The sequence below is a fragment of the Spinacia oleracea genome, chromosome 4 (genome assembly GCF_020520425.1).
Source record: "Spinacia oleracea cultivar Varoflay chromosome 4, BTI_SOV_V1, whole genome shotgun sequence".
NCBI lineage: Eukaryota > Viridiplantae > Streptophyta > Magnoliopsida > Caryophyllales > Amaranthaceae > Spinacia > Spinacia oleracea.
In genome coordinates this window covers 171,160,865-171,232,953 of record NC_079490.1, presented here as the reverse complement: position 1 = coordinate 171,232,953, position 72,089 = coordinate 171,160,865, and the positions used below count along the sequence as shown (strand labels likewise).

The window sequence follows — 72,089 nt, the reverse complement described above, 5'->3', positions numbered from 1 at the left end:
AAATTGCATTAGAATCCAAAACATGTCTGTTTTATATTCAATGTTGGGGACATGAGTGCAAGTTTACAAAGACGTGCATATAGACAAATTAAGTGAGAGGTCTACTTGTAACCCAAAGTTGTTAGGGTTATGCACTTATTCTCAATAGACATGAACATGTAGTCATGTATAAGCATTGTGAAGTGAACCTCCCATCCTTTATCTTTACCTAAATGTGAAGGCCAAATATTGTAAAAGAAAAGCTTAATTCATCAAATTTGTTAATAATAATAATAATAATAATAATAATAATACTAATAATAATAATAATAATAATAATAAATAAATAAATAAATAAATAAATAAATAAATAAATAAAAGAAAAGCTTAATTCATCAAATTTGTTTATTTTAGGAAAATTTGTGAAACATGTTCTTTTAGTTTGTCACTTTTGTAAATTGCTAGTCCCTTTTAGGAATATTTTTAAAAAATACTACCTTTATTTTACAAAATGTATGAGTACCACTACCTTTTGACAGCACATATTAGTTTTTTTTGTTTGTTGGACCCACTTTTCCTTTTTTCTTTCACTTTACCACTCGAAATACCTTAATTATTGTCCTAATTTTATGATTTTTGTGAAAAATCTAGAAATATACTACACATAAGGGTCAGAAATAGCCAAATTAAATGATCAAGCATTATGTGAAAACTCTAGGGAGAAAGGTAGTAGATATTTAGAGACTAGAGAAGAGTCGTATACTCGTATGGATTCATTGAACACTTTCTTGACTACAGTTTGTTGTGAAAATACGTGTTAAATTGTTCCTACATATCTAGTAATAGAAAGACGATGATGTAAACAAGTGCTTGATCTTTGTCGATCCAAACATGAATCAATGACATCAAAAACTCCTTTTCATTCAACTCTATTGAGAATTAAGCCTAGTCTATGAAACACACCAAATATGGGATTTACATAACTGTTGTCCAAATGATACAAAACATTGTTTTCAATTTGTGTAGCATACTTGACAACATGCATGGTACAAGTGGGTAAGGTGATGTAACTCTCAAATATAAATTGTCTATTTTAGAAGAGAACAAATAATACAACACCACCAAAATATGTTCTCCTTTTCTATATTACACCAAAACAAATTTTAAGATGTTGTTTAAAACATTATCGTTAATGTGGGTATGAAAATAGTTTTAATTTGATTGGTTAAAGGCCAACTAGATCTACAATGTGACCAATGTGGGACCCAAATTTAAGCATCACAATTCACAAGCCTACATTTGCAAAATCCATACAACAATGCATTCTTTCAATTCGAATCATGTTGGAGACATTAATAGTCAATTTAATAGTGATGTCAACTTAATTTTTCTTCATTTTGTCCGAAATAAGGTACTTTAGTCTAAATTAATTAGAGCAATTTTAATGGTGAGCTATAAGGTAGTGTGGTTAATTAAGAGCAATTTCAATGGTGGGCTACAAGGTGATGTAGTTAAGTTTGCCACATCATATTTCTATCTACAATTAATTTAAGCTATAAACTTTCACATTGGTGGGCAACAATCTCTTGTAGCTCCCTGTAATATTTAATTCATATCTTTCCCCTTTTATTTTTTGAGCTACCTGCCCAAAATAGTTACAATGTTTTAGTAGCTGCTGATGTCATTATTGCAACAATGGTGGGCTACCTGCTCATATATTCTTTCTTTTTTCGTGAGAATGTCAATTTTCCAACCATTGGAGTTGCTCTAAGTCTGCCACAACAAATTTTTAGCTACAATTGGTTTAAGCTACAAATATTCACATTGGTGGGCTACAATACATTGTAGCTCCCTATAACATTTAGGACAAATTATTTTTTACCACCTACAAAAATCGAAAAAATTGTTTTTTACCACCTAAAAATTTAAAACTTGTATTTTACCACCTAAAAATAATTAAAACTTGTTTTTTACCACCTAAAAAACGAAAAAATAGATGAAACCTTTATGTATGGCTACCTAATTCAATTTTCTTCCAATTTTATACATTCCTTGTGTGATTTTCTTTAACTCTTTCACCCTTCACTCTTTACTTCCATTAAATTTTGTCAATTTTGTGAATTAATGGTGGTGAAAAATTATGTAAATTAATGGAAAATAAGGAAACGGGGGAAGAAAATAGAGTTAAATACATGAAATCGTGGAAGAATAAAACATTTAAAAGTATTACCGTTATTGTGACCCCCTACAGAACATTTTAATCTATTTTTCCATTTTGCAGGTGGTAAAAAACAATTTGTTTTATTTTTTTTAGGTGGTAAAATACAAGTTTTAGATTTTTTGGTGGTAAAAAATAATTTTTCGATTTTTTTAGGTGGTAAAAAACAATTTATCCTAACATTTATTTTAAACAATTTATTTATTTGAGCTACCTGCCCAAATTAGCTACAAGGTTTTAACAGTTGCTTACTTGCTCATATGTTCTTTTGTTCTTGTGGGCAACTCATTTGTTTAACCATTGAGTTGCTCTTAAAGTCGATCTAATTTATTTATTTTGGGTGAAAGTAAGGGGCAGAGTCCCAACGAAAAGTCGATCTAATATAGTTACATTTTTTTCTAAATACATGTATATCTTTCCGACCTAATATGACTAAAATTTAACTAAATTTTTAAGTTACTTTTAAGGGGAACTAGCGTGTGGCCCGGATGCCCCGGTTGCTACATTGAATAATTAAAATTTTAGATTTTTCTTGGGCTTAATATTTGACCAAAATACTTGTATTCTATAGAATGAAAAACATCTGTTAAGTTCATCAACTACATAGACACGCTATGTCATTTATCATGGCAAGTAAATTTTCAATCATATCATCTTATAATTTGTATAATTTATTTTCTCGTGGAACTATGTGTTTCAAATTAATAAATAACAAATTAGATATATATGCAGCTATGTAGATAAATCTTAAAGGTGATGCTTATGAGACTTATGACATCATGTTTCTTCATGATTGTCATAGTGCTTTAATAATATTTTTTTTTCCAAAATAGTCCATAGAAATTAAAAAGTCACATGAAATTTAGTTGTTTTAGACTTCAGGTTAACATATATTTATAGATTAATGTGAAGAAATAAATTACCACACTTGGTGATTGGTTAAGATGATAATGAGAGTTATCAACCACACTTGACGTCTGGTGTTCGAACCTCATTGAATTTTGGTTGTCCATTACCTAACACTTGGTGAATGGATAATGTGGCGTAATGAGAAGAGTACTCCGTGGCACATAAACGTTTTTCATAATGCCTTTTAATATATTAGTATAGACATGAATTTTGATGATTTCCTTTCAATGTGTATATTTAAATATTTTTCATAATTCTAAATACTTAAAAAAGTTAAAATAATGCTTGATTTAATAATAGTTCAAAGCAGTGGTGATTTTAGCTTTAAAAGTAGTGTTTCCTCTCTTTTTATTAGTTGTAACGTTTTTCATTTTATGCTTGTCAATGCATGTTAATTCAATTATTAATATATCTAATTACAAATAGGTAAAAGTTCTAAATTTGTTATTTTGAAAGTATTTATTGATTTGGATGTAAAAACTCTCCATGACTATATATATATATATATATATATATATATATATATATATATATATATATATATATATATATATATATATGTGGATATAACGGGACATAAGTTATAAATTCACATATTTTGAGCCAAAAAACTATTCATTGACAATTGAAATAGAAATGAATTGAAAAAAAAAAAGAGAGAGAAAATGAAGACTAGCTTTTAATAGTGTGAATGTAAAAAATGTAAGGTATAATTTAGTATTCATGAAAATATACTAAAATATACTACAAGATAAGCATTAAAGTTTTAAACTTAGTAGGTAAAGAGTACATAGTAATGCATGTACGTATGTTTTTTTTTGTGTGTGGAAAATGTATGCATGTATGTAGTATGACTTATACTATCTTTGAATCACTTTATTATTTATAAGTTGTGTTATTGGAATGGTGGTTATAGATCTAGCTAATACATTGAACAGTACATGAGGTCATGGTTCGAGTGTTAATGTTATTAAGGGATATTAGAGTATCTCCAATGGTAAGCTAATTTCTAAATTAGTTTGACATGCTACATAATATTTCAAGATACTTCCCTTTCTAGCTAGGTAGTACCTTAGTGGTTAGCTACTAGCTTGATATTTAATGTACTCATATTTGTCAATCAATATTTTAATTTATTATAATTTAATATTATTTCAAGCAATTTTTGCTTGGCCAAGCTAATTCATCATTCTAACTCCAATGGTCAAGCTAGTAGCTTAGAATTTCTAAAAATTGCAAGCAAGTCCCTAGCTACAACCATAAATACTACTCTGTACTATCTCCGTCCCTTTTTCTTCTTTACGTTTTGCACAATGCACACAATTTAATGTATAAGAGCATCTTCAATGGTTGTAGCTAGGGACTTGCTTGCAATTTTTAGAAATTCTAAGCTACTAGCTTGACCATTGGAGTTGAAATGATAAAATAGCTTGGCCAAGCAAATTAGCTTAAATAAGCTAATTTGCTTGAAAAAACTTGGCCAATGAAATAATATTAACTTAATTTAAATTTAAATATTGATTGACAAATATGACGACATTTAATATCAAGCTAGTAGCTAACCACTAGGGTACTAACTAGCTAGAAAGGGAATTAGCTTGAAATATTATGTGGCATGACAAACTAATTTAGAAATTAGCTTACCGTTGGAGATGCTCTAAATTATTGAGGATACATTTTTTTTTTCCCCAAATGTAATTTACTCCATTCATTAATCATGTTTTCACTTTATTCAAATTCCACTTATTATCTTTTTTGGATCAATTGAAAACAACGTTTATTTAAGACAAATTACGCAGATTGCTATATAAAAAAAAATTCTCAATGTAAGAACAAAATGAGACACCATAAACCAAATACATAAAGAACAGAAAGGGACTGAAAGAGTACGTCTGTACGTACGTACATACGCACGTCTGTACGTACGTACGTATAGAGTATGTTGAAGAGAAGCAAATAAATTAAGGAATTGCAGCCATGGGAATTTGAACTTGACAAACTATATATAGCTGTTCACTTCAAATTTTTTTTAATGGAAGGGCCTAATGCAGCCATGGAAGTAGTCTGAGACTCTGAGCTAGTCCAGACTTTTCCCTTTTGTTGTTCTTGTTTGCGGTGAACCACTGATTGACATTGTACTAAAAATTTCACAATGCGCAAATATATTCCAGTTTCTACTTTTCATGTTTGTTTTTGAAATGATGTTTCACAATAATAAAAAGTTTTAAGAGTTTTTTTTATATATTATGCTACCAAATACAGCTAATTTTCACTTAACAAACTTGATAGAATTTATTAAACTTATGTTAGTTATATTAATTTGTACTTATTAAATATGACTTGGCTTAGTGGTAAAGGTTTGGCCTCATGACTTGAAAGTTTTGGGATCAAATCTCACTAGGGGCTTTTTGGAGTTGATGATTTTCCTTATAATCTCCTTCACTTCCGATAAAACTGACCTGCAAAACTGGCTGGAAATACACGTGCGGTGTACCAGATTAGTAGAATCCTTTATCTTACTTTCTTTAAAAAAAAATTGTACATTAGTTTTTTATTTTTATTTTCCATTTAGCAATCACCGTAGTTTCAAAATAATTTTGGCAAATTTACCAAAAAGGACATTTAATAACTCAATTTTTGCGAGAAATGACCTTATATATATTTTTTTTTGTGAAATCGCGCCTTAATGTAAGACTTGCACGTGAGCAACACCTGTGGCTTAAGTTGGCTAAAGACACTGATTTTCCCGAGTCTTGAATTTTCAAACTTGATTTTTATTCGATTTTTTTTTCAACTTTAGGTTTTAAAGCTTAGAATTTTGGAGGAAAATTGGGTGTGGCCAGTTAACAATGTGAGAATATTTGCCGTGCCTTTCTCATTCCATGATACTAGAATATATACAACATTATTCTAGGGTTAGGGTTAACATAGTAATTACATAATAATTACAACATAATTAATTTACATTAATTATATAATCTATCACATGTTAGGTTATGATACATATGACAATTCATAAATCATGCGGAAAAACCATAAAGCCAGGAAAGCATATTATTTACACATAATCATTTAGCATAGTTTAGATGCATACACTTTGTTGCGTGCCCTCCCTAGCTGCGCTCGAACCGAACAAGAACAAGTCTTTAGGACTCCAAGTGTCGTCCCTCCGTAGATAGTCCACAGCACGTCCGGATCCGCCTTAAGCTTGACCAACTAGGATCGCCCTTAAGGTACTTAGAATTTTCGGCACTTATAGGCAATTGTGTGACTGAATTTTTGCTCTCAAAAATCACTTTGAATACTTGAATACTCGATGTAAATATGTGACCCTAGACACCTATTTATAGAGTTATGGAAAAGGATTTGGAATCCTATTAGGATACTAATTTATTTAATTATAATCCTACTAGGACTCTAATTAAATAAACTAAATCTTTTAGGATTAGATTTAATCATATGACAAATCCCGGTAGCCTTAGGATTCGAGTAACACACTTCGAGTGATACGCTAGCACCGCACGCAGGCCTTGCGGCCCACGCACAGCGCCAGCCCACTCGTCGCAGCCCCGCGCGCGCGCCAAGGCCATTGCTGGTCCTGGCCTTGCGCTGGACCGGGCGTGGCTTGGCAGCGTGTTTTTGGGCGCTTGGGCTTGCTGAGCGTAGGCCTGGCTTCGTGCTGGGCCTTCGTCTAGCAAGTCTCGTCCGATGCTAATTCGTACGACGCGCTTCCGATTAAATTCCCGATTTCGGAATTTATTTCCGATACGAACAATATTTAATATTTCCGATTCCGGAATTAATTTCCGTTTCGAACAAATATTTAATATTTCCGTTTCCGGAATTATTTTCCGATTCCGATAATATTTCCGATTCTGACAATATTTCCGTTTCCGGCAATATTTCCGATTCCGGCAATATTTCCATTTCCGATAATATTTTCCGATACGTACCATGTTTCCGTTTCCGGCAACATCTACGACTTTGGATAATATTTATATTTCCGATACGATCCATATTTCCGTTTCCGGCAATATCATCGTTTCCGGAGCATTCATTTCTTGCCTGTGACGATCTCAGCTCCCACTGAAACCAAGATCCGTCGATTCCGAATATCCATAGATTGAGTATTTAATGCCATTAAATACTTGATCCGTTTACGTACTATTTGTGTGACCCTACGGGTTCAGTCAAGAGTAAGCTGTGGATTAATATCATTAATTCCACTTGAACTGAAGCGGCCTCTAGCTAGGCATTCAGCTCACTTGATCTCACTGAATTATTAACTTGTTAATTAATACTGAACCGCATTTATTAGACTTTAACATAGAATGCATACTTGGACCAAGGGCATTATTTCCTTCAGTCTCCCACTTGTCCTTAGGGACAAGTGTGCATTTCCTAATTCCTTTGTCGCTCGATGCTTGCTCTTGAACATAAGGTAAGAGTTGTCATCCTTATTATGTCCAGAGGTGTTCCTCGGTTTCAGAGTTTAACTGATCAAATAAACAGATAATCATAGCCTATGATTCATCCGAGCACGGCCATGCATTTCACAGTTTCTAGCTCTTCGAGTGGCCTTGTACAACTTTTAAGCATCTCATCCCGATTTATGGGAGGACAATCCCAATCTTGCAATCTTGAGATTAGACTTCGTTTGATAGGTGATTACCTGAGCGTTGCCTTTATAGCCTCCTTTTACGGTGCGACGGTTGCTCAACGTCAAAGCAACCAGTTCTCAAACAAGTAATCTCAAATCACTCAGGTATTGAGGATTTAGTGTCTAATAATTTTAATGAAATTTACTTATGACAGATTTTCATCTCTTACATTAAAGTTTCATAGGTCTTGTCCGATACTAGTCTTCCCAAAGTAAGTATCTATGCAAATGATTATGACATTGCCATGTCCACATAGTTCAAGAAACAGAACTACTAGTCATCTTGCATTCTAATCGTCTAACGTTTTCTATGCGTCCAATTTTATAGAAAACTCCGACTAGGGACCATTTTCAACCTTTGACATTCAAGTTCACTTGATAGACATTTCTTAGTCACAGGACTGGTCCTGACAGCCTATCTTGAATATATCGTCAAATTGAAGGGACTCATCATTTAATAAACCACAAATTAAATGGAAAAATGAATTCTTTTCATTTATTGTGAATGATTAACCAATAATGTTTTACAAATATTTAAACTCTAAAACTTTAAAACACTAAACAGGGATATCAAAGCCATTCTCCAATATGCTTGATTCCCATAGCTGCAGTGTGCGAGTTGTGCTTCGCCTGCGGCAGAGGTTTAGTCAATGGATCTGATATGTTGTCATCAGTTCCAATCTTGTTTATCTCGACTTCTTTTCTTTCAACGAACTCTCGTAGAAGGTGAAATCTACGAAGTACATGCTTGACTCTCTGGTGGTGTCTAGGCTCCTTTGCCTGTGCAATAGCTCCGTTATTATCACAATACAGGGCTATTGGTCCTTTAATAGAGGGGACTACACCAAGTTCACCTATGAACTTCCTTATCCATATAGCTTCCTTTGCTGCTTCATGTGCAGCAATGTACTCCGCTTCAGTTGTAGAATCCGCAATGGTGCTTTGCTTAGCACTTTTCCAGCTTACTGCACCCCCGTTGAGGCAGAAGACAAACCCAGACTGTGATCTGAAATCATCTTTGTCGGTTTGGAAACTTGCGTCCGTATAGCCTTTAACAATTAATTCATCATCTCCACCATAGACCAGGAAGTCATCTTTGTGCCTTTTCAGGTACTTCAGAATATTCTTGGCAGCAGTCCAATGCGCCTCTCCTGGGTCTGACTGGTATCTGCTCGTAGCACTGAGTGCATACGCAACATCCGGGCGTGTACATATCATAGCATACATTAATGAACCAATCAATGATGCATATGGAATCCCATTCATTCGTCTACGCTCATCAAGTGTTTTTGGGCACTGAGTCTTGCTTAGAGTTATTCCATGAGACATGGGTAGGTAGCCTCGCTTGGAGTCCGCCATCTTGAACCTATCAAGCACCTTATTGATATAAGTGCTTTGACTAAGTCCAATCATCTTTTTAGATCTATCTCTGTAAATCTTGATGCCCAATATGTACTGTGCTTCTCCTAGATCTTTCATCGAAAAACATTTCCCAAGCCAAATCTTGACAGAGTTCAACATAGGAATGTCATTTCCGATAAGTAATATGTCGTCGACATATAATACTAGGAAAACAATTTTGTTCCCACTGACCTTCTTGTATACACAAGATTCGTCTGCGTTCTTGATGAAACCAAAGTCACTGACTGCTTCATCAAAACGTATATTCCAACTCCTGGATGCCTGCTTCAATCCGTAGATTGACTTCTTTAGCTTGCATACCTTTTTAGCATTCTTTGGATCCTCAAAACCTTCAGGTTGTGTCATAAACACAGTTTCTGTTAAAACGCCGTTTAAGAAAGCAGTTTTGACATCCATCTGCCATATTTCGTAATCGTAATATGCAGCGATTGCTAACATTATCCGAATAGACTTTAGCATTGCAACTGGTGAAAAGGTTTCATCGTAATCCACACCATGGACTTGCCTGTAACCTTTTGCAACCAATCTAGCTTTGAAAACTTCAAGTTTCCCATCCTTGTCCTTTTTCAGTTTGAAAACCCATTTGCTTCCAATGGCTTGGTAGCCATCTGGCAAATCGACCAAATCCCATACTTGGTTTTCAGACATGGAGTCTAATTCAGATTGCATGGCTTCTTGCCATTGCTTGGAGCTAGGGCTCGTCATAGCTTGTTTGTAAGTCGCAGGTTCATCACTTTCAAGTAATAGAACGTCATAGCTCTCGTTCGTCAAAATACCTAAGTACCTTTCCGGTTGAGATCTATGTCTTTGCGATCTACGCGGGGTAACATTTCTAGATTGACCATGATTCTCACCAGATACTTCTAAAGATCTCTGAGTTTCATCCTGAATGTCATCTTGAGCATTCTCTAGAGTTTGTTGTTCGACTCGAATTTCTTCGAGGTCTACTTTTCTCCCACTTGTCATTTTGGAAATGTGATCTTTCTCCAAAAAGACACCATCTCGAGCAACAAACACCTTGTTCTCAGATGTATTGTAGAAGTAATACCCCTTTGTTTCCTTTGGATAGCCCACAAGGATACATTTGTCAGATTTTGGATGAAGTTTGTCTGAAATTAATCATTTGACGTATACTTCACATCCCCAAATCTTAAGAAAAGACACTTTTGGAGGCTTTCCAAACCATAATTCGTATGGAGTCTTTTCGACAGCTTTAGACGGAGCTCTATTTATAGTGAGTGCAGCTGTATTTAGTGCATGTCCGCAAAATTCTAATGGAAGTTTGGCCTGACCCATCATTGACCTGACCATGTCTAGCAAGGTTCTGTTCCTCCGTTCCGACACACCGTTCCATTGTGGTGTTCCAGGAAGAGTCAATTCTGATAGAATTCCACATTCTTTCAGATGGTCATCAAATTCATAGCTCAGATATTCACCGCCTCTATCAGATCGCAGTGCCTTAATCTTCTTGCCTAATTGATTCTCTACTTCACTCTGAAATTCCTTGAATTTGTCAAAGGATTCAGACTTATGCTTCATTAGGTAGACATAACCATATCTACTGAAATCATCAGTGAAAGTGATAAAGTAGCTGAAACCACCTCTAGCATTTGTACTCATTGGTCCACATACATCTGTATGGATTAAACCCAATAGTTCATTTGCTCTTTCTCCAACTTTAGAGAAAGGTTGCTTTGTCATTTTGCCAAGTAAACATGATTCGCATTTACCATAATCCTCTAAGTCAAATGGTTCTAGAATTCCTTCCTTTTGAAGTCTTTCTAAGCGTTTCAAGTTTATATGGCCTAATCGACAATGCCACAGATAGGTGAGATCTGAATCATCCTTTTTGGCCTTTTTGGTATTTATGTTATATACTTGTTTGTCGTGATCTAATAAATAAAGTCCATTGACTAATCTAGCAGATCCATAAAACATCTCTTTAAAATAAAACGAACAACTATTGTCTTTTATTAAAAAGGAAAATCCCTTAGCATCTAAGCAAGAAACTGAAATGATGTTTTTAGTAAGACTTGGAACATGGAAACACTCTTCCAGTTCCAAAACTAGCCCAGAGGGCAACGACAAATAATAAGTTCCTACAGCTAATGCAGCAATCCGTGCTCCATTTCCCACTCGTAGGTCGACTTCACCCTTGCTTAACTTTCTACTTCTTCTTAGTCCCTGTGGATTGGAACATAAGTGTGAGCCACAACCTGTATCTAATACCCAAGAAGTAGAATTAGCAAGTATACAGTCTATAACGAAAATACCTGAAGATGGAACGACTGTTCCGTTCTTCTGATCTTCCTTTAGCTTTGGACATTCTCTTTTGTAATGGCCTATTCCATCACAATAAAGACAGCTTGATGTGGACTTGTCCTGCTTTGATTTAGCATCGCCCTTGGACTTTCCACTTTTCTTGAACGGTCTCCTTCTAGCCTTGAGTAAATCTTTGGCTTCACAGTCCAGTATTATTTCAGCCTTTCTGACAAGGTGAACAAATTCTGCAACTGTTTCTTCTCTTGGTTCACTTAGGTATAGTTGCTTGAAGCGACCAAACCCACTGTGTAGTGAATTGAGCAAGATAGAGACTGCCATCCTTTCGCTTATTGGTGTTCCTAGTAGACTTAGGCGATCAAAGTATGAACGCATAAGATCCACATGGAACCTCAGTGGGACGCCTACCCTCTGTTTAGTGCGAAGGAGATGAACATGTGTTTCTTGGACTTCCATCCTATAACACCTGTTGGGAGAACTAACCTTTAGACCAGACATTGATTCAATCAACTCATGGACGTTCAGGTCCCTGTCCTCCGTGCTTCCACGACAGATATCCCTCAGATTCTTGATGAGCGTAAAAGGTTCATAGGCTACAAACCTTCTAGCCCAATCATCAGGGATATTGTTCAGCATGAGACTCATAACCTTTTTGAGATCCGCATCCCAGGCGTAAAATCTCCCAGGGGTCATGTCTCTGGCATAGTAGCTTGGCATGGGGTTGGTCAGTACATACTCAAGTCCATTGAGTCTGACTATTTCAACTAGCTTAGCTTCCCATTCAAGAAAATTTGCCAGGTTCAGCTTGACCATAAGCTCAGAACCCATGATGATGTTTTGATTGTTGTTTGCCATATTTAAAACTACAATTGAAAAGAATAAACAAATAAATAACCATTCACAGTTTCTCTTAATAAACTTAAATTCTAGCATACATGCATAATTCAATGTTCATTAAGCATTTTATTCAAGTTATGTGTTCCGGCAGGTGTGAATAAAATGATTCCAAGATCCTAAAATCATTGAAGAACTAAGCACAGTTTGTCGACTTAGTCCTAAAACATCTTAGGTAAGCAAAAGCCTTTTGCTAATAGTCTAGAAACTATTCTTGGTTGATAGGTACGTCTAAGAACTTATTAGGTAAACCTATCGATTTTGCCACGACATAAAAGGACTCCTTACTTATATCGTTGAGTTTCACCAAAACTAACATGTACTCACAATTATTTGTGTACCTTGCCCCTTTAGGACCAATAAGTAACACCTCGCTGAGCGAAAACTATTACTAGATTGATGTAAAGGATATCCAAGCAAGTGTATATTTTGGCATGGCACCTTTTAACTCAATTTTAAGTTTGGAACTTAAGGTTCTTACTATGTTGGTTAGATTTTAAGTGAACTAAAATCCTTAATCATGCAACATAATCAAGCTTTTGATCTCATGCATTTTAAGACATATTTAAAAGCAATAAATAACTTAAAACATGCATAAGATAAATGTGATCTAGTATGGCCCGACTTCATCTTGAAGCTTTAACTTCAAAGTCCGTCTTGAAAATCTCCGTGGGAGGCACCATTTTCTTCAAATAGGATAAGCTATAATTAAAACTAATTACAACTATTTGATGGTACGCAGACCATATTTGAATTGAAAAACAACTTTGGTACTTTAGACCAATTACATTCAAATTAATGGTACGCAGACCACATTTTCTATCCTATTTGGGCCATACTAGTCACTTCATAACCTGCAAAACAGTACATATACAATATATACCATTCACCCATTCATTATCATGAATGGCCCACATAGCTGGTTAGTAAAACACATTATGCATCACGTAAACATTTGCAGCAATTAATCAAGGGCACCAATAATCTACCAATTATTCAGTCCTTATTAATTCTAATCAAGTTGTTTTAACCTTAAGGATTTGTAGACCTAATCAAGAGTTTATGACTAAAAAGGGCTCCCACTTAAACCAATAAATTCATATGCTTTACTAATTTTAAACATAAAAATGTATTTCTAGTCTAACCGGAAACATACAAATTTAATTAAAATTTAAAGCTCATATAAATTTATAATTGAATCCAAAAAGTTTAATTTAATTTCAGTCGTATTTAAATTAATTCACGATTTTAATTTTAGTAAAATAATTAGAATAAATAAAATTTATTATAATTACAATATTCAAAATTAAAATCCAAGAAAATAATTTAAATTATTAATTTTAAAATTAATTAAAATTACGTAAACTGAAAATTTCAAATTAAAAATTTCAAAACGATCTAATCGCAACGCAACAATCCCACGCATCGCACGCCCATGGGCCACACGCACACAGCCATCGCTGGCCATGTGCGCGCAGCCCATGCGCTGCCTCGCATCGCTGCTGCTCACCATCGCAAGGCATCACGCATAGTGCTTGCTGCGCGCGCCAGCGCTCGACGCACGAGCATGCTGCCGCAGCCCATCGCTGGGCGCAGCGCTCGTCGCACGTCGCAACACGCACCCGCACGCCATCGCTGGGCGCAGCGCTCGTCGCACGCACAACAAGCACTCGCACGCCATCGCTGGGCGCAGCGCTCGTCGCACGCACAACAAGCACTCGCACGCCATCGCTGGGCGCAGCGCTCGTCGCACGCACAACAAGCACTCGCACGCCATCGCTGGGCGCAGCGCTCGTCGCACACACAATAGCGCTCGCTGCGCGCGAGCGATCGATGCTTGGCGCAGCACTCGTGGCACGCGAGCTTACGCTCGCTGCGCGCGAGGCTCCGCACGCTTGCGCGAGGTAGTGCGCGCTGTGGCGCAGCTCGCTTGCTGCCCACACGCGACTGCTCGTGCCTTGCTCTCGCCCTCGCCCATTCGCCCATTGCACACAGCCCACGACACAAGGCAGGGCTGCTGCCTTGTGCTCGTGCACCATGGCCTTGCTCATTGCATTCGTACCGCATGGGCGACGAGCTCCCTTGCTCGTCGTCACATGCCCGCACTATACAACACCCCTTAAGGGTAACACGTAGCGTCCATTGCTTTGTGCGTGCAAGTTATATGAGCGAATCGCATAAAAATTTAAAATTTATATTCAAAATTAATGACAAATTAATAAATAATATTAATTTCATAATTTTAGGGCGAAAAATCGAAAATTTATCATTCAATTGATTTCCGATTAACATGGATTCAAGTCTAGGTCATAAAAATTTAAAATTTAACACAAATTTACAATTTTTATGGTGGTTTCTAATCATAGGTATCTAATTAAATTATAACTAATTATGAAAATCAAATTAATTCTAAATTATTCCAATTTTCAACAAATTAATCATAATTACAAATTAGATTGCATAATTAACAAGGCTAGGCATTCAAACTTGTTAAACATATACAGTAGGTCAATCAAAAATTCAAGATTTATCAACAAGAATCGCAAATATTTAATTTAACATCTTAAATTTACGAAATTTTGCATTCGAAAAACTAAAACCTCCGAAAAGTCATAGTTAGGCTTCGAATTTGAGAATTCTGGGTTCGGCCGAAAAGTAATTTTTTTGTCAAAATTTTAGAATGCCTTTTACATGCGGAATTGACACAAAAATCACTCGATTTGGATGAGTAACGAAGAAACTGGCGAAAATCTGCGTACGTATAATTAAATAAACGCAATTTGCAATTAATTAACAATTACGAAAATTAATCACCCCTTTTAATTCTTGCAAATTTGTAATATTTAACCATGTTCATGCAATTTAGATTATGAAAATAATAAGAGGCTCGTGATACCACTGTTAGGTTATGATACATATGACAATTCATAAATCATGCGGAAAAACCATAAAGCCAGGAAAGCATATTATTTACACATAATCATTTAGCATAGTTTAGATGCATACACTTTGTTGCGTGCCCTCCCTAGCTGCGCCCGAACCGAACAAGAACAAGTCTTTAGGACTCCAAGTGTCGTCCCTCCGTAGATAGTCCACAGCACGTCCGGATCCGCCTTAAGCTTGACCAACTAGGATCGCCCTTAAGGTACTTAGAATTTTCGGCACTTATAGGCAATTGTGTGACTGGATTTTTGCTCTCAAAAATCACTTTGAATACTTGAATACTCGATGTAAATATGTGACCCTAGGCACCTATTTATAGAGTTATGGAAAAGGATTTGGAATCCTATTAGGATACTAATTTATTTAATTATAATCCTACTAGGACTCTAATTAAATAAACTAAATCTTTTAGGATTAGATTTAATCATATGACAAATCCCGGTAGCCTTAGGATTCGAGTAACACACTTCGAGTGATACGCTAGCACCGCACGCAGGCCTTGCGGCCCACGCACAGCGCCAACCCACTCGTCGCAGCCCCGCGCGCGCCAAGGCCATTGTTGGGCCTGGCCTTGCGCTGGACCGGGCGTGGCTTGGCAGCGTGTTTTTGGGCGCTTGGGCTTGCTGAGCGTAGGCCTGGCTTCGTGCTGGGCCTTCGTCTAGCAAGTCTCGTCCGATGCTAATTCGTACGACGCGCTTCCGATTAAATTCCCGATTCCGGAATTTATTTCCGATACGAACAATATTTAATATTTCCGATTCCGGAATTAATTTCCGTTTCGAACAAATATTTAATATTTCCGTTTCCGGAATTATTTTCCGATTCCGATAATTTTTCCGATTCTGACAATATTTCCGTTTCCGGCAATATTTCCGATTCCGGCAATATTTCCATTTCCGATAATATTTTCCGATACGTACCATGTTTCCCTTTCCGGCAACATCTACGACTTTGGATAATATTTATATTTCCGATACGATCCATATTTCCGTTTCCGGCAATATCATCGTTTTCGGAGCATTCATTTCTTGCCTGTGACGATCTCAGCTCCCACTGAAACCAAGATCCGTCGATTCCGAATATCCATAGATTGAGTATTTAATGCCATTAAATACTTGATTCGTTTACGTACTATTTGTGTGACCCTACGGGTTCAGTCAAGAGTAAGCTGTGGATTAATATCATTAATTCCACTTGAACTGAAGCGGCCTCTAGCTAGGCATTCAGCTCACTTGATCTCACTGAATTATTAACTTGTTAATTAATACTGAACCGCATTTATTAGACTTTAACATAGAATGCATACTTGGACCAAGGGCATTATTTCCTTCATCACACCCCCGCAGTCGAAGCGGTAGGTTGACGGACGGTTAGACTGTCCCGAAAATCATCGAAAAGTACGCGCGGAAGACCTTTGGTGAAGATGTCAGCAATCTGATAGCGGGACGGAACATGAAGAACACGAACTTCTCCACGTTTGACCTTTTCTCGGACAAAGTGAATATCCATTTCAATGTGTTTGGTACGTTGGTGTTGTACCGGATTTCCAGACAAGTAGATGACACTCACATTGTCACAATAAACCAAGGTTGCCTTTGTAATCGGACATTTAAGCTCAAGCAACAAATTGCGAATCCAACAAGATTCGAAAACGACGTTTGCAACCCCACGATACTCAGCTTCAGCACTGGATTTAGACAAAGCGGGTTGTCGTTTGGAAGACCAAGAAATCAAATTATCACCCAAAAAGACACAATAACCAGAAGTAGAGCGACGAGTTTCTGGGCACCCACCCCAATCGGCGTCTGTATATGATAAGATTGATTGAAGAGAAGACTTATGCAAATGCGTACCATAATCAATCGTACCTCTAATGTAACGAAGAAATCGCTTCGAGGCTTCCATATGTTCGACCTTCGGATCGTGCATGAACAAACAAATTTGCTGAAGTGTATAAGATATGTCTGGCCGGGTGAAGGTCAAATACTGCAAAGCGCCTGCAAGACGACGATATTTGGTGGGATCGTCGAATGGAGCGCCAGAGGAGGAGCTAAGTTTACCTTTGGTGTCAACAGGAGTTTGGCAAGGCTTACAATTGGACATGCCTGCCCTGTCAAGAATTTCCTCAGCATAAGATTTTTGACACATAAACAGACCATTATTGTCCCGGGTGACGGCAATACCCAAGAAGTAGCTTAGCGGACCCAAGTCCTTCATTGCAAATTCTGTAGATAATTTAGACATAATGGTGCGTCGGAGAGCATCTGAGGAAGCAGTAAGAATAATATCGTCCACATAAAGCAAGATGTATGCAATGTCATTACCGTGGTCATAGCTGAACAGAGAATTATCAGAAGTGTTGTGGACGAAGCTAATAGAAGCAACATAATCAGCAAAACGCTGATACCAAGCCCGAGGTGCCTGTTTCAACCCATACAGAGATTTATGCAAAAGGCAAACATGATCTGGACGAGTCGGATCTCGGAACCCGAGTGGCTGATGCATATAAACTGTCTCATTCAAATTGCCATGTAAGAATGCATTCTTGACGTCAAGTTGGTGAATGGGCTATGATTTGGCCAAAGCAATGCTAAGAACCACCCTGATGGAGGCCGGTTTGACAACCGGACTGAATGTCTCATCACAATCAATACCTTCCCGCTGGGACCTGCCATCACCTACAAGTCGGGCTTTATGCCTCTCAAAGGAACCATCAGATTTCTTTTTATGCCGAAAAATCCACAAAGAACGAATAATGTTAGCATTGGTAGGACGAGGGACCAATTCCAAAGTCTTATTTTTAAGTAGAGCATTATATTCATCTTGCATAGCATATTTCCAATTATGGTCATTAAGTGCATTAACCGGATTACGAGGAATCGGGGAAATAGATGAAACTGATGCACTTAGAGCTTGATTGGCATATTTTGGGTTCGGTTTGACAATCCCACGTTGACTCCTAGTGGTCATGCGTGAGATTGTGGATGTAGGTGGGGAGGTTGAAGTTGCCGTGTGTGGGCTGGGCCTTGTGTGAGGTGGCATGTACAGACCTGGGCTCAATGGGGGGGACACACGAGCAGCAGGGGGAGAGTGAGAAGGATGGGCCGTGGCATTGGGAGAGAGAGACTGCGAGGCCTGCTGTTGAGAGTGAGTGAGAATGGGAGTTGGTTGGGGTTCAGGCAAGGGAGTGGGCTGAACAGAGTTGGGCTGAGCAGGGGGCCCAAGTGGAGTGGTAATGGCTCGCTGGTGCAGCAAATGAATTTGGAGTGGGTTATTATCTTCCTCCAAAAATTCATAATAAGTAGAATTGGGCTCATGGAGTTTGGTAAAAGGAAATACATGCTCATCAAACCATACATGCCTTGCTATGATAATTTTCCGGTTGGAAGGATCATAGCATTTGTATCCCCGGTGGTTCGACGGAAAACCCAAAAAGATACACGGAGTTGAACGGGTTTGGAGTTTGTGGACTTGTGTGGATGGAAAGAGGGGAAAACACAAACACCCAAATACCCGAAGATGTGCATAGGACGGGTTTCGTTGAAACAGAATGTGAGTAGGCGTTTGATAGCCTAGGATTTTGGTCAGCAAGATATTGTGGAGATACGTGGCCATGGAGAGACCATGATGCCAAAAAGAATGGGGTATAGAGGCATGGGCGAGGATGGTGCGAACGATGTTATTAATTGTTTTGATCTTTCGTTCGGCTTTTCCGTTTTGAGGAGAAGTATGGGGGAAAGAAAAACGGAAGGTCATCCCATGTTGTTCACATAATTTATGAAAAGGTCCATTATCAAATTCACGACCATTATCACATTGAAAAGTTTTGATTTCCCGTTCAAATTGGGTTCGGACAAATGTGCGAAATGACAAGAATACATTATAGACTTGAGATTTGGATTTGAGAGGGAAAGTCCATAAATAATTAGTATAATTGTCTAGAAAGAACACATAATATCGATGACCGGAATTGCTAGTAACGGGTGACGTCCATAAGTCACTGTGAACAATATCAAATGGCATAGTAGTAGTGGATAGAGAATTATAAAAAGGCATTTTGATTAATTTTCCCAAAGGACAAGAATGACAAAGAGAGTCTCGAGCCTTATTACATTCAATCAATTTACTACTACGAAGAGAAGATAAAACGGCATCGCCCGGATGACCTAAACGGGAATGCCACAATTGAGGAGAGATAACAGCAAAAGCAGAAGGAGAGTTGGTGGTGATGGCTCGATTTTTGGTGAATGGATATAGGTCGCCCGAACTTTCACACATCATTAGATTGGCCCCCGTCCGCAAATCCTTCACAGAAAACCCAATAGGATCAAATTCAACAGAAACCATATTATCAGTAATAAATTTACGAACGGAAATAAGGTTTTTGATGAGTTTCGGAGCATGTAATACATTTTTGAGAGTCAGGGGTGGGTTTCTGGGATGCAAGGGGTATGACCATAACCATTAATAGGAATCAAGTTACCATTACCAACCATAATGCTATTATTTTTGCTCAATTGAAAATAAGACGAGAGAGTACCTTGGGAAGAGGTCATGTGCGAGGTGGCATCGGTATCCATATACCAATTGTCGTCTGGCAGATAAAGAGACATGGTGTGCATAGCTTGATCAATGTCAGTAGGAACAGAAGCATTACTGGAAGGAGGAGGTGCCATGTAATAAGCTTGAGGGTATGGTTGAGGTGGTCTAGCACCCAAGATACCCGCCTGATTGTGATGCTGCTGTGGTGGTGGACGCTGCTGCCAGCCCATGGTGGGGTACGGACATGGTGGAGTGGCCCATGGCTGAGGGGTCCATGCCGCCCATGGGGGAAAGAACCACTGCGGTGGGGTGGTAGGTTGTACCTGCTGTTGTTGCGGTGCACGCCACTGCTGTTGTTGTGGCTGATTTCGATTACCCCCACCGTTATTACCTCCGCCATTGTTGCCGCGGTTGTGACGGTTGCCACCGCCGCCACGACTGCGGTTGTTCCTCCGGCCCCGGTTGTTTGAATGTCCACGGTTATGACCCGTATTTTCAGGCGGTGAGAGCTGTCCATTATGAATATTAACATTGTCAGGCATATTATTGTGAACAAACAAAGCAGTATCCGAACCTGTGTCGATGGCTGACTCATCGAGATGGCTGTCCTTTTCTAAATCAAGCATGGAACGCAGCTTATCAAAGGTGGGAAGGGGCGTGCGATGCTGGACAGTGGTTCGAAATGTCTTAAAGTCCTCAGTGAGACCGCGAAGGGTGCGAAGCACCATTCGTTCGTCGGAGATAGGGTGTCCAACGTTATCAAGCTGGTCCGCAAGAACCTTCAGACGAGTACAGTATGCTTTGACATTAGGGAAATCAACCAATTTGGTGGTGGTGAATTTGGCATCGAGGGCAAGAGCCCGAGTTGACTGATTGTCTTGAAAGAGCCGTCGCAAGCGGTTCCAAGCATCAAGAGCAGAGTCATGTTGGTTGATGATTGAATTAAGAAGATCATTCGAGATGGTGGCATATATCCACTGCCGGACAATATCATCCAGCCTTTCCCACAAGGCCTGGGCTGCGAGTTTCTGTTCATCAGACAAGGTGGAGGTGTCAAGCACGTCCTTTGGAGGTTCAATGTGGTCAAGCACAAGGTTCGCGCGGCAGTGAAGTTTGAAGAGGGTGGACCAGTTATGGTATAGGCTGCCTTCATAATCAAGAAGAATGGTGATACATGTCTTGATGTTCGTCACAGTGGTGGCGGGATGAAGTTTTTCAGCCATGGAGAAAGAAGAGGGAGAGAAGGAACGAGAGGAAGGAAGCACGAGAGAGATGTAGCTGCTAGGGTTAGAAAACCTAGACTCGTGATACCATGTGAGAATATTTTCCGTGCCTTTCTCATTCCATGATATTAGAATATATACAACAGTATTCTAGGGTTAGGGTTAACATAGTAATTACAACATAATTAATTTACATTAATTATATAATCTATCAAACAAAATAAAGCTACACGTGTTTCTCACGTGCAAGTCAATGGCTGAAAAAGCTCAGTGAGTACTGGAAACTTCCTTTTGGTGTGTTTCGCAAAAAAAAATTACACTAAAGTGTGATTTCACAAAAAAAATTATATAAGGTCCCTTCTCGCAAAAAAAAAAATTACATTAAAGTGTGATTTAACAAAAAAAATTATATAAGGTCCTTTCTCGCGAAATTTTGTTTATAAATGATCATTTTTAGCAAATTTGCCAATAATTTTTTGGGTAAAATATAAGTAAAATTATAAAATAAAAAAATTAGGTCACCACTATGTATTTCTTAATTTCTCGGGCCATCTAAGTGACAACTACCCTTCTCTTAAATTAGGGAAAATAAGATAAATACTAGTGTAAGTTGTACGGGAAGCCCTACCGGCATGCCGGTAGGACAACCCATAACAGCTGTAACATAGGCATATACTCATAAGAAGCACCAAGGGTGCAGTCTGTATTCAGGGTTTACAATCCCAGCCGGCATTGCTCTGACATCATCTACCTATCAGAGCCGAAAGAGAGGATCCGGAACCAACGGCTAATAACCCGGATCCTCCGTACAAGTAACCCGTCTATATATACGGACCCCCATCAATGCCAAAGGTACGCGATTCCACCCCAATCATTCTTATAAGCATTTATTACAGAGCTATCAGCATAATCCGACTTAAGCATCGGAGGGCTAATTCTCGGATCACCCCCGAGGCTAGTTAACGGTTTCACTGTGCAGGATCCAGTCAGCAGCCTCAGTCGGAAGTCAGTCATCCCTTTCCTGTTCCAAGTCCACAACCGGGACAATTGGCGCTAGAAGGAGGGGACCCCCACTTGTAAACAGAACCCACAACCAGACACAAAAAAAAAAAAAAAAACCCCCCAAACCATCAAAGCTCACCATTGAGAATGGAAGGTACGCAGTCGGATTCGTATAAGAAAAGCAAAAAACAGGCCTCGAAAACAACCCCACAGAGTACACAGACGACAAAAACAACAAACCCGTTGAAATCCACGCTGTTCTCAAAAGAGCCAATCATAACACCCGTCAATGACCAACCCACCCCCCAGCTAGGGAGCCAGTCGGTAGTCAGCAAAACTACGACTGCAGCAACACCCTTACATGTCCTTGGATACTCAGTCGAGGACGACGACTCAGACGGAGAGCCCGAGAGCCCAGCCCAGAATGATACACAAATACCGTCTGAACTCGTCGGTCAATTCTCGGAGGAACAGTTGGCTACGGCAAGAGCGGTGATGGCCGCGTTGTCGGCCCTGAAGCCAGCAAGAAAAGCAAACACAGAACCCGCACCCAGGACAATCACAAACCAGGCAACGGAAACACCAGTCGGCGAAAAAAGGAAGAGACTGCCGATAAGAAACCTATTCGGAGAACAGATCCTAGTGCAACACGAACAACACCCCAACACAAACCAGGCGATTGCTCTGCGTAGTCGGCCAGAACCCATGGTCATCGAGGAGACAAGAGAAGCGCCTCAGAGATACGCGTCGCGCCGTTACACCATCCAACCTGCAAACTCACCCCTGTGCGCGGACATTCTGGAAGAACCTATGGAGAAATTGAAGTTCCCACGTTGCAAGTATGACGGATCCACGGATCCGGAGGTCCACTGTAACACGTTTGAGCAACATATGATGTTGTATACAGATTCCGACGCCATGTGGTGCAAAGTATTTCCCTCCACGCTGTTGGGAGTGGCATCCGGTTGGTATAAGGGACTGCCAAAGGGGTCGGTATACAATTACCGGCAGTTAGAAGCAGAGTTCATGCCACGGTTCATCAGTCGGCAGCAGAGAAAGAAAACGTCGGGAGAACTGATGGCAATCACCCAAAGAAGCGGAGAGTCCTTAAGAGATTACCTCACCAGATTCAACAACGAATCCACCAGCATACCAAACTTGCAACAAGAGATAGCTGTGGTGGCCCTGATGAGAGGAATGAACCACTGAGAGTTCAAAAAATACTTGGGAAGGAAATCCTTCACGGATCTGGGAAGCGCACTGGTGAAGGTCCATGAATACATCAAAACTGATGAGCTGATGACAATCCCAAATTATTATCAGTCGGCACCGACTAGAAATGTCGCACCTAGGCCGGTTCAGCCGGCGCAGCAAAGTCAGAACAGGGGATTCAGAAAGGATGAACAGAGGAGGGACCCCAGAGGGAGAGATCACCAGAAACAGTCAACCAGCATATACCCCACGTTCCATGAATACACCCCATTGAACGCCCCAAGAGCCGCAATTTACAATGTCAACAAGAACGAAAACTGGAAGAGGCCTCCACCAATGAGCGACAAACCCAGACCACAGTCGAAGTACTGTGCATTCCATGACGACTGTGGGCATTATACAGAAGACTGCAGAGATTTGAAAGATAACATCGAGGATATGATCAGGAGAGGCTACCTGACGCAATATAAATCCCGACAGAACAACAACAACAACCAACAGAATAGCAGCCGGCAGGGTAATAACACAAACAACAGGTTACCATCCACCCAAACACCACTCAGAATAGAACAAAAGGCACCAGAAACCAGTCGCAGCGGAGAGGCTAGAAACAATGGCCAGAAAGGGCCAACAGTATGGGTCATATCCGGCGGACCGTGCCATGGAGGAACAATCAGTGGAGCAGGTAGAAGCCTGGGCGAGCACCGCCACCTGATAAACTACCATAGCACCAGAAAATGGCCGTCACCCCAAGTCATGCCAAACATCTCGTTCACCCCAGCCGACTGCCGCGGAATTATATACCCCCACGATGACCCACTGGTTTTGGGCCTCGAAATAGCAAACTTCCCAGTAAAACGAATACTGGTGGATGGAGGGAGTTCAACGAACATTATCTTTTGGGAAGCCTTCATTCAGCTGAAAATAGACGAGAAGGAGCTCACACGAGTCAACTATCCTGTGATAGGATTTTCCGGAGCCACGGTCTTTCCGGAAGGTAGCATCAGGCTACCGGTGCAGATTGGAGAGGGAAGGACCGCAAGGGACCTAATGGTAAACTTCCTGGTAATCAAAGTGCCGGCTGCATACAACGTCATAGTGGGCCGGCCATTCATCCACGATGCACAGGCAGTGGTATCAACATACCATCTAACCATGATATACATGTCCAACTTCGAGAAGGTTGAGAGAATCCGAGGCAGTCAAGAGTCAGCAAGATCATGCGACTTGACGGCATTAAAAACACCAGGCCGATTGACCCCATCCAGGAATATAACGAGAGAGGCAGCAGCGAAAACACCGGCAAAAAGCCAAACCCCAAAATCAGAGGGTGAGCAATCTTTGTTGCCCAAGAAGGAGAAAAGGCAGAAACAGGAGTCACCCACAATCGAAAGCATCGAAAAGGGGGCTACTTTGCTCAGGGTAGAGGCCGGAGGAGAGGTGGAGGAAATTGAGCTGGTGGAAGGAGAAACCGGCAGAACAGTTAAGATAGGAACCGACATTGACCCACGGTTGCGGGTAAACATGATCGGTCTGTTGAGAGAACATGCGGATGTGTTCGCATTTTCTGCAGACGAAATTCCAGGTATAATCCCGGATGTAATTGAGCACCGACTGAACGTCGACAGAGCAGTTAGGCCGGTAAAACAAAAGAAAAGAAACTTCTCAACGGAAAAAAATCAAGCAATACAGGAAGAGGTAGAAAAGTTGCTGGCAGCAGGATTTATTGAACCATGCGACTACCCAGAATGGTTGGCCAACGTCGTAATGGTTAAGAAATCAAACGGCTCGTGGAGAATGTGCGTAGATTTCACAAATCTGAATAGAGCATGCCCGAAGGATTTCTACCCACTGCCAAGAATCGATAGGCTAGTCGACTCCACATCTGGCCACGCATTGCTTAGCTTCCTCGACGCATTTTCCGGATACCACCAAGTCAGCCTTGCAAAGGCCGACAGGAGAAAAGAAGCATTCATCACTGAGGGGGGAGTATTCTGTTACAAGGCCATGCCGTTTGGGCTAAAGAACGCTGGGGCAACATACCAAAAGCTGGTCGACAGAGTGTTTGCAAACCAAAAAGGCCGCAACATTGAAGTATACGTCGACGACTCCATAGTAAAAAGCAAATTGGAGACCGACCATGTGGACGACCTCAGGGAAACATTTGAAACTCTACGCCGGTACCAAATGAAGCTGAACCCCAAGAAATGTGTGTTCGGAGTGAAATCGGGGAAATTCTTGGGTTTCCTTGTCAGCGAGAGAGGCATAGACGCAAACCCAGATAAGGTAGAAGCAATACTCAATCTGCCTCAGCCAAAAAGCATCAAAGATGTACAAAGGCTGACAGGAAGAATGGCAGCTCTGACAAGATTCGTTAGCAAATCAGCCAACAAGTCGATCCCATTTTTCAACACTCTTAAGCAGAACGGAAAATTTCAATGGGGAGAAACCGAAGAAAGAGCCTTTGAGAAGGTAAAAGACCATCTTCGAGCTTTGCCAACGATAGCCAGGCCGGAAGAGGGCGACAAGCTGCAGTTGTATGTGTCCGCTTCAGCCCAAACCATTGCTGCCGTACTAATCAGCGAAAAAGACAAAGTCCAGCAGCCGATATACTTTGTCAGCCACATTTTGAATCCGGCAGAAGCAAGATACTCGCTAATAGAGAAAATAGCCTATGCAGTCCTGATAGCCGCCCGAAAGCTCAGACCATACTTTGATGCACATACCATAAAAATCCTGACGAACTTCCCACTAGAGAAGGCTTTGCAAAAAATGGATACAGCCAGCAGGCTGTTGCGATGGGCAATAGAGCTGTCGGAATACGATCTTGAATTTCACCCGCGCAATGCAATAAAAGCGCAAGCCTTGGCCGACTTCGTAGTCGAAGCATCTTATCAGGAGGATGAAACCAAAGCAGAATCCTGGGAAGTATCAGTGGACGGATCAGCCGCTCAGTCGGGAGCGGGAGCCGACGTTGTCATGACTTCTCCGACAGGAGATAAGTTCGAATACGCAATCAGATTCACTTTTGCAACTTCAAACAACGAAGCAGAATATGAGGCGGCCATCGCAGGGGTACATCTATGTTTGTTGGCAGATGCCAAGAGGATAGTAATGACAACAGATTCTCAGTTGGTGGCAAATCAGTTTTCAAGAGAGTATGAAACCAAAGAGCCGTCAATGCGGCGATATCAAGAGAAATTGAGGACACTGACAGCGAAGTTAGAAGCTTTTGAGATCAAGCTGGTCCCTAGAGCGTTGAACACTGCCGCAGACAGCCTAGCAAAACTAGCCAGTTCGAAAGCAATCGAACTCAGTCGATCAGTAATGATAGAAGTCATGCACAGAAGGAGTACGGAGGAAAAAGGAAAAGAAATAATGGTCATCACGGCAAACAAAGAATGGTACGACGATATCTGGACGTACAACACGACTGGAGTGCTCCCGGCCGATATCAAGGAGGCAAAGAAAATTTAAAAAGACGTCTGCTGGTACGTTATATATCAGGGATAACTCTATAAAAGAGCATTCAGCCTCCCCCTGCTGCGATGTTTGACGGCATACGAGTCCGCAAGGTTAATCGAAGAGATGCATGAAGGAATATGCGGAAACCATGTAGGAGGAAAAACACTCGCTTTGATCTGCCAAAGGCAAGGTTACTACTGGCCAACCATGCTCGAGGACGCACAAAGCTACGTCAAGAAATGTGAAAAATGCCAGTTGTTCGCCCCAGTAATACGTATGCCAGCAAATGACCTGATGCCCATTCTGAATCCAATTCCATTCGCCCAGTGGGGAATGGATATTGTGGGATCCTTTACAACAGCCTCAGGAGGCAGGAAGTTCTTGATCGTTGCCGTCGACTACTTCACAAAATGGATTGAGGCCGAGCCGGTAGCAAAGATAACAGCCAACCAAGTACGGAAATTCATCTGGAAGAATATCATAACAAGGTTCGGAATACCGACAACGATAGTATTCGACCATGGATGCCAGTTCGACTGCGCGCCTATACGAGCATTCTTGGCAGACTACCGGATCAAGTTCGCATACGCGTCAGTCTGCCACCCACAGAGCAACGGGCAAGCCGAGGCTGCAAACAAACAGATACTCATAGCCCTTAAGAAAAAGCTGGATGAGTTCAAAGGCAAGTGGGCAGACACAGTCCCAGAGGTTCTATGGGGTAATCGAACGACGGTAAAAGAAGCAACGGGAGAAAGCCCTTTCAAACTATGCTTCGGATCAGAAGCAGTCATACCGGCTGAAGTAGCACTACCCACCTTCCGCATCCAGCATTATGAAGAACAGGGAAACGACAGCTTACTCAGACACCAACTAGATTTCTTGCCAGAGGTCAGATTGCAAGCTGAAATTAAGTCGGCTGCATACAAGAACAGAATGAGCAGGGCCTACAACAAGCGGGTTAAACATAGAAAGCTAGAGGTAGGCGACCTTGTACTCTGCATGACGGCAGCAACCGGCAAGGCTCAAAAGCAAGGAAAACTGACTGCAAATTGGGAAGGGCCTTACCAGATATGGGAAGAAGTAGTAGCTGGATCATACAGACTAATGGAGATGGATGGAACACCGCTGAAGAACTCATGGAACACAGATACTTTAAGAAAATTCCATGTATGAAGTTGTACGAAAACATGATGTAATAAGGCCGACAGAGCCATATTTTGAAATCTAATATATAAGCTGCAAGTATATTCCAGGTAAACTATATATAAATAAAAGCAAAAGGTTGAGCACATTGGCTCAGTCAGCAATGATGCAAGATACGACATAAATGAAATCAAAGGTTGAGCACATTTGCTCAGTCAGCAATGATGCAAGATACGACATAAACGAAACAAAAGGTTGAGCACATTGGCTCAGTCAGCAATGTTGCGAGATACGACATAAACGAAACAAAAGGTTGAGCACATTGGCTCAGTCAGCAATGATGCAAGATACGACATAAACGAAACAAAAGGTTGAGCACATTGGCTCAGTCAGCAATGATGCAAGATACGATATAAATAAAAGCAAAAGGTTGAGCACATTGGCTCAGTCAGCAATGATGCAAGATACGACACAAACGAAAGCAAAAGGTTGAGCACATTGGCTCAGTCAGCAATGATACAAGATACGATATAAACAAAAGCAAAAGGTTGAGCACATCGGCTCAGACAGCAATGATGCAAGATACGATACAAACAAAATCAAAGGTTGAGCACATTGGCTCAGTCAGCAATGTTGCAAGATACGACACAACACAGTAGTTAGAAAACGCCATCACATGACAAGTCGAACAAAATGAAACAAACGAATAATCCATTAAGTATATCACACAAAAGTTAAGAAATACAGAGACGACAGCCACCACCCAAAGATAGCAAAACGCGGAGTGAGTAGCTGTTTAACGGCACAAACATACGCCGCAAACGGCGCAGTCAAGACGAACACAACGTTCTTGAAACACTAATACGCAACAAAAGGCGAGTGCCACAACAGCTAAAAGTAAGCAAAAGAAATTGTTCATAAATTACATCCGCCAATAACATTCACAAAACTACCAACAGAAATTAACAAGTGCGAGGCCTGAAAAAGCTGTTGGAAGAGCCACAGGAAGAGCCACAGGAAGAGCCTGGTGATGACTGCCAAGACCGTCAAGCAGAGCCGTCTGCATCACTCCAGTAGGCAGACTCAGAAATCTCCCTGTCCGGCAGACTCAGGAATCTCCCTGTCCGGCAGAAGGAATTTAACTTTTAACGGTTAAATCATGCATTGATAAGTCATAAGTGTCTAGTTCAAGTAATTTAAAAAGAAATGGCAAGAACATAAAAAAGAAACCTGGTGTAAGTAATTTAAAAAGAAACGGCAAGAATTAAAAACACTAGACCAAGTAATTTAGAAAGAAACGGCATTATCATGTGTTTATTTTACTATTTTAGTTTAGGTTTTCAATTCGATCGTCAAGATTATTACAAGAAAAAAGTTAAGGACAAAGACGGCGGTTACCAACATAAACAGTCAATATACAAAGACGAGAACGGCCACGACTCCACGAGACTTGGCAGAAACTAGACTGGTAATTTTCGGAACAGGTCGGGTCGGACTAGCGGGTCGGGCCCAAGTTGATCAGCTCTAGGAGAAACACAATAGACTTGGCACTCGAGTTATTGATCAGTGCACTACAAGATATTGTATTATTAACGACGGAAAATCCCGTCGCGAAAGGCCAATAATTGTTGATTAACGACGGGATTTCCTGCCGTGGACCCGTCATAAAAAGGGCCGTCGTTAATAGAAAATCCCGTCGTAAATCCGTCGTAAAAGACATTTGCGACGGTTATTCCCGTCATTGTTTGGTTGTTAGCCCCGTCGCAAAAGGCTTTTGCAACGGGATTTTTGACCCGTCGTAATTAGGTTGTCGTTGAAGATACAAATTTTTGTAGTGGTGGTAAAGATTGAAAATCTGTATAAGGTCGATTATTTTAGGTAATCATGGAAGTATGAATTTTTTACAACTTTTTAATTACCAAAATACAATAGATTATTTAATCACCAAAAGACTAAATAATTGGGAATCGAAATCGATTGTGACTCAATTCATAGAATCGAGATCTGATGAGAGTAATTTCGTAAAATAAGAACAAAGAACTAATTTAAGCCCTTACATGGTTACATAGAAAAAAATATATATTATTTTTATTATTTCTGTAATTTGTCTATTTAATAATATCAATATCATATTACCGTCAAAAATAAATAAATCATATTACCTATAATGACGGATGACCCGAGATATAGTCTGGACAGTATTTTTTATTGCTTTCGTTCCTAAATAATAGTTGTTGATTTCTTTGCGAGAGATAACATGTTCCAACTTTACGACATTGACTTTGTTTTTTCGGCCTTTGACCATCACGTGCAGGTCATATGTTATCATACTTTGGATGTTTTCACCCTTTTTCCTCCAATTCCTACACATAAATATGAGTATCAAAAACAAACCAAAACAAAAATCCCCTCTATTTCTTCACCCCAAATCCAGAATATCGAAAAATAAATAAACTCTTCATCCTAAATTGATCACATGCAAGGTCAAAAGATGGATTTTTTTTCTCTAATCAATCATTCCCCATCAGAATTCGAGTGTGTTCATCCACAATTTGGTAAGATTGGTGTTGTAATTTTATGAAATTTTTATGTTGGAAAATTAGGGGTTTAATCTTTATATTCAATTTTGTTTTTCGATAGTCTCGTTTGGGGATAAAAAATAGAGGGATTTTTTGTTTTTTTTGTTTTTTTAAGTCTTTTCTATTTATGAGTAGGACTTGGAGGAAAAGGGGTGAAAATAGCAAAAAATGATAACATGTGACTTGCACGTGATGGTCAAAGGCCGGAAATCAAAGTCAATGCCAAAAAGTGGGAACGGGCCGGTTGTCTTTCGTAAAGAAATTTTAGTGTAAGGTATGACTTTGCCAGAAACTTTTATGTCTTTTCTCGCAAATTTTGAGCTATAAAAAGTCATTTTTGGCAAATTTGCCATCTTTAAATGTACTTAATTTGTTCTAGGTACATTCAGGTGAACTGTTTTTTGGTGTTACCACCTCGTTCATAGGGTTAATCCGGATTCGAGACGTGTTATGGGTGGGTAGGTTCCAGTCCCCTCCTAATTATTGTTAAGGGATCGAACACGCGATCCACCCTACCAAATCCAGCCCCAATCACTAAGACGCTACTGAACCAACATGCAATTAGTACATCCAGGTGAACTGTAACTTTGTAAGATATATTTTGTAAGATAATAGTTCGATTGTACGTACGGAGTAGAATAGTTCGTATGTTATACTTCCTATGTTCTTTTTAAAATGACACAATTATTTAGGCACGTTTGCCAATGCACGATTTCAAACATAAATATATCTTCTATTATGGAAGAAAAAAATTACAAAAAGTTGATATTTAAATAATATTTATTGAGACGAATCTAATAAGACCACACACGACTATGTTTTTTCTTATGTATAAATCACAAAAGGAAGTTAAAGTAACTTGTGAGAATAGCGTCAAAAATCCAACAGTTTCATATAAATAAGAACAGAGAAAGTATAAAGAAACTTTTTGGCTCCAAATCTCCAATAGTGTCAAAGGGTTAAGGGCTACATGGTAATTGCATTGAACCCTTTTTTTTAATTATTATTATTATTATTATTATTTTATTTATTTTCTTACGTACGTCTCTAAGCATACTCCAAAGGGGAATTGATTTACGACCAATTGTGGGTGATCCATTGTTGTTATTCTACTTGAGGACAAGACAAAGGCACATGAAGGGAGGATGAGCTAACTTGGCTACTGGAGCTGATTAAGTAATGTAATACTACCTCCGTTCCTAAATGATCTTTACGGTTACTATTTGCACGGTAATTAAGGAATTTTGGTGAACATGTGATGGTGGGGTAACAAATGAAAAATGAGTGGCTATAAATTGTCAAACAATGTGAGTGGGTGGAAACTAATATTAAAGTATTGTGAGTGGGTAAATTATGATGGGTCAAGTAAGAGTAAAAATGGAATAAAGTAGGAGTGTAAAGAACTTTCAGGAACGGACTAAAACGGAAAGCGTAAAGAACTTTTTGGAACGGAGGTAGTATATACTTTCTCCGTTTTTTTTTACTTGCACTATTTGATGTTTTATGCTTGCGAATGTAAATTTTTAGCCACTAATTAATATATCTAATATATATTAGTTAAAATTATAAAAAGTTGATATTTGAAAATATATATTAATATCGAGACGAATCTAACAAGATAAACATAACTATATAATTCATTATATTATAAATCACTAATAAAAGAGAGTACATGAATAGTGTAAAATTGCAATTGGTATAAGTAGAAAAAAATCGGGAGAAGTATAAAAAATATCTATACTACCTTTGTTTTAAAAAATGTTAATATTTGACATTTTCACACTTATCAATGTAAAGTTTAAGCATTACTCCTTATTATCTCTAATTATGTACTTCTAAAAGTTGATTTTGAGAATGTTTAACGCTCATGCCAAGCCATTTAGCCAATTGGAGTGAAGATAGTTATAACACAAATTCTTATTTACAATGGGTGTACGATAAATATTGTACACCAAAGTAAAAGTTAACCCAAAATGCTTAAAAGTTAAGCTTATATATGTAAAAGTTATCTATTTTTAAGTGATAAATTTTTTCATTTTAGTAAAACTTATTTCTTCAAAATCACTAATAATGTATAAAATTAATCATTTAACCATTTAAAATATTTATCTATCAATTTTTTTTACTAATATAAAAGTTAATCAAAACTAGGTTAAAGTTACAAAGAAAATGGTTAAAGTTATCTTGGTGTACAATAAATTTATTGTACACCTTGTGCGCACAAGACCTTTTGTAGTTATAAACTTATAATTTGTCAAGGACAAACAAAACCTTTGTAGTAAATAGAATCTTTCTTCCTAATATCCATATTAAACTAAAATTTGAATTATACTGAAAATTACATGACCTTATCTTGACTGAAATTAAAATTGAACCTACATATTAAAAAATTTAATATGAGTATGTAATATTGATTGATATAGACCAAATCAAACATGACTTGAAGACTTGTAACCAAATTGTAGACTCATCACTTGAATATAACTTTAACGTGATCCAATAATTTGAAAGATCAATTTGCCACCTCTAAATTTCCCTTCCCTTTATTTTTCAATTTCCACCTTAATATGAAAGAAGAGTATGAAGTGTTGTAATGATTGTTGTGCAACACTTTCAAGAGATTGATATTTAATTCTTATCTCCCTTACTTTGTTGACGTGTTTTAATTTTGATACTTCGTACAATATAGACGACATAACCTATAAGAACAAAAACAAAATTAAGTGTATAGTTAAAACGACACGACAGTAAAATAAAAGAAGTTCTTACGCGCATTTGAACTATAAGACCCGAACAAAATGTTGTTATTAGCCAAACACAATTGTTAGATTGCATGCATAAACATACGATAATTAAATTAAATATTGAGTGAAAAATAGGAACTTTTTTTGGTACGTGTGGTGCAAATAAACCATAAAGGCAATATAAACTACAAAGAGAAGAGGAAAATTCGTACAAAATCTCTCAATTTTAACCACTAGACTAATAGAGGATCGGAATATTCCGCACCTCATTGGCAAAAGATCGAAATGTAAGTTAAAGGTAAAAAAAAATTGATTGATTAGGATGTACATAGTTCAAAGTACTCCCTCCGTCCCTTAATACTCGACCTGGTTTGACTTTTTACGCTATTCACTTAATTTATTTTGACCCTATTTTATTTCTAGTATATGAAAACAAATGTTAGTATACAATATATTGTTGGCTTTATCTTAATATATATTTTTAAAATATTAATATTTTTATAAGTTTTTATAATATGCAATTAAAAAAATTGGTTGTCAAAATTGTGCATTAGCAAATGTGTTCAGTCAAAACAGGTCAAATATTAAGTGACGGATGGAATACTAAACAAGGTAGCTCCAAACTTACTTTTTACAAAAAAAATTCTGTATATAAAATTTTTGTATACAACAACAGTTCAAAAAATGCCTTTTAATAATTACTTCTAATTTATCTTTAAAATTATTACATTTCTTGAACTCATTTATTGATCATGATATAGTGTGAAAATGACAAGATGGTCCTTGTTTTTGTTTTTTTCATTGTCTCATAGTGATGCCCCTCTCCCTTTCACTTCTTGTCCTCTCTAGCTAAGTAACACCTTACCGCCAAAAACCCATTACAACTTTGGTTTCACAATTCACCTCCCACTTCCTCTTATTACTTTTTTCTCTCTATATATACTTCACTCATATTCCATCATTTAATTCATACTCATATAATATTCCTATGATTTTCATTCTTCTTAACAAACAAGTACAACATTTTTGTACCACTTTTCTGCCACTTCTTATTCTTCTACTACTACTACTACTACTACTACTACTACTACTACTTGAATTTCTATACTTTCCTATCATTCTACTACTTTCATCTCTTATTTACCATATTGCCACCAAAAACACAATGCCATCTAGGCCATCTCGAGTTGTTAAGGAACAACATCCCACAAAAAAAAGTTTCCTAGACTTGGAATCTTTAAATGAGTTGCCCGATTCATTTGCATGGGGTTCATTTGAAGATCCGTGTTCAATTGATAACCCGAGTGGTTATGGGCCTGATTCTGTACCCGTTATCAATCTTCAAGATCCGCAAGCCCAACAACTTGTTGGGCTTGCATGCAGATCATGGGGAGTCTTTCAAGTGACTAACCATGGAATACAAAAGAGTTTATTGGATGACATTGAAGCGGCCGGTAAAAGCCTTTTCGCTTTGCCGGTTAACCAAAAGCTCAAAGCGGCCCGTTCTTCCTGTGGTGTTACGGGTTATGGCCCCGCCCGGATCTCATCCTTCTTTCCCAAGAGGATGTGGTCCGAGGGGTTCACTATTTTGGGCTCTCCTCTTGACCATGCTCGTCAACTTTGGCCTAATGATTACAACAAATTCTGGTAGGTAACTAATTTGAGTTTTCCATGCAAACACATGCAACTAATTTAATCCTAAAAATTAAAGTTCCTAAAAACATGTGTTATGATAGATATCAACATCATCTATATATAAGTAATAAAGTTCTTAACTAAAATCAAGAGCCATAATCATGTAGTTAATCATTAATAGAAAGATCAAATCTTTTTTGTGGTAAGCAATGATATGTCGTGAGACAAAAGTTAACTATATGGTCCACTAATATAATTTCTTTTTTTTTAAGATTAATTATCCTTTTTATGTTTGATTTGGTGCTATATTTGGGACATGATTTATGTCTAATAATTTCTAACTTTATGTCTTGTCTTTTTTTTTAAATTTTCAGTGATATTATTGAGAAATATCAAAAGGAAATGAACCAATTAGCTAAGAAGCTTATGCAACTAATTGTTGGTTCATTGGGTATATCCAATCAAGATATTATGAATTGGGCTGATCTACTTGAAGGGGCAAATGGAGCCATGCAACTAAATTCTTACCCGATTTGTCCGGACCCAAACCGGGCTATGGGCTTGGCGGCCCACACGGACTCAACCCTCCTCACGATCCTCCACCAAAGCAATACGACGGGGCTCCAAGTGTTTAGAGAACGGTCCGGGTGGGTCACGGTCCCACCCATTTCGGGCGGGCTTGTTATAAACATAGGTGACCTATTGCACATTTTATCAAATGGGCGGTACCCGAGTGTTTATCACCGGGCCATGGTTAATCGGGTCCAACATCGTCTCTCGGTTGCCTATCTGTACGGGCCCGCTTCCGGGGTCCGGGTCCAACCCCTCCCAAAGCTCATTGATGCCACACATCCTCCTCTATATAGGCCGGTTACTTGGAGTGAATATCTAGGTATCAAGAGTGAGCATTTCACTAAAGCCCTCTCACTAATTCGGATTAATCATAACACTAATCCATCATTAACGGGTCTAATTGGAAATGATGAGCCAAAAAGCATTAATGTTGACTCGGATAAGACAATCCTTGCTGTATTTGGTTAATCACATAATGTTGGCTAAGTTAATTAGATTAAGATTAGTCATTTTGTTTCTAATGTAACCCTTTATGGGTTGTTGTTACTATTAGCATTATTTTTTGGTTTTTGATCATGAGATCCTTTTTTTCTTGTTTCAAGACTAAGTTGATCTTGAGTCATGATCTCGTTGATTTGCAATCAAGAATGTAAATTAGAAAATTTATAATGAAATAAATTGATGGAAAGTACTCCATAATTTACTTTTACTTTGTTAGGATCAGGATCCTACTTTGAATTGATGAGTTGAGTATGACCGGATAGTAGAAATTATATTTTAATTGCTATAATGCAATGTAAAATCATGCATTACTAATGTCCTTAATACTAAACTATATTTTTTGTTCGATAAGGTGGATATGTATATAGTTGCAAGTGCAATTGATACGATATGTACAAAGTTAAATTGTTGTAACTTCAAATCTTAATTACAATAATTACACGAATTTAGTTAATTTTTTCATTATTAGTAAAGTAACATACTACGTACATTTTAATGGCATGTAAATATGATTTATTTAGTAATTAAAATGTTAAAATAATTTAATATTTTGAAACCTTTATGTATGCTAGATTGGAACGAGTATAGTAAGATCGTAGGATCGTTTTAAGATCCTAACTATCTAAATTTTATCTTACGATCCCACCTAAAATTTGGATCGGCGAAATATTTTTAGATCTTAAAATCGTAGGATCGTAAGATCCGGATCGAGACTTCAAGAGTATAGTTGTCTCTTTCAAATTATGTTAGGTGTATTACTAACAAAGTGACAATTAAATCTGAATGAATAGATCACATTTCTTCTGTACATACTCCGAACACTAACTTGATAAATTAATACAAGATCATCTACATAAACCAACAAAATTAGCAAACATAGAAACAAAGCAAGTGTCATTAAATTTCTTTTCAGTTTTAATTTCAGATTTGAAAGAGATAAGACAGGGGAAATACATATTTGAATATTAAGCATAAAGACAAAATAATCCGACAAATTTGCAGACCCAGATTGTCAAGGAAGATCCCCAAGCCAAGGAATAGGACAATAATCAAGATTATAAAACAATGTTACTCCATAAAAAGATTTATTACTATCGTTTAATTAAAAATAATAATCCAAAAAATTCTTGGAAAAAAATGGATATTTTTTTTAGTGGCTTTGTTCAAATATAGCAAATCCCCACCCAATTGCAACGTACCATTCATGTTTTAACTTTCTATATTTGATTGTATCTAGTTTGGAAGTACAGTTGGATGAGTGGAAACTATGTTGCATGGAGAAGGATATTACACACATATACACAAAATAAATCTGAAATCTTATTTTTGTAAATTTTGTGGTTGTATTTGACATAAGGAGTATGTTGCATGGTGCATGTTAACCATCTATTGTCAAATACTATACTTTGAATGATGAAAAACGTAAATACAGAAAATTAGATTAGGACGAGATAATCTCTGTCCTTAGGATAATATTAGCCCACACTATATTGCTGATGAGATTCAAAGCTAATCTACCCCCAGGATTCCCTAATCAAATGAACGGATTACAGCAAGATCAGCCATTCTCATGAACATGTGTTATTAGAAATATGAATGAAAAAACGTAATTAACATGAACCTTCTGCCTTAGGTTAAATAGGAAAATAATATGGAAATTACAAAATAACCGCCTCTGATATTATCATATTAACTGAAATAATGAATTAATATTTTAATTAATTAAAATATTAATAGCCGCAAAAAGATTAATCGTTAACTAAACCCTTAAATAAACTGTGCGCGTGATTAATAATATATAGCCATATTATTAACCCATATAAAAGTGCTAAGTGCTAAGTCTTGATTAATAATATATAGCCATATTATTAACCCAATACTAGCAACCAAGCCCAATGCACCACTTGACCCAATGACTCAAGCCACAACATATTTAAGAAGTCAAGCACATCAGCACGTGGGTATATTTAAAGATATGCAAAAGTTCATATATATTCCATGTGAGGGAAAACTCCCACATAACAAAGTGAAGACTATTATATCTAACATCTATTGTCTGATGCAACTTGAGAAGCTTGGTTGGTTCAAGTGGTAAAGCCACACCTAGTCTAAAGATGGCATCGGGCCGGGCCGGGTGGGCTCGAGGCACGACACGACCATATCTCAACAGGAAAAAAAAACGTGACCCCAATTGGGCACAAAAAAGTCATTGGTTGTAAGATTGGCTCGGCCACAATTTATTTGGGAAAAGCCGCACGACTCTTCCCGACACGACTAAGCATGTTAAAATGTGAGTGAACTTTGAATTAGGCGCGAAAGCCTGTCGTGAGGGCACGTGGACTTGGGTCACGCATGTGCCGCCCTTCTGAATCTTTCGGCCCCGATACGATCCAACACGAAACAAGCGGATTTGGCGTGAGTTGGACCATTCAGATGCAGGCTTAACATGAAGCACCACCCATAACCATCTTTTACCCGATCTCAAGTATTTACGTTATTTTAGTTTGTAGCCGATAGATTTTCAGAAAGTTAAACTTTATTCCCGATAGATTTTCAGAAAGTTAAACTTTAGTCTCAATGAGTGCTCGTTAGAAAAATTAATTAAATTATCTTACACGCATAAACTAGAATTAAGGGAAAGTTTGTATTAAGTATGATTTTATGTGGGAAATTAGAATGTTTTTAGCTCTTATACTACGTAACTACTACTCTACTAGTAGTAGTTTGCAATTTCTCAATAATTAAAGACAATTCGATCAGCAAATGACCAAGCATGAAAGAAAAACAACGTCCAAGAACAAGGAAATATTTTTACCATGGAATCCAAGCATTGGGGTAAAACCCACAAATTGCATCATGCTTTCTTTTTTTTCTTTTTTTTTTTAAAGGGATGAAGAATATCATTATTAATCAGTCATACGATATCTTGCAGTAATCGAATGGACATGGATGATGACCGAGTAGAAGATAACCACCCTTATATATACCCCCTTAATATATAATCTCTATTAAACTCAACAATTTATCCCAAAATAATCACTTCTTTTGATAACAAAATCCATATTCTCAATTTTTACTTTTATTTTGTTAATAGATGAATTTTCCAACCTATGAAGATATTTAATTTTAGGTCCCTTCAATATATAATAGAAGTGCAATCTTTACTTAGTCATGTGAGCTTATTATGAAATTGGAAGTGATCGAATTTAAATCTTGAAATTTGAACCTACAAATTTGAACCAATTAGTTTTCAAAATCTTATTATCGGCAATTTATCAGCTTGTCGTTTTTGAATTTCTTCAAAGAATTATGGATAACCTTTTAATATATTTTCCCACAAGAGTCCAGTTGATCTGATAGTGAAATATCATTTGAATGTCACCCTATCTATATACTCCCTCTGGCCTCTACCCCTTATTATTTGTTCCCTTTAACTTTAATTTTACCCTCTTTAACATATGATCGATTTAAAACACAAATATCTCTAATTCTACTCGAGTAAAAAAATTCTAAAAAGTCGATATTCTAAACTATATATATATATATATATATATATATAGAGAGAGAGAGAGAATCGAGTTTAACAAAACGCCACATGAGATTAATTATTTCTTATAGTTTAATAAGAATTTATTTTAACCCAGAAAATACAATGGAGCAAACAATAAGAGACGAATGGAGTAATATAATTGCTTAGTATAACGCACTTTTAATCCTCAAGGCTGTCAATTTTATGGAAACAATATTTCACAACTATAACCAGGTGATTTTTATTGTCCAATAGACGTACTTCCCTTCTTTCAACCATAGCAAACAATAAATAGTAAAATAGATAGGTGTATATCTCCACCTTAAAAAAAAAAAAAAAAAAAAAAATCACCTCCAAAAGTTCAAATTAATACTACGTATCAAATTGTCGATGCATGACTGAATGACATGCATGCATTTCAATTGAATTTTAATATATAATTATATAAAAGGATTTTTTTTTGCTGAAAAGGACCTTTTATAAGCATTTCTTTGCGAGAAAGGACCTTTTATGTCAAAATTGATGAGATGGGACCAAAAACACAACTTTTTTTTGTCAAGTGGGACCTTTTGCCGGATTCTTGGAGTCAACTCTATTTTCAGGCATTGATTTCGACACGTGGCAACCGGTAACCGCCACGTGTCAAACTATTTAATAAAAAAAAAATTAAAATTTATTTTTTTCCCATGTCTGTTCCCTCCAAAACAACACATTTTACTGAATTTTTTTGACCTAAAAAAATAAAAACGCGATTCTCTCTCCTCTGCTCCTTCAACTTCTTCGTCCTCCTCCATTAATGCTGGGAAGGTGAACAATCATCAAATTCGCAATAAGTGCAACACATCCAACGTCACAGGTAATTATTTCACTCTCTCTCTGTAATTTCTCTCTCTCTCTTCTTTCCCCTGTCGTTTTCTTGCCAAGAATTGATTCCATTTGTACTAATATTCGTCCTTGCTGCAATTCCTGCAAAAATGGTGAAGAAGAGTCGTGGAAAAGGCAAAAAGAAGGACGAAAGCGAAAACGTCATATTTACTTAAAGGAGAATAATTAAACACAGGTCAGATTGCTTTCCCCAATTTTTATGCAATTTCGGAATTTTTAATTAAGTTAAGTGGAATGGAATCTGGGTTTTAGAATGATAATTAACTAATGCTTAATTAAATAATTAAATAATTATTATGAAAGTAGAGAGAAAGGGAGAGAGAGGAAGAGCGAAACTGTCAGTTATTCTCTTATTTCATTAGGCATACATAATATATACATATACATAGTATTATATAGGGGTAAGGGTATAATGGGCATCCACCATAATATATATTTTATAACACTCCCCCTTGGATGTCCATTATCCAAAACAATATAATGCCTTATAATGCGCATGAAATGCTGCCTCATTAAAAACCTTACCAGGAAAACCCAGTGGGAAAAACCATGGTTAAGGGAAAAAGAGTGCAGCGCGCATTTACTCCCCCTAATGACAACATCACTAAAGATCTTTGAGATGGCGCAAACCAATGAGGTGAATCAACTTTTTAAATGTAGCAGTAGGAAGCGCCTTAGTAAACAAATCTGCCAAATTTTCACTTGAACGAATCTGCAAGACATTTATATCGCCATTCTTCTGAAGTTCATGAGTGAAAAAGAATTTTGGTGATATGTGCTTTGTTCTATCACCTTTGATGTATCCTTCCTTGAGTTGTGCAATACATGCTGCATTATCTTCATATAAAATTGTTGGTGCCTCTTTCTCGGAGGATAAACCACAATCTTCTCTTATATGTTGAATCACAGACCGTAGCCATACACATTCACGACTAGCCTCATGAATTGCTAATATCTCAGAATGGTTAGAGGAAGTAGCTGCAATAGTTTGTTTCATAGAACGCCAAGAAATGGCAGTACCTCCACATGTGAACAGATATCCAGTTTGTGATCGGCCATTATGAGGATTAGATAAATATCCTGCATCTGCAAAACCAACTAAACCTTCTTTTGATAAATTAGGAAAGAACAAACCCATATCTTTTGTACCTTGTAGATAACGAAGTACATGTTTAATCCCATTCCAATGCCTACGGGTTGGGCATGAGCTAAACCTTGCTAACAAATTCACAGAAAATGATATGTCAGGTCTTGTATGACTAGCAAGATACATCAATGCTCCAATTGCACTTAAGTATGGTACTTCAGGACCAAGAATTTTTTCATTATTTTCCCGAGGACGGAAAGGGTCTTTATCCACTTCAAGTGATCTTACAACCATAGGGCTACTCAATGGATGTGCTTGATTCATAGAGAACCTTTTTAGCACCTTTTCTGTATATGTTGTTTGATGCACAAGGATTCCATTCTTTAGGTGCTCAATTTGTAACCCCAAACAAAATTTTGTCTTTCCAAGATCTTTCATTTCAAATTCTTTCTTTAAACATTCCACGGTCATGGAAATCTCTTCAGGAGTTCCAACAATATTTAGATCATCAACATACACTGCAATTATAACAAATCCTGATCCAAATCTCTTTATAAAAATACATGGGCTAATAGGATCATTCTTATAGCCTTCTTTCAATAAGTACTCACTAAGGCGATTATACCACATACGCCCAGATTGTTTCAATCCATATAGAGATCTATTCAATTTGATAGAGAAATGTTCTCGAGAACTTGATTTTGTTGCTTCTGGCAACTTAAATCCTTCTGGGAGTTTCATATAGATATCATTATCCAGTGGGCCATACAAATAAGATGTGACTACATCCATTAAGAGTAAGTCAAGTCCCTCTCTCATTGCCAGACTAATTATATATCTAAAAGTTGTTGCATCCACCACAGGAGAATATGTCTCCTCATAATCAATACCAGGTCCAATATCACCATTTTCATTTTTCTTTCGCACAAAGACCCATTTATGTCCCACTGGCTTTACATCTTCAGGTGTACGGACTACAGGTCCAAATACTTCTCTTTTTGCAAGAGATTTCAATTCTGATTCAATTGCTTCCTTCCACTTTGGCCAATCATCTCTATGTCTAAATTCTTCAATAGACTTTGGTTCATGATCCTCATCATCATCCACAACATTTAATGCTACATTGCATGCAAAAACATTATCGACGTCGATTTGATTTCGGTTCCATGTAATTCCAGACATGATATAATTTATTGAAATTTCTTCATTATCAGGTACCTGAATTTCATCTTCTATCATATCTAAAGTCTCTTCTGGAGATCCTTTAAAATTGATCGTATCCTCTATTGAACCATCATTAACCATTGCTCCTTTCCTTTTTCGAGGATTCTTGTCTTTGGAACCTATTGGTCTTCCACGCTTCTGGCGTGCCTTAGACTCATTAGCAACTTCATTTTGTCCTTCTGGGACCTCAATCTTAATTGGAGCATTCACAGCTGGTATATGTGACTTAGTCACTCTCTTTGGGTCAGTAAAAGCGTCTGGCAACTGATTTGCTAAACTTTGTAAATGAATTATCTTTTGAACTTCTAGTTCACATTGCTTAGTACGAGGATCAAAATGAGATAATGATAATTCATTCCAACTAATTTCTTTATCCAGCTGTTTGTTTTCTCCCCCTAAACCTGGAAAAACTGACTCATTAAAATGACAATCAGCAAAACGAGCCTTAAATAAATCCCCTGTAGTTGGCTCAAGATATTTGATTATTGATGGGGAATCAAATCCAACATATATTCCCAACCTCCTTTGAGGACCCATCTTGGAGCGACGTGGTGGAGCTATAGGGACATAAAATGCACATCCAAAAATTGTAAGATGGGATATATTTGGTTCCTGACCAAAAAACAATTGTGATGGGGAGAACTTATGATAATTTGTTGGCCTGATGCGAATTAATGCTGCTGCATGTAATATAGCATGTCCCCAAGCAGTAATTGGGAGTTTAGACTTCATTAGCAATGGTCTAGCAATCAACTGAATGCGTTTAATTAATGATTCAGCAAGACCGTTTTGTGTATGAACATGTGCTACAGGATGTTCAACATTTATCCCAATGGACATGCAATAATCATTGAAAGATTGTGAAGTAAATTCACCAGCATTATCAAGACGAATAGACTTGATAGGAGTATCCGGAAAATGTGCTCTTAATTTAATCAACTGAGCAAGTAATCTCGCAAACGCCAGGTTGCGAGATGATAACAAACATACATGTGACCATCTAGTCGATGCATCGATTAAAACCATAAAGTATCTAAATGATCCACATGGGGGATGTATTGGCCCACAAATATCCCCTTGTATACGTTCCAGAAAATTGATTGATTCAAAATTTATCTTAGCTGGTGATGGTCGAATTATCAACTTTCCTTGTGAGCAAGCAACACATGAAAAATTATTAGAGAGAATCTGCTGGCTCTTTAATGAATGCCCACAAGAATTTTCAATGATTTTTCGCATCATGATTGAACCGGGATGGCCTAACCGGTCATGCCAAATTATGAAGCTATCAGTAAACTTCTGGTTTACTATAGCATGAGTTTCAATAGAATTAATTCTCGTGTAGTACAAACTTGTGCAGAATGTAGGTAATTTCTCCAAGACAGTCTTTGTGCCATTAGTTATGCTCGTGATTTGAAGGAATTCATCATTTCCTTCACTAATAGTCTCAATATGATAACCATTACTTCGAATATCTTTAAAACTCAATAAATTTCTTTGAGACTTGGGAGAATATAATGCATCATTGATGACAAATTTAGTTCCCATAGGCAACAATATATTTGCTCTTCCGGAGCCTTCTATAATATTTGTACTACCCGATATAGTACTCACACTAGTTTTTCTCATCATCAATTGAGAGAAATATTTCTTATTCTTAAGTATAGTATGAGTAGTTGCACTTTCAGCAAGACATAATTCTTCATCATTTATTTCCCATTGACCTTGAGAGGTATTCATATTCATCAAGGAAATAAAAATATGTGTCACAAAACTAAACATGTCCAAAATAACCATTATAAAATAAAACACCCAAAATAATACAATATCTTAGAAAACACACAAAATATAAAGTCATAATACAATCACAAAGTTCATAACTTAAACACATAATGTCATAATTAAAATACCACAATTCTATACCAAAACCAACACAACATATTAAAAACTTAATTATTCCCTTCAGGGGAAGTAAAGAAATCTGCAACTTCTAGGTGAGTTGTATCACCAGACTCAAAATCACCTTCGCCATCTTCAAATACAAGATTGGTCTCAACATTCTTTCCTTTCTTCTTCAATGATTGTTGATAAAGATCAACAAGATGTTTTGGTGTGCGACATACACGTGACCAATAACCTTTTCCTCCACAACGATAGCACACACTAGGCACATTGTCACTTTTTCCTTTCTCACCTTTACCATCTTTGCGGTCCCACTTCCGGTGGGAATGTGAGCTCTTGTAATAACCTCCATGACCTCTACCATAGCCACCGAAACCACGTCCACGCCCACGGCCTCGCCATTGGCCACGACCATAACCACTGCTGCTGGCATGGTCTTTTTTTCTTTGATACTTTCCCATTATGGGATGTCACATTCGCTTCAGGGAATGGAGTTGAGCCAGTAGGGCGTGCTTCATGATTTTTCATTAACAGCTCATTATTTTGTTCAGCCACAAGAAGACAAGATATCAATTCAGAATATTTCTTAAAACCCTTTTCTCGATACTGTGTCTGCAGGACAACATTGTTTGCATGAAAAGTGGAGTATGCTTTTTCTAACATATCTGCATCAGTAATTTTCTCTCCACATAATTTCAATTGAGAAGTAATTTTAAACATGGATGAGTTATATTCACTCACAGATTTAAAATCTTGTAATCTTAAATGCAACCAATCATAACGAGCCTTTGGCAATATCACAGTTTTCTGGTGGTCATACCTTTCCTTTAGATTGCTCCAAAGGATTTGTGGGTCTTTAACTGCCAGATACTCATTTTTTAGTCCCTCATGGAGGTGATGGCGAAGAAATATCATAGCTTTAGCTTTATCTTGACATGTTGCTTTATTTCCTTATTTTATTGTGTCACCAAGCCCTTTACCATCTAGGTGTATTTCAGCATCTAACACCCATGACAAATAGTTTTTCCCGGTAATATCAAGGGCCACAATCTCAAGTTTTGCTAGGTTCGACATGATTCACTATACAGGATAATAATATTGATTAATTAAGACTTACATAATAAACATATTCACATCAAATCGTAATTTACATAAACATCACATACTAACATCATCAAATAGACATACTCATACACATCAAAATAGGTTTAACACATTAAATTATCATTTGTCCTGAAAATCATCAAAACCATCAATAGTATTGTAAAATATATAAGAAAAATTCATGTTTACCGCAATAAAGAAGAAGTTACCAAAATTGATATGGACAACAAAGATACTGCACTTCGATCAAAACAGTATTGCCACATGATATTGTCACATTAAACCGTAACTAACATAAATATTCAGATACTAACATCATCAATTAGACATAATTCCAAGTATTCTAATTCAATATTCATATTAATACGGTAAAACAAATAAACATAAACTTACGAAATCAACATACCGATTACTAACGGTTATTAAAACAACTTAATATGGTAAACTATCCATTCAAATCATGAGTGCAGGAGGAATGAAACGCAAAACACAAAAGCGAAATACTAGTTTACAATCATGTGGGCAGGAGGAATGAAACGCAAAATACAAAAAGCGAAATACAGTACTAGTTTACAATCATGTTGCATACTGGCATCATCACAATATAATTCAATTATAACCATGAGTATTAATTATAACATTAATGTGAACAACATGTAACTGTCAAATTGCGTCAATAAAAATCTAACAAGTTATACAGTTATAAAATAAATACCATGATCCAATAATTAAAATACATACCAGAATTTGTTGATCGATTTGCTTGATTCGTTATTCCTTTTCCATCACCAAACAAGATTAATGATTAGGGTTGATAATTTCAATTATCTTCGGTCAATTAGAGATGGTGTTGATAACGTATTATGAAAGTAGAGAGAAAGGGAGAGAGAGGAAGAGATAAACTGTCAGTTATTCTCTTATTTCATTAGGCATACATAATATATACATATACATAGTATTATATAGGGGTAAGGGTATAATGGGCATCCACCCTAATATATATTTTATAACAATAATGAATTAGTAATTGTTAATTTTGTTGTTGTGACTAATGAATTGTTAATTGGTATTTGTTAATTTCAACGCATTTAGCCCTAATTTCAATTGAATTTGCCCTAATTTTCCCTAATTTGCTGTAATTTGCCTAAATTTGGATTACCCCTAATTTTCCCTAATTTGCCCTAATTTTCCCTAATTTCCCCTAATTTTCCTTAATTTGCTGTAACTTGCTGTAATTTGCCTTAATTTGGATTAATAATGAATTTAGTTGATGATTAGCCCTATTTTAAATTAAATTGAATTTGGCTTAAACGAAATTTGAAATGTTTGGTTTTGTTGGGTTTGTTTGCAACAGGTTTAACGGTAGGATACCGGTAGAATATCCGGTTTATAAATTAATGGAACCGATTAATATTAGGTTGTATCACGGGGGTCGGTTTGTTACTAGGAATGGTAAAACTACGTACGAGAAAGGGGATAGTGACAAATATGGGATGTCATTCCATCCTAATGTTGGTGAAGTGTGCTACTTTGAGTTTGTTGGTTGGGTGAAAGGGGATTTGGGTTATGGAGAGGCTGGTCAGTTTTGGTATAGGGAGCATGGACATACCTTGTTTAGTAATAGGAAAGAGCTTAAGGATGACAACGATATTCCTGATTTTTTGTTTTCTAAGGAAAAAGATGGGTGGTACTATTTATATCTTGTGCATGAGCCACCAACACCCAAGGTCACTAGGTATGGACCAAACTTTATGGGAGTGTATACTGATTCAGAATCTGATGGGGGGTCCACATTGGGTAGCTTTATGAGTGATTCAAATGTAGGTGGGGAGTCATCACAAATGAGCTGTGCCAATAATGAGAGTGGTGAGTCATCAAACCCTAATTCCTCAAACAACAAAACACACTCCTCACAACCTCCACTCACACACTCAGCTGCATTGCCTCCCTCTCAAAAAAACACTGCTGCTCTCACTCCCCCTACACAAACAAAACCAGATTCTGTGAACAACAACCACAAAACTTCAAATCCCAGCTCACTAAACACAGTTAACAACCCAGTCAAACCCCTTGTTTCCCTTGAACCTATACTTGAGCAGGAGGAGTGTGAGGCTGATCAGGGGAAGGGGTTACAGTTCACTGGAGATCAGGGAAAGGGTCAGGAAGAGCATGGAGAGCAGAGTGAAGGAGACAGTGAGGTTGACAGTGATGTTGTGTTGAGTGAAGGTGATTATGAGGATGACAGTGATGATGATTTGTTCACTGAAAATGTGGATCTTGATGTATCTCATATAGTAGCTAGCAGTTTAGAGGGGGTTCATATTCACAGTTCTAATCTTGATGTTGGGGATGGTTTGGATGCTGGAATAAATTTGGGTGAGGATGCAGACTTGAATGATGGCAGTGAGGATGAGGTGTTGAGTGTAGATGGGAGTGAGGATGAAGAGGTAAGCTACCCTGTGTTCAACCCTAGAACAGACTTCAAGATTGGGATTAAGTTGAGTGTTGGTCTTAAATTCCCATCTAGGAAAACATTTAGGAAAGCTTTAAGGAATCATGCCATTGAGAACGGATACAATTACTATTTTTTGCACAACAAAAGTCATAGGATCACTGTTTATTGTGCTAATAAGTGTGATTGTGAGTGGAAAAATGCTAAGAGGGTAAAATGCACTTGTGATGCTAAAAGAAAGTGCAATTACAAGGTCCATTGTAGGAAGGTCAAAGGTGAGGAGACATTTCAGATTAAGAGTTTAAGGTTAAGACATGTGTGTGGGCATCAACATGACAACCCTAAGGTGAGTTTTGAGTACTTGGCTGAAAGGTACCTTGAGGATTGGAGGGATGACTCATCCACAAAGCTGGACACATTCATTAAAAGGGTAAGGAGGGAGGTACAATCTGAGGTTGGATATTACAAGTGCTATTATGCAAAGAAACTGAGCTTGAAAATGATTTATGGGGATGCTGCAGAGGAGTACAAAAGGGTTTGGGAGTATGTTGGTGCAATTAGGAAGCACATCCCAGGTAGTACAGCAGTAGTGAAGCTTGAAGGCATTGAGAACAACACTCCCATGTTTCAGAGAATGTACATTTGCCTTCAACCTTGCAAAGAAGGCTTCATGGGTGGTTGTAGGCCTATCCTAAGAGTTGATGGCTGCCATTTGAGAGGACCATATCCAGGAATCTTGCTAACTGATATTGGGAAAGATGGCAACAACAACATCTTTCCAGTAGCATGGGCTGTGGTAGAAACTGAAGATAGAGACACATGGACTTGGTTCCTTGAGCTACTTGTGAAGGATATTGAATCTGTGAAGGATGCTGTGACATGGGTGCATGAAAGAGAGGAAGAAATTGGTGATGATAATGCTGATGTTACTTACATGTCAGATAGGCAGAAGGTCTGTTCTCCCTCCTCTTTGCTCACTATTTTTCTGGATGCTTTGATTTTTGTTTTTTGTTGTTGCTAACATTGTTGTTCTTTCTGGTTTTTGGTGCTGTAATGCAGGGGTTGCTTGAATCTTTCAGGACTGTTGTTCCAAATGCATACACAAGGTACTGCTGCAGACATATATGGGCAAACTTTAAGTTGAAGTTCCCAGGGGAGGCATACAGAGAGAGCTTTTGGAAAGCTGCTAGGGCTTCTACCAAGGTCAGTGGTGGTTTTGATTTATTTATGTCAGATATAGTTAGCATAAGTGTGATGCCATAACTTGAGTGTTATGTGTTTATTTTTGGCTTTTTGTTGTTGTGATATCGGAAACGAATACGTGTCCAAATTCTTGACTCGGGAACTTTTATCGGACACGAATACGTGTCCAAGTTCTTGACTTGGGAACTTTTATCGGACACGAATATGTGTCCAAGTTCTTGACTTGGGAACTTTTATCGGACACGAATACGTGTCCAAGTTCTTGACTTGGGAACTTTTATCGGACTAGAATACGTGTCCAAGTTCTTGACTCGGGAACTTTTATCGGACACGAATAAGTTCTTGACCCAATCTGTTTTTTTTTTTTTAACAAAAATTGATTGTTCACATTGTTGTTTTCCTATTTGTTTCATTTCAGCACCATTTTGATAAACACATGGCTGATATTAAGGATTTAAATCCAGAGGCATTTGTGTATTTGAATAGTATCCCTGTCATCCATTGGTCTAGGCATGGGTTTAGTTCGAGGGCAAAATCTGAAATGTTGTTGAACAATTGTTGTGAGAGTTTCAACCATGTTCTGAAGGAAGCTAGGGAGAAACCCATACTGTCTTTGATGGAGTGGATAAGGAGGTATATGATGAAGCGGTGTTGTGCAAAGAGAGAGGGGTTGAAACAGTTTGTGGGTTTGATAATGCCATCTGTGTTAAAGATGATTGAGAGGGGACAAAAAGAGGTGAGCAAAATGAGGTTGATTCAATCTGATTTGTATGAGTTTGAGGTGGATCATGATGGGGACACCTTTTTTGTGAATCTTCAAACAAAGACGTGTGGATGTTATAGGTGGACACTCATGGGAATCCCTTGTTGGCATGCATTGGCATGTATAGAAAAAAGAAGGTTGAACTACGAAGATTTTGTGCACCCGGCATACCATGTTAAGACGTATGCTGCCACATATGCACCACACTTCTCTCCTATGCCAGGTGAGAAACAGTGGGACAAGTCACCACTGCCACAGCCACTCCCTCCACCATATAGGGTGATGCCTGGAAGGCCTTCAAAGAAAAAAGAGGAAGAAAGAGGTTGGTGAGGCAAAGGAGAACAAGGTGAAAAGGGCTAGGAAGCAAAACACTTGTGGGAATTGTGGGCAATTGGGCCACAACAGGAAGAAGTGTGGGAGACCAGCTGCACAAAGCGTTCCAAAGCAGCCTAAGGGAAGACCAAGAACAAAGACTGCACAGCACACCAACCCTGCACAGTCTGCACAGCAAGAAACAACCAACCAGTCTGCACAGCAAGCAACAACCAACCTCAACCAAGCTGCACCTAGCCAAAACAGAAGGCAATCACCTGTCCCAAGGAAAGCTGCATCCACATCAGCACAGCCAACTGGTGGGAGAAAAACAGTGGCATCAAAGGGCAAACAACCAGCCCCTGCAAAGCATCCAAGTAAGAAGAGGAAGACAACTTCAGTAAACGCTCTCCAAAGCTCACAATCATCACAAAAAAGTTGTGTTTCCTTGGCAAAAAACTAGCATTAGCATTTCCTAAACTTTTGCAATGTTTGTATAACTTAACAGTAGCATTTCATTTTAGGTCAGATTAGTTGACAATTTTTTTGTTTTGTAAAGTCAACTTTGGTCATATTTTGGAGAAAGTCAACTTTGATCATGTCTTTGCTTTGATAATTTTGGACAAATTCAGCTTTGCTATATATATGAATTGATGTGGATTACCAATCATATTTGCCTCGTGTTTTAAAAGTCTACTAAGAAACGTAGCCTCAACTCGTCTCGACCTCGATATTTGCCCGTCTCAAAGTAGACATATATATCGAGGTCAGTCAAACTCTTTTAAGTTCATGAATAAAACGGGTATATAAACCGACTTCTACTTCAAAGCTTCTTAAATTTTACATTTAAAGTCGGGTTTTTAAAACCGACTTCTACAATAAAGCTATTTAGGCATTTACATCGGGTTTATTAACACAACTAAAACAAAACATGTCGAGTTATATTCATTTTACCTCGGGTTGCAAAACCCGACTACAAAAGCATTTTTTCATATTTTATCCTCAGGTTTATATTACCTCGGGTTTATATAGCAATCATTCAAAGATTAGCAATCATTCAAAGATCAACAACTAGCAATGACCAACAATAGGGAAGAAATTCTTCATTAATCATCATTAACCATCAAAGTCATTGCACTAATACATTTCGTCCCGTAATTTCAGTGCATTCACCTAGAACTAATCTACGCAAACAACATGACATACAAAGCACTGACCACAACTGAAACAATAGCACAAAGAGAAATAAGAATGTAGACTTGTTCATTCTTAATCTTCGAACTTCCTTCTGCCTTCTTCCTCATCTTCTCGTACTTCACCTTCATCTTCTCATGCTCCTCATTCAACCTCTTCATTTCATGTTCCATGAATTCAGCTCTTCCCTTAATTATTTTCATCTCCATTGCAAGCCTCTGCTTTTCTGAAAGAAGATGATTAGTGACGTTTGTTTGCCACTCAAGAATGTCTTCATCAACCCAATCAAATGCATCACATCCCCTTTGCCCAATTTCAAAGTTGTAGAATCTGCAACTTTTAAATTTCCTCCCCGGATTCTCATGTGTCCATGATGTTCTTTGAACAACGGGATACCCACAACCACACATTTTCGCTTTTTGATGGGACATTGTCAATCTAAAACACAAATACACAACAAATTACAAAATCCCCAATTTTCGTAAGAACCCTAATTTTTTCGACCTAAAATTACAACAATTGAAGAAGATTTTGAGGGGGAAAAATAGCATACCTGAATCGTGTAGGCCTGAGTAACAATTCGTGGCAATCAATTTGAGATATCAAACACTTTCCTTCAACCTTGAAACTTCACCAACAATGGCGTTTGAAGGAGCAGAGGAGAGAGAAAAGAATTGCGACTTTTTTTTTGGTCAAAAAATTTCAGTTAAAAAAAAGTTGTTTTGGAGGGAAAACAATTAAATAAATTAAAAATAATTTTTTTTTATTTTTTTTATTAAATAGTTTGACACGTGGCGGTTACCGGTTGCCACGTGTCGAAGTCAATGCCTGAAAATCGAGTTGACTCCAAGAATCCGGCAAAAGGTCCCACTTGACTAAAAAAAGTTGTGTTTTTGGTCTCATCTCACCAATTTTGACATAAAATGTCCTTTCTCGCAAAGAAATGCTTATAAAAGGTCCTTTTTAGCAAAAAATCCAAAACTATAAAAGTGTAGATATTATACCACGTACGTACATAAAAACCAGCACACTTGTTTGTAGAAACTCGAATATGTTGCAAAATGTACTACTCGTCTCAATATCTCATCTGTAGTGATTTGAGTAGTGGACGGACATAAATATCATAGGAATTACAGAGTACATGTGATTATATACTCAAGTATAATATATGTGTAGGGTGAAGAGGTTGTCTACATCGCTGATAACCAGCGAAATAAGCACCCCATACCCACTTTAAAAAATAAAAAAAATTGGAAACATGGCCCACCTTCAAATAAATGTGTAAAAGTGTTGTGAACTTGTTATATACTGTCATTTCTAATATAAATATTGTCATTGTTGTATATATACTGTCATTGTTGTATTAAAATACTGTCACAATCACCCAAAAAAAGGAAATTATGTATACAACTGCAATGAAATATAAAAAGTAAAGAGACCATTTAAATGAATGGATAAAAGTGTTGCATATTAAATGAATGGGTAAAAGTATGTATACAAGTGTTATATAAGTTTTGTCATCGTTTGCATAAATACTGTAATTGTTGTATTAAAATACTGTTATTGTTGTACTAATTACTGTCATTTTTGCTCATATGTAGTACTTTGTTTGACTTTTCAACTCATAAGATGAAATTACCATTTTACCCCGGGTATGGAGTACTTGTGCCGCTGGTTACCAGCGATGTAGCCTCCCTCGTAGGGTGAACAACTAGCTTAATAACCAATTGTTTGTTATTTTAGTTGTGATTGATGCTGAACTTGGTATCTCCCGCAACAATAATTGGAAGGGGATTGAAACCTATACACTCAGAACTCGCATTGAATCCGGATTAGCCATATGAGTGAACTGGGTGACACACCAAAAACAAAAAACAACTAGCTTGGCTCAGAAGCAAGCAAAAAATCCAGCTTCCTCCAATTAAGTATGTAGTACTACCTCTGTTTCAAAATGATATTTACACTTTATGTACGTTTTATTATATTTCATAATGTTCTTTAGATTATGTTTCTACTATTTTTGGATATGAGAATGTATCATCTTATCTCTCGTACCAACAAATTTACATACTTCCACAGTTCCACTATTTCAATCTCACTTTATTCAATATTTTTCTTACATCCACCTACTTTTTTCACATGCACTATGTCTTATACGCAAAACAACAAATCTTTTCTAGATATATTTTTTAGGAAAATTTGTCAAAAATGACATTTTATAACCCAAATTTTGCGAGAAATAACCTTACATAAATTTTTTGCGAGAAAGGACCTAAGGGAAGTTTTTGGCACTGACTGAGCTTTTCCGGCCATGGACTTGCACGTGAGTAGCACGTGTGGCTTAAGTTGGCTAAAGACACTGATTTTCCCGAGTCTTGAATTTTCAAACTTGATTTTATTTCGATTTTTTTTTTCAACTTTAGGTTTTAATAGAATTTTGGAGGAAAATTGGGTGTGGTTAGCAAAATAAAGCCACACGTGCTTCTCACGTGCAAGTCAATGGACGGAAAAACTCAGTCAATGCCGGAAACTTACTTTTGGTTGTCTTTCGCAAAAAAAAATTACATTAAAAAAAGTTATATAAGGTCATTTCTCGCAAAAAAAGTTTACATTAAGGTGTGATTTCACAAAAAAAAAGGTTATAAAAGGTCATTTTTAGCAAATTTGTCTTTACTTTATCCATATTTTATTATACTCATCCGCATTTTCACACACTTTATTACATTTTTATTAATATTTTACAAATAGTAACCGTAAATATCATTATATATATAACGTATGACACATGATTCCAGACTCTAGCTAGAGACATTGTATTTGGACAAATTAAGTTTTATTTGAGGGCATGTAGATAATTTCCAATAAATCCATTAGGATCTTATATAATAATGAGTTCTTTACATGTTTGGGTTTGGTTTATAAGACATTCTAGGTTGAACAACGAACTAAAAGCTTTTGTCTCTTGGGAATACGAATGAACAACACTCAACCATTTAGACAACAATGACCTAATTGCTTCAAAGATTCTATATGGACATAGGAGATAACCTTTATTTAGTTTCATCCTTCATTCAATACTTTTGGCATTTATTAGTGACACGTAGATAATGTAAATACGTGGTACGGAGTATATGCGATAAAAGATGGTGACATACTTTCTAATGAATATGAGAGATTGTGGAGAACTTTAGCTAGTTTTTGTTAATAAAAAGAGGTATATGTAGTATGTGTTAAATTAATAATCGTATGTTTCCATAAATAAGGATAAACTAATTTAAATCAAATGCAAAATAAATAAAAAAGCACTTGTATATAAAAGGTTAAAAACTAATGTGTGACAAAGGATTGTGTAGCACCTTTTATGAAAAATAAGTGTACATGCAAATCAATTGAAAGAAAAGTGACGAATCACTTTATGTGATTTTAATTTCCATTTTCCTATAATTTGATTTTGATGTTGAGATTTTTTTTTTTAATTTTAATTTTTATTATAATTACACAAAGGGTAAAGGGTGTCACTTTACATTCAATCGTAAAATAAAAATACTCCCTCTGTTCTTAAATATTACTCTTGTTTTGATTTTTCAACTCGTTTCAACTCAATATTTAAACGTAAACATCTTCAAATACGTATGTCAAAAAAATATAAAAATTTGATATTGTTATACTACACATTAAGACGAACAAAACAAAATTTCACATGAATATGTTATGAAATACGTATTGGAAAAAAATTAGAAAATTCTCTTCAATTGTTAATAGTGTCAAGATTTCAAGTGGGACTAATATTCGAGAATAGAGGGAGTATACAGTCTCATATTTCTCTCCATTTTATTTGATATGAACGCATAACCTAGTTATTTTATATATTTACAATCATTAATCTAAGAAATGAATAATCCGTTACATAGAAAATGAAGAGAAATCCTACTCGAACGATGAAATGGACAAGAGTTCCTTTAAGAAAGAAATTTGGAGGATAATTAAAAAAAAAAAAAGGTGTCAATTAAGAAATATGGAGAGTATCCAAAATCGAAAATGGACAAGAGTTCCTTTTAGAAAGAACAGGGTTTAGTATACGACGACAATAGCTAGTCATGTTAGAATTGAAAATATAAGTTAGTCTTACGTACCATGTAATGTGTGTATGGTCTACATTTGTGAAAGAATTCTTCCAATTGATTCAAAGAATCTCTAAAGCAAATGATGCATGTCAAGCTCTTATTGGTTGATACCCAAAGCAAAATAGTGATTTTAGACATCACTTTTTAATTCATTTTATAATCAACTAGAAAAAAAAAAATACAATAATTATATTTATCACACCTAATAAGAAGGGTAAACTAATAGAGTTACTACCAATTGCTTGTTGGTTCAGTGGTGATTGGGGCTGAGCTTGGTAGGGAGAACCCGTGTTCGATCCCCCGCAACAACAATTGGGAGGGGACTGGAACCTAACCACCCAGAATTCGCCCCGAATCCGAATTAGCACTAAGGATGAACCGGATGCTAACACCAAAAAAATAATAGAGTTACTGATAGATTAGCAAAGTTGTATAGAACTGATGTTATGTCAAGCTATAATCTATGTATTATTGACCAGGCTCCGGAGTCTGTTTCGGACGTTTTGATGGAGGATAGACCTCCATGACCATCACTCATTGTATTATGTTGTTGAATTATTAATTTAACGTTCCTAGCTTGCATCAAAAAAAAAAAAAGTTGGGTATGAAATCATTAAATTTTTTAAGAGGAAAATTAAAATTAAAATATAAATATAAAAGTAAATAAATATTAATATAAATATAAAAGTAAATAAATATTAATTACATTAATTAATTCATACATTATTAGATTAATAGTAATATTAATTTACTTATTTTCCTTCATATAACAAATTAACAACGACCTTTCTTTTATTCTTTTTTTTTATGATTAACCGCTTCTTGTCGAAATAAGTTCACACGTATGAAGTATGCGAGTACTCCGTACTATGTTACAACTTGCTAATATGATTCATCTATAAACTCATTACTAATCAGTACTACGGAGTATTAGCCAAAATACACCAATTAAGGGTGAACCGGGTACTAACACCAAACACTACAAGAATTTGTATTTTTAACGACAACCTAATTACGACGGGTTGAAAATCCTATCGCAAAAGCCTTTTACGACGGGGCTAACAACCAAACAAAGACGGGAATAACCGTCGCAAATGTCTTTTACGACGGGTTAACGACGGGATTTTCTATTAACGACGGCCCCCTTTTATGACGGATTCGCGATATGAAATTCCGTCGTTAATCAACGATTATTGGCCTTTCCCGTCGTTAATGGTACAATTTTTTGTAGTGAAAACACACCAACTAATTCTTTAGCGATCTAATGTTGAATATTGAGGATTTGTGTAGTATAATTAATTCACAACTTTAACCCCTTTTCCAGTTATAGTTTGTATTGCGCTTTGAACTCATCCAAAAAGAAATAAAAAAAAAACAACCATTAGGGTAAAAATCTCCTAAGTGATATAGTACGTGAATGCTCTAATTATATATGGTGACTAGTATTTGATGCACACGATGCGTGTATATATAGATACATTTTAAAAATATGCGTTTATATGTAAGCAATTAATGATCCAATAGTTTATAAATGTTATTAATAATTTAAATATTAAGTATGACAGGACGGTATTATAGATATTTTATGTGGACACCAAAATACTCCCTCCGTCTCTTTTTGTTCTTTACGTTTTCTTTTTTGGGTATTTCAAAATGTTCTTTACATTTCCTTTTATATTATCACATAAATGACTTAGTATTCTATCAAAATTTGTGTCCAATTATTATTTTAACCAATTAAATTTATTGGGTCATTTAATCTCTCACACTTTTCCATTGGGACATTAAATTTTTTTCATTTTCCAATATCATAATTTTGATAAAAGTGAAAACATTATAAATAAACGTAATTTATCTTGTTTCAATAAAAGAATTGAAGAATCTCGATGCAAATTAATTAATCGTTAAAATGCGTGAAAAATAGCAAACGTAAAAAACAAAAAGAGACGGAAGGAGTACTAATTAAAGAGTTGACTTATATAATAGACGTATAACAACTGCAGCGCGTCTCCTGTGAGACTAGTCACACCATCAACTTGATGGTGTGACGAGTGCGAAACCAATAGCGTACCTCCCCTAAAACTATATAAAAAAAAGTAACAGATCTAAACTATAGAAGTAACATACCTAAACTAAAAAAGTACCTCCTCTAAAATTATATATAAAAAAAAAGTAACATGTCTAAACTATAGAAGTAACATACCTAAACTTAAAATGTACCTCCCCTAAAACTATTCTGTATAGAAAAAAGTAACATGTCTAAACTATATAAGTAACATACCTAAACTAAAAAAGTACCTTATCTAAAATTATAAAAAAAAAGTAACATGTCTAAACTATAGAAGTAATACATAAACTAAAAAGGTACCTCCCCTAAAACTTATCTGTAAAAAAAAGTAACATGTCTAAACTATAGAAGTAACATTATACCTAAACTAAAAAGGTACCTCCCCTAAAACTACACCGTATAAATAAAAGTAACGTGTCTAAACTATAGAAGTAACATACCTAAACTAAAAAAAATACGTCCTCTAAAATTATTAAAAAAAAAGTAACATGTCTAAACTATAGAAGTAACATACCTAAACTAAGAAGGTATCTCCCCTAAAACTACTCCGTATAAAAAAAGTAACATGTATAAACTATAGAAGTAACATACCTAAATTAAAAAAAGTACTTCCTCTAAAATTATATAAAAAAAAGTAACATGTCTAAACTATAGAAGTAACATACCTAAACTAATAAGGTATCTCCCCTAAAACTACTCCTTATAAAAAAAAAATAACATGTATAAACTATAGAAGTAACATACCTAAACTAAAAAAAGTACCTCCTCTAAAATTATAAAAAAAGTAACATGTGTAAACTATAGAAGTGACATACCTAAATTCGCAAGTGTAAACTGGTCTCACCATCAGTTGATGGTGAGGACAGTCTCATATAAGAATTTGGGTAACAACTGAATTGCAACTGGATACGATGTGGATTTTCTGGATCAAGACGTCACGTAAGAGCACTAGTATTAGTATCCAAACAAATAGGGATCTGTAGTACGTGATTAGTGTTAATCAAGCAGGAAAACTGTAGACTAAACCACAGTGATACTGAATTGATCAGATATTAAACAATTTAAAGACATGAAACACGTTTTGTCTAGAATTTCTTTTTGATATTGATTAGAAAAGGATAACAAAGGAGAAAAGAAAATGTAACGTAAGTCCTTATAAAAATTTGATATTATGAAAATACATACCGAAAATTCAATTTTGTATGTAAAAAATTTATAAAAAGTTGATATTCTGAAAATATATACCGAGACCAATCTAACAAGATCTTACCTGTAAAGGTTTGATGTATATAATAGTGAGAATTTACGGTTAAATGTTTCATACTTTGAACACATAATCCAAAGCGTAAAGAACTTTTAGAAACGGAGGTAGTACAAAGTAAACTAATCTATTATCTATACAAGTCACACTCGAAGGGGAAATATAAGGAAATATCTATCCCAAAGAACAACGGATAGGGATCAAATCTATAACTAGGGCTGCAAATGAGCCGAGTCGAGCCGAGTTTTACCTTGTTCGAGCCAAGTTTGATAAGGATTTTTACTGTTCGAGCTTGACTCGAGCTTTACCGAGCTATGCAATTTGTTGTTCGAGCTTTGTTCGTTAAGCTTCTTACCTTCTCGAGCTCGGCTCGAGCTCGCTCGTTTAGCTCGAGCTCGAGCTTAATAAACGAGCTTTGAAAAAAATTAACTTGCAATTTTTATTTCTATAGAGCATGCAAACAATTACCAAATTAAAGGAATATTTATAATTAGCTACTCGTTATAAGGGTCAAAGACTCAAAACAATACACTAAGAGTTCAAACTGAAGTAAAATAAACAACCAAGCAACCAATTGTCTTGCCCTTAAAACAAATCCCTGGTTTTGCTTGAGGGAGGGTAATGAATTTGAAGGTGCATTTATACTACGCATTGAAATTTGAAGGGAAGCAATAATAATGGAATGAAATTGGAAAAAAGGAGAGGCAAGAAATTCTTCATCTGAAAGTTGGGAATTGATCGATCAATCAAATCCTCAAATTGGGGTAAATTATATAATCATGGAGAAAATTGACAAAATATATGATTTGAATGAAATATTGTACGAGAATAGGGGATATTATACTATATGATTTGTTCACTTTCTTCAAATAATATATTTGTTGATATTTAAGGGTAATAACTATTAAGAAAACTTATATTTTATTTCATAATAAAATCATCTTTTCGAGCTTGAACGAGTTATAAATGGGCTCATAAATGAGCTTATAAACGAGTAATTAATGAGCTATAAACGAGTGCTCGTGAACATTAACGAGCTGAACGTGATGTTGTTCGAGCTTAGCTCGTTTACTTAGTGAGCCTAAGAATTTTGTTCAAGCTCGTTCATTACTTAATAAACGAGCTTTGGCCGAGCTTTGACCGAGCTTGTTCTCGAGTTGTTCGCGAACGTATCGGCTCATTTGCAGCCCTATCTATAACCCTAGCTAAACAAAAGGTTTTGCATGCACAAAGTGTATAATAAATTTATTGTACACCAACATAACTTTTACTCAGTTTTCTCTAACTTTTACCCAGTTTTCATTAACTTTTTATACTTACAAACAAAGTTGATAGATAAACATTTTAAAGGGTTAAATGGTTAAATGGTTAATTTCAAACATTATTAGTAATTTGAAGATTTTTTTCTTTATTAAAATGAAAAATTTGATCACTAAAAAATAGATAACTTTTACATATATAATGGTAACTTTTAATCATTTTACGTTAACTTCAACTTTGGTGTACAATATTTATCGTACACCCCATGTAAATAAGAATTTATGAACCCTAAAATCATAGCGCGGAATTCTTATATCCAAGTATTGAAATACGAAGTACTCTCTCTGTTCCGGAATACTCGCAATGTTTTGACTGGACACGTTTGTCAATTGACTATTAATATCTTTAATTATATATTAAAAAAAATGGTAAAATATTAATATTTTGACAATATATATTAAGAAGAAGCCAACAAAATATTATATGCTAACACTTATTTTCATAAACTATAAATAAAATAGGGTCAAAGTAAATAATGTGAATAGTGCAAAAAGTCAAACCGTTACGAGTATTTCAAGGCGGAAGGAGTACTCGGTAAGTGTATGAGTTAATACAGTCGTGAACATCTAATTAAAGATATTGGAGTATGAACAATTTTTGTTTAATTAAAGTAATAATGAAGTGGACTAGTATTTTTTTACAATGACAAATTGAGCAACACTCATGATCATGAGTACTCATCTAATCATCATACCAAAACACTGACCTAATTGAGCACGTCTAGCCTATTTACTTTTTCACACTACCAAATTTGTTAAATCAAGCTTCATTCATTTATGAGGATCAATCGTCTAAAAGGATTTGGGGGCCGATCTTGTTTTATAAAATAATTGGGCCATAATATTGACGAAACACATAATTATAAAATACAAATTTCATCTTAAAGCGTTGATATAAAAATATACTACGTACAATATAAGATAAATTCAGATAATATAAGTTCAGATATTCAGATAAACAATTTCATATACTCCATACATTAAGTTGTGATACTCTCACATCCTTAACGATAATAAGTTCAAAGAAGTGCAAGTTATTTCAGGATATTCATATAATTTAAAATAAGCTCAGATAATATAAGCTCAGGTACAATAAGTCGAATGTAAGAGCTCTAATGTATCATAATGCCAAGTACCAAGTAACTACTATAATAATAATAATAATAATAATAATAATAATAATAATAAATACAGTAATTTTTGTGTCATGTTGTATCCAAGCCACTACCTCCATACAATATAGATTTGGGCTTTCTAAAAATTAAACAAGGTTTGTCAAGACTCACTTTGCATCTCTTAATAAAAGACAGTCATGATATATACACACATTGTTACATCGCTATACTTAGATTATCCTCTTCTAACTAATAAAGTTCCCTCAAAAAAAAAACTAATGAAGTATTTACGTACTGGTTAAGACTGAGTACATCTGCACTATAATCCTTTATAATTTGTATGACCTTTGTGGTACGTACTACGTTCACAACGTGAATATGAATGAATCATCCTTTGACATTTTAACTCTTTCGCTTCTTCATTTGTCATCCAAGTTCCACATGTTATTAAAGGAGATTCGGTCCACTTCACCTCCATGTTTTATAAGGAAATCACAGCCGTAAATGTCCTTGGCACGATTTCGCCTCGTTGGCGGTGTAAACAAGGCATTTTCAACACTCAAGGTCGGCAACAGAAGAACCTATGTATTTGTTGGTTTTATAATCTTTGTATGGTCTCTAAAGACCTTAGTGTTTTTTTGTAAACTCTTTATTTATTGCAAAATTAGTCTATGTCACAAAAAAAAAAAAAAAAAAAAAAAAGGAAGATATGTTCACTTTTAGAAGGTGGAATGTCTAGTAATCTAGCTAGTATAAAATACTCAAACATCAACCCATCTAGTACATATACTAGAAATAATCACCATTTTATGTACAAATGTACATATACAAACACATGTATTAGTTATCACGGTCATCAATCAATTATCTCATAAAACAAACTTGCCAAGAAATAATTGTCAGAAATATCTAAGCCAACATCGTCCTCCTTGGAGAAGCTAAGGATGATGAATTGATGATGATGATAAAATTTAAGCTTAGAATAGAGAAGAATTAACATCAACATTGTCACTTCCGAGGCGAAACCTACCTCATTTAAAAAAAAAAAAAAAAATGAGACACATTATTGATTTATTGGTCATATTAAAGGCAAAATGTTAAGGTCATTTCAAGGACGAGTACGGAAAGTAAAATAATTCTTCCGTTTCAAAAAAATTGCAACACTTTTACTTTTGCCACTATTCATTTACTAAATTTGACCATAAACTTTTACTAATTTAGTAAAAGAAAATGTTATAAGTAAAGGGTTGATGGATTGATTTTATTGTATATTTTCATAATATTAAATTTTAAGATTAAAAAAAAGAAGTATATATGATTAAAGATATATATATATATATTTTGACGGGGATGATTAGAGATATTTAAGGTCAAAGCTGTGTCTTGGCAAACATGCTGATCAAAATTTTGCAATCTTTTTGAAACGAAGGAAGTATATATAATTTGGGTCTGCAACCATGCATGTGCAACTCCAAGTAGTAAGTTAGCCACCTTTGTGTTGTTATGAATCTAATCGCGGCAGATTTTTCACGTTAAATTGTTTGTTTTCGATCACGTTTTCTTGTCAATTCATGTAGCTAGCTAGCTAGCTAGTTAAGCTAGCTGGCTTTAGAACAAGAAACCAATTCAAAAGGATAACATAATCTTGTCATACGTATATTCAATTATTATAAAAACTATAGATTAACTTCATAACTTGCAGAAAAACAAATTATTTATATTATCTTACCATTACCATTACCTCCATCTCGATATCGATCTATTCATGTTTATCCCCCAATTTACCAACATTTTTAATTAGTGTCCTTCATTTCTTCAACGTGAACACAATTGGCCCTTCAGTGCACCATTGAAAGCCGCCCGCCTGCCCATCCACGTGATCAGGGAATTCAGACTAGACCACGACCCATTGAAAGCCCGCCCACCCACGTGACCCAGGGAATCCAGTGCACCATTGAAGACCCAACTCATTGAAGGCACGCCCACCCACATGGTCAAGGAATTCAGACTATACCACGACCCATTGAAGATTTGAAGGCCCGCCCACCCACGTGACCCAAGGAATTTAGTGCACCATTGAAGGCCCGCCCGCCCGCCCAATTGTGTTCTTCACCGCGAACACAATTGGCCCTTCAGTGCACCATTGAAGGCTGCCTGCCCGTCCGCCCACCCACGTAATCAGGGAATTCAGACCAGATCAGATTAAACTTTTCCGTTGTACTAGTACAGTAGTACGAGCTTATTTATAGTGAAAACAGTCGAGTCTGATAACTGGACACGTATGTATCAGCACGTACAATCCACCCCGACATTTTAGTCGTGGTGAGTTCCTAGAAAAAACAAAAGTGATTGACTAAGACGTGTTACGTATAGTTAGGATGAGTATTATTTTGTTGATGAGGCAAATTTTGAGTGGATGGCCCATACATAATAATAGTATAGCATTTGCTCTAGGAAACATATGGATGGACTTATACTTGTAGGGACGTACACGTACATGACAAGTTTGATTGTTGTTGTTTTACTGAATCTTAATTAACCATGAAGGCCAAGATGGAAGACATGATTGTGTTCAAAGACAATTTTTGTTAGTGGTTGGAGAATTATTCATGGGTTTTGTACATGGGCTCAGATCCATTATGTTCTTGCATGGATACTTTTCAAACATGGAGAGAATACACTAAACTCCAATCTAAAGTTTCCTCGAATTATTGAAAAACAAATCTAGTTGGGATTGTTATGGAAAGATGAATAATAGCGTAGTGCCGTGGGCCGATATGGGCCCACGGGCTTTGTGATTTGGTTGTCTGGGCCATACCGGGCTAAGGAACTTTTTGTGCAGGGTCTGCTGCTATCAAATCGCCTGACATTTAATTAATTTTCACACCTTAATCAGTAGTGTTAACCGGGTAGGAAAGGGTTGAGGATAATGTACTAAATGTCATGTCATCTTTTGTAAGAGTTTGTATCCGATATTACAAATTCTTATTTACAAGTGGTGTACAAAAATATTGCACACTAGAGTAAATTTTAATTAAAAAGTTTACACTTGTATATATCAAAGTTATCTATTTTTTAGTGATAAATTTTTTCATTTTAATAACAATTACTAATAAAGTATAAAGGTAACCATTTAACTCTGAGTTAAGATAAAGAATGGGGTCTCACCTTTGCAATTTTTCACCGTTAAGGACCTAAACTTTTTTTTTTCACCGTTAAGGACCCATATATAAGTATATTCCGGCCAAAATCAACTTATAAGTCTGAAAGTTTAGTCCCTATGGTTAAAAGGTTAGTCCCTATAGTTAAAAGGTTAGTCCCAAAAGAACAAATGTGAACCATATTTAGTTTTGTTCTTTAATTAAAAAATAAAAAGGGTTTAGGTTAATAGATTTTAGATAGACTAACCTTTTAATCCAGAATGTCCGTAGTTAAAAAATTGATACCCTTCTAAAATATTAAACCTCATTTTCTATCTTATATATTTGCTTTAAGAATGTTTATTGTTGTATTAGCTTAGTTCATTGGCTTAGCAGGGTTTTTGGGAACAATTAATAACGTAACATTTTGGATTTCGGTTAAACTTAAGAAGGTTCATATACAACTGTAAAATCGAACTTCAATTGGATATATTTATTTATTCAATCAAATATAAATCGAGGTTCATATACTGCTATACATTCGAACTTTAGTTAGACGCTTTTACACAAGCATTTAAGTACGATCATATACTACATGATCGGGCATAATATTAGCATCCTTCTAAAAGTCTAAACCTTATTTTCTCATTCTTTCGTATTAGCTTTAATGATGTTTAAACTTGTATTGCGTATTCTCTTAGCTCATTAGCTCAAGTAGGATTTACCCACTCATCCCAAAATATGGAACTACCTTAAAATACAATTTCACTAAACTAAATTCTTTCCCATTACAATAAATTTGGCTCAATGCAATCTAAAACTATTAAACACGATAAAACTTGCCTGTTCCAAAACAAAGGATGTCTTTCAATCAGTTACAAGGTTCATATGCTACTATATTTCTACACAATCGAACTTTAATTAGACGCTTTCACGTTTGTGTTTAAGTCTAATTTATATATACCATACAGATTATTGCAAACAACGATAACAAGACTATAATGTTATTTCTAGTGTTTATCTCTGTTCTTAATTACTTTGAACCTATATACTCCCCTAAAGTAGTGTTTATGTTCACCTTACTTCCACTTATTTCAAGAAAAATAAGTTCATTAAAGTTCAGATAAGATAAGTTCAGAAAAAATACGGGTTAACCAAGTACAATTTATAACTAAAATGAGTTTTGAATTTTTGATAAGTTCTAACAAATTTTGTTAAATTCAGTTATGTTCAGAAAAATATAAGTAAAAATAAGATAAATCGAACACACTGTAATTATTAGTTGCAACATGTAGCTTGATTTATTTTGAACGACCAAGCATGTAGCTTGTTTCTTACCAAACTTCCAAAAGCCACTCATTTTTTTTCCTTATGTACGTAATCGTAAGCTTGTAGCTATGCATTTACTCTATATTTCTTAGTAAAATCATTCAAACATATCTCAATATTTTTTTTTTTTAATTTATGCTATGGTTAAAGGTGAGTTAAAGGTGAGTTAACATGCCGGAAAGTAAAGTTGAGGTCCCAAAAGGTGAAAAAAAAAGGTGCAGATCCCAAAGGGTGAAAAACTCAAAAGGTGAGTCCCCAAACATTAGGTTAACTCATTTAACTCTTGTATATTCCCTTAAAATCACTAATAAAGTATAAAGGTAACCATTTAACTATTTAAAAGATTTATCCATCAACTTTTTTTTTCATAATATAAAAGTTAATCAAAACATATTAAAAGTTACAAAAATTTGAGTAAAAATTACAAAAAAACTGGATAAAAATTATCTTGGTGTATAATAAATTTATTGTACAGCTCTTGCGTGCTAGACCTTTTGATCCTAGCTATATACTCTACCAGAAGTATTATACTAATAAGATATAAAATTAGTTTATCCTGTATGACAACATCTATAATTTAATTAAAGAATATCAGGAAACCTAACAATAAGTTAGCCATCATAGTGAGAGAGTGATAGAAGATGTCAACTAGACTAGTTGGTAAAGTTTTAAGAGGTGGTACCCAAGACCTGATACCGAATCCCGTTACAATAACACGATTAATTTTTCCGAGAGAAGTCGGTCAAGTCAACACATCTCTTGGGGATTAATGTCTCATGTAATTATGTGTGTATTAGATCTGATCATCTATCGCCCAACCTAGCCTGGCCGGAAAAGTACCGGCTTGGGCAACCTCAAATACGCATTTTTAAACCAAAGTCAAAACTGGCCCGAAAAAGTCCGAAAACCCCGCACCAAAATTTTGGAGCTGGGCATAAGTTTTAGTGTTAAAGCCGGCCCGGCTTGGCCCGAATTTTGATCACTTTTAGTGTGTATACCCCAACTCCTTTGACACAATCAGATAGCAACAACAACAGGCTAACTTGAACTGACTGATTGTTATTCACTTATTTGTACTTTCAGTCACTATATTTCCTCACAACCAAAGAAAACATCTGGGCATATTAAAAAACAAAGCATCGTATCTAAGACAGCAGTAAATTCTTTACAGCAATTATTTCATTTCATTTCATTATAAAGTACTTGATTTTGTAGTTTTGTTCATGTATGCACAACCTTAGATCTACTGTAAGTATCAAACTAAGACTAACTGTATTCCATAGAATCCTATGCCCAACATTACAATGCTATATATATAGATCTAAGTTCCGTTTGGTTGGGGGTAAAACATTTTTCTGAAAAATAATTTTAAGCTATTTTCAATTTTACATTGTTTGGTTTGCAAAAGAGTGTAAAACCGTTTTCCCTAGGAGTACAATTGCTCTCCCACTGATGAAAACCGATTTCCCTTCGAAATGAAGTGAAAACTGATTTCCTTCCTTGTCCTTATCTCTGTTGTACACTTCTCTCACTACCTGCTTAATTTCCAATGCAATTTCCTTTCACTTTTTCTTACATAGAACCAAATAACTGAAAACCAATTTTGGAATTGTGTATTCCATTGTAAATTGTTTTCTATGAAAATCATTGTACAATGTTTAATTTTACACCCAATCAAACAGAGCCCTAGTCTAATCTACCATGTCAGGTTAATTTCAGTATCGTTGTTAGTTTTCAGTTTTTGATTGTCAGGTTTCAAAAGTTTTACTAATCGATATGATACGATCGAGATGCGCGTATAGAACAAATTAATCATGTTTACTGATTTTTTTTTAGAGAAGAAAAACAGATACGTTAAACTGGCAATGATAACGAAGAAACTCACAAATCGTTATTGTGATAGGAAGAGAATTTAATTTGTTGGCAGCCGCCAGGGTTCCTCTTACAACATCATCACCAAGTAGCTTTTTTTAACTTTAATTTCTCTGTATATCCACAGTAATTTTTCCTTTGTTTTTTGTATCTTTCTGCTGTTGCCATGATACCAACAACTCAACAAGCAACAAAAGGAAATCAGAAATCCAGAAACACTAAACATAACAATCCTCCTACATTATTGGATATTACTGTAACCGACAATCTACTTGTTAATCGCACTTGCAACAGTAAATATCCATTATTATTCCCAGATACGTAGTAACTATCAGCTTAATTACTATTAGGCTGAAGATTAAGCTGCTTGGATAATTATATGATGCACGTATGTTCTAAAAGTCATTCGACAAAAAAGGGTTTTCCCATTTTCCTCTGTCTGGTTTTGGGGCCGAAGATATTGTTCTTAGGTGGTTAAAATAGTTTTTACCAAGGGTGAAATATTTTTTCTTTCGGAAAAAGAAGGAATGCAACAGTTTTTATGGCAGAAAAGTAGGACCCAAACCGGTAAATAAACATCATCTGCATATATTGTGAAATGAACATTAGTCATACACTACATCATCAGTAGATACAAATTACAAAAGTATTTACTGACAATATATGTGGGTTTCATTCATTCAAGGACAGAACAAAATATCATATCATACTAAAGGAAGTGATTATAGTCAAGAAACAAAGATGGCAATAATGCAAATATATCATAGTATCATGATAGTACATTTTATGATCAGAAATCAAAGAAACAATTGAACTGAATATTTTTAACACAAAAAAACAGAATACTAAAACATACGTACTCTGATCGACCCAATAATTTAACGTGGTCTAAGAAATCCGATAAATTTAATTGGCAATTCGTGACACGACCACAAAAATAATACCACTTGGCAACGTACAACCAAAATATGTGACTAAATGAACTATTTAGTTAGTTGATCTCGGAGTTTCTCCTTAATCATTATAATACATCTACGGTGCATTTAAAACCTCGTCACGTAGAAATTTGAAAAAACATTAAACGTTACATGCACCTTACAACTAACAAACCAATTTCTCCGTATCAAACAATACCATTATATCACAAGTTTGAATAGTTGAAATATTTATAACAAAAACAACATGCTGTATCAAAATTTACAATTTTTAATCGATTAATAAACTTATTTCAAGAAATCCATCAATCAAGTCGTTGTAGTATAGTGGTAAGTATTCCCGCCTGTCACGCGGGTGACCCGGGTTCGATCCCCGGCAACGGCGATAATTTTTTTTCTTAATTCATTTGTATTTTTCTAAAATAGCCATGTGTGAAAATGCATTAACCGAATGGCTATATAAGGCCCAATTGGCAGCAGCAAAGGATTGAAAGTGGGCTGATCATTACTGAATGGATGTGCATCTTTTTTTTTTTCGTACACTCTTGCTCAATTTCTAGGGCTGTCAAATCGGGTCATCGGTTGGTTACGAGTCGGGTAAATCTGTTCTGATATAATTGGATAATGTAGTTGTGTGGGGTCATTGTGCTTATGTGGATTGAATGTGTTATTTTTTTTTGGAATCACTTCGATTTTTGTCAGATATCGGTTAGATCGTGTCAATATTTGACAGCCCTATCAATTTCTACTAAGTGAAACTATATACGAATTACTCCATAATAACGTAAGTGTAACTTTTATGGGAACCAAATGGTCACTTCGCATATGCGATTTGTTAAAAATGGCATATACAAAATTTGATACTTTTTGTTGGTGTTAATGGAGTCATATGAGATATAATCTGTATAAATTATATATGCATAGAAGATAGAGATTCGAACTTGTGACCTAAGATATATGGCTTCCAATTTTAACCACTATGTCAACTCTTTATTGATATCTTCGATAATGTATAGAATAATATCATGAGAGTATTTCAGGCATCTATATTAATACTACAATTACGTATGAAGTTTTTTTTTTACAAAAGATCTTGCATGCACAAGGTGTACAATAAATTTATTGTACACCAACATAACTTTTACCCAGTTTTTTCTCACCTTTACCCACTTTTTTCTAACTTTTATATTATTAAGAAAAGAGTTAATAGATAAACATCTTAAGTGTTTTATACATTATTAGTGATTTTGAAAAAATATTTTTTATTAAAATGAAAAATTTTATCACTAAAAAATAGACAACTTTTACAAATATTAGGGTTAACTTTAAGCATTTTACGTTAACTTCGGTGTAAATAAGAATATGTGTTTTTTTTTTAATATTCTATACTGTTAAAGGAATAAAACATGGAGTAAAAAGTTCCAAAAGCCGAACAAATCAGTTTGATCCTTTTTGGTCAATCGTTCCAAGTTCCAGTTATGCTTCTTAAGATAGAAAATTAAGTTGTTTATCTTAATAATACAAAACTCAACACCAAAGTCGTTGTAGTATAGTGGTAAGTATTCCCGCCTGTCACGCGGGTGACCCGGGTTCGATCCCCGGCAACGGCGTTTATTTTTTAATACATTATTACGTTAGACATTTTTTGCCCTTACAATAATTCCAAACTAGTATTTAGGCCCAGCTATCACAACAACAATAATTAATTATTATATTTTTTAATGAAATTATGTCTGAATTTTTTCAGTATTATATTAATACTAATTTTGCAAAAAAAACATGTAAAAGGTCATAACTCAATTAGATAACGTTCTAGACTTCTAGTGTTGAAACTTGAGGTCACGGGTTTGGGTCTTATGCGAACCATATTTCTCCTCTTTTTTTCCCCAATGAAGGTGGATTGATAGCATTAATTGAGAAAGCACACGTGACATGTAGACATTTGTATAGTTTAGACTGACTACCATTAAAGTGAAACCGTTTTTGTTCGGCTTAAATTCTCTGTCACATAATTGTGTATAAGTGTGTTATTTCCTCTCCCACTCCTCATTAGTCTATCTAGAATAAATTGATTACATTGTAAATAACCTTTAAAGAAAATTGATAAATTTAATAGAATGGACCAATAAGATGAAGCAGGATAGGAAATGGGACAAAATTACGGGATATATGTTTCGCTCGTTTTTGTTTGACGATCATTTCTTCATCCATTAATATGTGAACTTTAAGTTCTCTTTCCTATTACCCATTTTAACGGTTTTGGTTCCTATGCAGGGGTGAAGCTGTGAGGGGGTCGAAAAAGCGCGAGGCTAATGCGTGACCTTGTCCCTCGTGGGTGTGACGATTCTTTTTATTCAATCAAGCGTAATTGGATTTCCTGTGAGTATACACCCAATTGACTAGTAATATAGGAGTCGCCATTCAGTGTTTAACGACAATGAGAAAAACTGACAAAACCCGGTTATCGTGACATAAAGGGAGTGCAATTATGTTTGACCACGACGGCCGTAGGTTCCCTTGTGATCCCTGGTGTGGGGATCTCTCAATATACACCCGCAAGGTAGAGATTGAGGGTTCGGGGGACTGTAACTACCGAGAGGAGTAATTCGCTCGTCGATAACTCCAGAGGCAGGATATCCTTACTAGCTCAGCATAAATAATTGAAGGGACATGCGTTAACTATTAAACTAATCTGAATTGATTTTAGCAATATGCAACATATAATACTAATTCGATCGTGATTATCTGATTTAAATAGCATTAAGGGACCTAGCATGATAATCCGATTTCCCAAAAATATTATATTTGTTAGGCGTGATAGAACAATCATATTAGGTTAGTTTAACAGTTCATAAAAAGGGCGAGGAAAGCAGTTAAATCATCGAAAAGGGACACATTACGACGCACCCTTGAGAGGTGCGTCACGGTTCTCAGAAAACTAACCACTTTGACTTTGCTATTTCTCCTTTTTATTTAATGAATCTCAATTATGGGACAGGATACGTTCTGTTCGATTTATGGATCGATTGCGACAGAACGCGTGAACAGTTTCGCAGCGAGAGGCTTAGGCTAAGGGGTTTAGAGTCAATACTCAGAATATATTATGTGTTGTTGTGTGTTCTTTCACGTCGAAACTAGGGGCCTATTTATAGGGAAGAGTTCGTGGAAAGATAGAATTGCAGAGTTCTAATCCACAAAGAATTAGGAAAAGAGACGTACCCAGGTATTTTCAGCGCCCAGGCCTGGGCGCCGAAGATTTCGGCGCCCAGAGCCAGGCGTTGAAAATAGGGTCTGGGCAGTTTTGTTTAGTCAGATTCGGATTCCTAAAATCCGTAGAGTTTGAGATT

The 72,089-nt window shown here is 36.3% G+C and overlaps 1 protein-coding gene, 1 long non-coding RNA gene and 2 other non-coding genes across 4 annotated transcripts; all 4 read left to right on the top strand.

Annotated features, from left to right (window-relative positions):
• The first annotated feature begins 30,077 nt into the window (after nt 1–30,077).
• Nucleotides 30,078–31,485, top strand: LOC130472282 (uncharacterized). The gene is made up of 3 exons (XR_008932335.1): nt 30,078–30,447; nt 30,607–30,745; nt 30,851–31,485. It is a non-coding gene; the product is annotated as an uncharacterized lncRNA (long non-coding RNA).
• Nucleotides 31,486–33,968: 2,483 nt separating this feature from the next.
• On the top strand, nt 33,969–36,132 carry LOC110787754 (gibberellin 3-beta-dioxygenase 1). The gene is given in 3 exon segments (XM_021992394.2): nt 33,969–34,064; nt 34,066–34,862; nt 35,225–36,132. Coding segments are annotated over 3 exon segments (1,545 nt in total). The 5' UTR covers nt 33,969–33,983; the 3' UTR covers nt 35,892–36,132.
• A 32,923-nt stretch (nt 36,133–69,055) lies between these two features.
• TRNAD-GUC (transfer RNA aspartic acid (anticodon GUC)) lies at nt 69,056–69,127 on the top strand. Its single transcript has one exon. It is a non-coding gene; the product is annotated as a tRNA-Asp (tRNA).
• Nucleotides 69,128–70,280: 1,153 nt separating this feature from the next.
• TRNAD-GUC (transfer RNA aspartic acid (anticodon GUC)) lies at nt 70,281–70,352 on the top strand. Its single transcript has one exon. It is a non-coding gene; the product is annotated as a tRNA-Asp (tRNA).
• The last annotated feature ends 1,737 nt before the right edge of the window (nt 70,353–72,089 follow it).